The sequence below is a fragment of the Chionomys nivalis genome, chromosome 9 (assembly GCF_950005125.1).
Source record: "Chionomys nivalis chromosome 9, mChiNiv1.1, whole genome shotgun sequence".
Lineage (NCBI taxonomy): Eukaryota > Metazoa > Chordata > Mammalia > Rodentia > Cricetidae > Chionomys > Chionomys nivalis.
In genome coordinates this window covers 66,450,621-66,522,709 of record NC_080094.1, presented here as the reverse complement: position 1 = coordinate 66,522,709, position 72,089 = coordinate 66,450,621, and positions in this window count along the sequence as shown.

Below are 72,089 nucleotides of genomic sequence, written 5' to 3'. Positions count from 1 at the left end.
TCACTCAGCCACTGTGAGAGTGCTCAGGTGCACGGAACCTCAAGAGACCCATGCTCAGGCAGCTACAGCCAGGCACACACACAACGCTAACAAATGTCACCAGACAGGCTCGCATGCTTTTCTAGGGTTATACAAGAAAAAGGTAAAGAAACCTCGATTACAGTCTTAGTCAGAAAATATCACCTGCAAATTAATGTGAAATCTAGGTGGATTTTTTTCAGTGTGAATCTGGAGAGGCATCTCCTTCTTCCTGCCTGCAGCCGCAGGGGAGGGGGCCACTTTGAACTGCCTTTGGAGCGAGCATGGAAAAACTTCCTGTTCAAGAGCCCAGCACTTGGTCTTGAACCCATCTGCTTCAACACTAACCCATCTCTTTTCCTGGACACTTAACAATACTAGAAAAGATTTCGGTGTGCACTTCTAAATGGATGATAAGGAGTCAAATGATCTGTTCAGGCTTCTCGAGCTTCTTTTCCGACTGCTCTGCTTATTTGGGTGACCAGATCTTGCTGTAGGGCTTTGGCCTATTCGGTAATAATAACACTTGGTTTCCATTCTATCCTACTGTCATCTCCTGTTGCAGTCATCAAATGCCTTGCTTTCATTTCACTGACAAGCAATTCTGGGAGTTGACTGGGCAAGGTAGGTGCTTTCTCCAGCTCTGGGAAACTCCCACGAAGAAGGAACCATTTGTGTGCAGTGTTTAGTTGCTGGTTACAGAGAATTCGCAGGTTTGTCCTTCGTTTGGCACAGCAGGCTTCCTTAAACAGGGCAAGCACAAAAAATGAAGACTGTGGTAAAAGTGACGCTATTGCATTCGCACCAGAAGAGGGTGCCATTTGTGGTCGCAGAGAAATCCAGACGGTGAGCACAAAGGCTGCCAGGAAAACTAAAATGTGTGCAGTGAGGCTTTGTAACGTGAGGGTGAGCAGGAGTGACAGATGCTTGGGCAGTCAGTTTTCCAACCCTCTGCCCAGTGCTTACATGTGAGCTGCTTTCCACTACCAGCTAAAAACGTATCAGCTTCCTTACTGAAACAGGCCATGCCTATAAACTCACTAAAATATATTACTAGTTCTATGACTTTCTTTCTTTCTTTCTTTCTTTCTTTCTTTCTTTCTTTCTTTCTTTCTTTCTTTCTTTCTTTCTTTCTTTCTTTCCTTCCTTCCTTCCTTCCTTCCTTCCTTCCTTCCTTCCTTCCTTCCTTCCTTCTTTCTTTCTTTCTTTCTTTCTTTTATTTAAATCACTGTTTTATCACAGTAATATGGAACAAACTAAATCACTTCAGAAACTTACCTTGGTGGTTCTTTCCCATCCCTGGCTAGACATTAAAGAAAATAACACAAGAAACAACGGGCTAGAGCCAATGATTACTGAACCTAACCCTGGAAACACACCCACCATACCTGGTACTTCTCTCATCCACCCTGTAAGACATGGCCGACCCTATTTAATAGGTGCAGTGATTGGGATGCTGAGGTTTAAGGGACTGTCACAAGGGGATGTATCTGGTAACATGTACAGTCACATCCAAGAGTGTCAGTCTCTAAATGACACCAAAAAAAAAAAAAATCAGTTTCACTTCTTGAAAAGATAAGGTACCAAGATCTGACCATTCCTGTCTTCCCTTGACTTTTCATCTCCTTTGGTGTCTTTCTTAATTTCTTCTTCATTCACCTATACTTGTTAATGCGTATATGAGTACTTTCTTTGTGATATGACCATAAGCCCAATGCCAATCTAAGAAGGTAATTTATGTTCACTTATATAATGAGACAAGGCACTGACACACTTATAGGCTATTTTGTGATACTATGTGACCAAGAAAATAATAGGGAAAAATTTTGTAAAATATCTAATATTCTTATATCTTTGTGTTGCTATTTTAATTCTTTGGCGTTTATTGAGAAGTTACTTGTGATATGTGTGTGTGTGTGTGTGTGTGTGTGTGTGTGTGTGTTTGAGACAGGGTTTCTCTGTGACTTTGGAGTCTGTCCTGGAACTAGCTCATGTAGACCAGGTTGGTTTCAAAATCACAGAGATTTGCCTGCCTCTGCCTCCTGAGAATTGGGATTAGAGACGTGTGCAACCAAGGCCTGGCCAATTTGTGTTTCTTATAAGTCCTGTCTTCCGTGCTTACGATTCAATTACAGGAAGGAAAATCAGAATAGGATAGAAAACTTAAACAGTCATCTTTGAAAATATTTAAATAAATGACTGGTAACAAAGAAGAAAATGAGCAGGTCCAACCCTTGCTAATGGGATTAAAAATTGCCACAGCAATTCAGAGGGAAAATGTGAAAATAAGTTATCTGAACACTAAATTTGTATACTCCTTGACTCAGCAATTCCTCCCCTAGGAATCAAACCTAAAGGCAGAAAGAGGCTGCAGTACACAAAGATCTAGCCATGGAACTGCTACTATTTAAATACTATTTAAATACTATTTAAATACTATTTAAATGTATTGTTCCATGGCAGAACAATACATTTATTTTTATTATTTTATTCTTACAGAAAGAAGCAAGGCTGTGAACTTCTTAAAAATGATTCCATGAGCAATAAGCAATGTCACTGTAAAATAAAAAATTTAAGAAAATTAGTTTACAAAATATTACCATTTAACCCTGTTTTATGAGAAGAAAGTATAAACTTGAAAAAAAATAAAAGTTGGTGTTATATAATTGAGAACAAAATGGAATGACTATTTATCAAGAAGACAGGCATGAATGTAATTTAAAAGGTTTTTTTTTTTTTTTTTTTTGCATCCATACTTCTGGATTTCCTAAAAAGGATTTAATTACAATTCTGATAATGTAATGTAATTGCTCAAATGAGAAATAAATGGTTAAATAGCAAAATTCTTATGAGTTCAGTTTTCTAAGACATACAGTTTTAGGATAATGCAATTGTCTGTTTTTATCATAAGTGTATATGCAATTATTTCAGTTGTAATAATTATGCTTTATGCCGTCTATCTTCAGAGTACATTAACACCCCCTTTAATGGAATGTTAAGACACTAAGAGGGAAAACAGAGATACAGTATTACTTATTAGCACTTGACCTAAGTTAATTACAACTTGCAGATAATCCGCGAGTGCTGAATATACTTCCATATATTATTTAATTGGAAATCTGTTTCTAAGTCTGTCATCTCCTATGCAGAGCAATTATGCAAGATTTCTCATCCCTAAATGGGTTTTCTTTTTACTCACCCAACTGTGAGTATATCTTTTAAAGATTATTTTTGTCCTGCATTTCAATCGCATAATGGTTAACATCCTAAATAGTAGGGAAAATCATTTGCAAAATATGTATTTGAGTCTATTGAGTTAGGAAATGATCACGTTTCACTGTGTGGATTGTGGTTTGCTGTGGAGATATAGGGAAGAACGTGTGAGTGCAAAGTAAGATCCTCACTCCCTCTCCTTCCTTACTTTAAAGACATGGATCTAAGCTTACAAAGAGCATGATTTGCTAGTAGCTGAATCATGCTCCTTCAGAGGTTAGATCTCATCATGAAAGGAAATGTTTTAAGTCCTGGGAATATTACCTGGGACTTAGGTCCTAAGAATGACATTCGGACTGCAGCAGAGAATCCTTTTTTGAATTAACTATGGAAAGTTTATAGAGCTCAGTTCATTTAGTATTTGGTACTAGAATATCATAGTCTGTGTGATTTATGCAGAATACATTTTTTCGGTCATCTGCAGTCTGAGAAATCTAAGACTAAGACTTCAGGAGGCCCTAGGCTGTTAACATCCTGCTTTCTTGGCCACAGCAGGTGCCTCTTGTATTTTCCATGGTAGAAGAGGCAAGTTATTTCCTGAGGGGTATTATTTTTAATAATCTAATTAATTAGCCTATTTATACTACCAGGTTGCACCCTGAGTAAATTAATTAACCTTTCTGTACTACTATTGCAATCCCACTAATTAATTAATTAATGTATTTGTATTAATAGTTTACCCAGTCTCTAAATGTGTATGTGTGATGGTGTGTTTTTTTTATCAAGACATTAATATAAATCAGAATATCCCTGCTACAGAAATTAATCATCTCCCAAGGGCCTACTTTTTAAAACAAACACTTTAGGTTAGGATTATAATACACTGAGTTATGGTAGGAAAAAATATTTATACCATTGCATCTGTTTAATACAGATTCCTTAAGATTGCAATTTAAGACAATATGGATTGAGGTGAGTCTATAGAGGATTGAGGTGAGTCTATAGTGTCTATAGACACTAAAGCATTAGTTATTCACTTGTTCATTCTACTTGTTGTACGGTGACGAGGAAGAAGGTTAGGTAAAATTGCTAATTTACTGATTTAGAGAAACATCTTAGGCAGATTAGAAAATTTCCCCATTGTCTAGCCTATATTTACAAGTACTGTTTTAAAATGTCTTAGGAGTACATGTTGATTTTCTGCTATGCCCTTTGCTAATACTAAGAACGGTGTATATTTCAATTCTACTATATTTAAAAATATTAAAAGTGAAACAAGCTATGCTAGGCAACTCTATAATGTTTCTATAAACTGCATAGGATATCGGAGCCTCTCAAAAAATATTTGCCTTGCCCATCATGTGTGCTTCTTCATTCCCCTGCCATGATAGGCATTCCAGGTTTTGCAGCTTCCTTCAATTTGTTAACCTAGGATTTTAAAAATTGATTTCCTTGTTCACAGAATGCTTTCTAACAAAAGTATCCTTGTTAAAATAAGTGTGAGAGATTCAGTATACACAGGGACATATGGCGACACGTATGGTAATATGGTAAGTTTGGGAAAAATCTTATGTTACAGATATTGGCTTAGCTCTATTTTTGAGACAAGACATAAACCTTGTATTTATATGTGTGTATAGAAATGTGCATGTGTGTGTTTAATCTGCCAGTGTTCTTTTGAGATGTGCACTCATACATGCACATATATTTTATTGATGATAGATTGATAGATGGTAGAAAGGCATATTTAGATGGATGGATTGATGCATAGAAGATACAGAGATTTTTAAGAATTGGCTCACTCAGTTGGATTTGGCAAGACTAACATCAGTAAGGCAAGTTACCAGTTCAGAAATTCATATAATTCTATATTACAGATTTGAGTAAGAATGCTACTCTCTACTGAGAAAAACAAAACAAAACAACAAAAGCAAAAGAAAACCCACAACTAACCAAAAATTTCTTACTTACTCCAGATGAATGAATAAGAGAAATATGTTATTGATAATAAGCTATAAAACTGAAGATGATACAATTCAAATCCCCATAGTGAAGCAAATCTTATCTATTTTGATCAAAAATTGTAATAGAAAGTGTTTCTCTATGAATCTAAAATCATCAGTCTTCATATCTCACATATCATTATATAAATGCTAGGATACAGTTGAGAAGTTTTTTCTTAGTAACTTTTTTTGAGATCTACATTTTTCTCTGTTCCCATCCCTGCCTCTTCCCTTCCCTTTAACCCTCCCCTTAGGTCCCCATGCTCCCAATTTACTCAGGAGATCTTGTCTTTTTCTACTTCCCATGTAGATTAGATCTATGTATTTCTCTTTTAGTGTCCTCATTGTTGTCTAAGTTCTCTGGGATTGTGATTTGTGGACTGGTTTTCTTTGCTTTATGTTTTAAAACCACATATGAGTGAGTACTTGTGATACTTATCTTTCTGTGTCTGGGTTACTACACTCAAAATGATGTTCTCTAGCCCCATACATTTACCTGCAAAATTCAAGCTGACATTATTTTTTTCTGTTGTGTAGTACTCCATTGTGTAAATGCACCACATTTTCCTTATCCATTCTTTGATCGAGGGGCATTTAGGTTGTTTCCAGGTTCTGCTATGACAAACAATGCTGCTATCAACATAGTTGAGCACATGTCTTTGTGGCATAATTGAGCATCCTTTGGATATGTACCCAAAAGTGGTATTACTGGGTCTTGAGAAAGGTTGTTTCCTAATTTTATGAGAAATCACATTGACATCCAAAGGGGCTGTACTACGTTGCATTCCTACCAGCAAAGTGTTTCCTTTACTCCACAACCTCCTCAGCATAAGTTGTTATCGGTATTTTTGATTTTGGCCATTCTTACATGTTTAAGATGGAATCTCAGAGTTGTTTTGATTTACATTTCTCTGATGACTAAGAATGTTGAACATTTTTTAAGTGTCTTTCAGCCATTTTAGATTCCTCTGTTGAGAGTTCTCCATTTAGGTCTGTAGTCCATTTTTTATTGAATTATTTGTTCTTTTGATGATCAATTTCTTGAGTTCTTAATATATTTTGTATATCAGACCTCTGTCTGATGTGGGGTTATTGAAACTCTTTTCCCATCCTGTAGGCTGTCGTTTTGTCTTGTTGACCAAGTCCTTTGCTTTACAGAAGCTTTTCAGTTTCAGGAGGTCCCACTTATTAATTGTTCTTCTCAGTGTCTGTGCCACTAGGGTTATATTTAGGAAGTGGTCTCCTGTGCCAATGTGTTCAAATGTACTTCCCACTATCTCTTCTATAAGATTCAGTTTGGCTTCCCTTATGTTGAGGTCTTTGATCCATTTGGACTTGAATTTTGAGAATGGGGATATATATGGGTCTATTTTCATTCTTCTACATGTTGATATCCAGTTATTCCAGCACCATTAGTTAAATATGCTTTCTCTTTCCACTTCAAACTCAACTACAGAGCTCCAGTACTGTAGAGAGCCTGGTATGGGCAAAGAACAGACAGTAGTATCAATGGAACCAAATAGAAGACCCTAATATTAATCCACACACATTTGAACATGTGATTTTTGACAAAGAAGCAGAAAATATCAAAAGGAAATTTCTGTAGGAGCAAATATACTCATTTTGAAGAATACCATGACATTTTCAAGATGAACAGCTCAAAATTTTTAGTAAATAGTGAATGTTCTGGCAAAGGTCCTCACATTATTTATTTTAGATGTGGGTTAGTGTCTCAGCAAACCTGATGAGACTCTCATGTTCCTCTTTTTGGGTCTGGCTTACCTCACTCAGGATAGTGTTTTATATTTCTGTCCATTTACATGCAAAATTTAAGAAGTCATTGTTTTTTACTGCTGAGTAGTGTACTCTAATATGTATATATTCCATACTTTCTTCATCCATTCTTTCATTGAAGGGCATCTCGGTTGTTTCCAGGTTCTGGCTATTACAAACAATGCTGCTATGAATATAGTTGAGCATATACTTTTGTTGTATGATAAGGCATCTCTTGGGTATATTCCCAAGAGTGGTATTGCTGGGTCCAGAGGTAGCTCCTGAGAAACCGCCACACTGCTTTCCAAAGTGGTTGCACAAGTTTGCATTCCCACCAGCAATGGATGAGGGTACCCCTTTCTCCACAACCTCTCCAGCAAAGGCTATCATTGGTGTTTTTTATTTTAGCCATTCTGACAGGTGTAAGATGGTATCTTAAAGTTATCTTGATTTGCATTTCCCTGATCGCTAAGGAAGTTGAGCATGACCTTAAGTGTCTTTTGGCCATTTGAACTTCTTCTGTTGAGAATTCTCTGTTCTAGCCATAAGTAAAGGACATTGAGCCTATAATTCGTGATCCTAGAGAAGCTAAATAAGAAGGTGAACCCAAAGAAAAACATATAGGCATCCTCCTGAATATTAAACTTCATCAGGCGATGAAAGGAGACAGAGACAGAGACCCACATTGGAGCACCGGACTGAAATCTCAAGGTCCAAATCAGGAGCAGAAGGAGAGAGAGCACGAGCAAGGAACCCAGGACCGCGAGGGGGGCACCCACACACTGAGACAATGGACATGTTCTATCGGAAACTCACCAAGGCCAGGTGGCATGGGTCTGAAAAAGCATGGGATAAAACCAGACTCGCTGAACATAGCGGACAATGAGGACTACTGAGAACTCAAGAACAATGGCAATGGGTTTTTGATCCTACTGCACATGCTGGCTTTGTGGGAGCCTAGGCAGTTTGGATGCTCACCTTACTAGACCTGGATGGAGGTGGGTGGTCCTTGGACTTCCCACAGGGCAGGGAACCCAGATTGCTCTTAGGACTGACGAGGGAGGGGGACTTGATTGGGGGAGGGGGAGGGAAATGGGAGGTGGTGGTGGGGAGGAGGCAGAAATCTTTAATAAATTAATTAATTAATTAAAAAAACTGATGAGACTCTCTGGCTCTTCTGTTCTAGAAGAAAGAATGGGAGTGGGGATATGAGGATACTAATAGAAACTAACACCTTATTGAAGTTATAAAAAAGATACCCCAGGAACAGAAGTGATCTGGAGATCCAGAAATGAACTGGGAATCAAAAAGACCCAGCCTTGCAAAGTCATGAATCTATGGAGGATATTACATAGTATACTTCTTATTCCACATTCTGAGATGAGGCAGTTGTCTTTTCTCATAGGTGATCTCTTTTCTTAAAGAGAGCTAACCACTGATGGGATTTCCAGTCTTTCCCCAAACTGGCCTTTCTCCTATCTTAATCTTTATGGTGCTTTCTCCCAGGCTTATCCTTCCACAAAATGTTAACTGGGTTAAAGTTTATGGGAAGCAGCTAATGACTTCTGTCATTTGCCATTATATTTATTTAAAAGTGGGGCCTGGAAGGACTGGACCAAAATGTATAAAATATTTGTTTATTGATAATACCAAAATAATTCAAGAACTTATTGTCAGAAAATGAACATTTAATATATTCATGAACTCTGTGGTCCAGAATTTGGACTAAGCTCAGTGGAGATATCTGCCTCTATTCTTGAATGTATGTGTCATAGAGGCTAAAGCCCATAGATTGGGTACAAAAATGAATGTGGGTTGAAATACCTAGGGCTAGCTGGGATGTGGTACTGCATGCCTTTAATTCCAGCACTCAGGAGAAGAGGTAGAGGCAGGCAAATCTCTGAGTTTGAGGCCTATCTGATCTACAGAGCAAGTTCAAGGGCTACGCAAAGGAACCCTGTCTCAAGGAGAAGAAAAAGAAGAAAAGGAGGAGGAGGAAGAAGAGGAGGAGGAGGAAGAGGAGAAGGAGGAGAAGGAGGAGGAGGAAGAGGGAAAAAAAGAAAGGAAGAAAGAAAGAAAGAAAGAAAGAAAGAAAGAAAGAAAGAAAGAAACCTAGATCTAGAGATCCAAGTGTCAGTTACTTTACCCATATGCAAGCACCCAGTTGGGGTGATTCAAGTGTCTTCATCTAATCCACTGAGGAGAGTTGTTATGCATGACCTTCTCTTGTGACATCCTCTCCTCACAGCATGGAAGCTGGATTTAAGATGGATCAGCTTAAGAAGCATCCAAAAAGGAACGTCTGCCAGAGAAGTTCAGAAGGTGTGTGGATGTGGTCCAGTCACTCAAGTCTTATGGCATCACCCACTCCAACTCTTTATGACTATGAGTGAAAAAAGCTCACTTATGTTCAAAGGAAGGAGTGATAGACTTGAAACTTGACTGAATGACAACTAAAACATTTAAATCTATGTTTTAAACATAAAATTTATATTTTCATTGACATTAAACTTGAGATCAGAATCTAGGTTAGTAGAGATGGTGAAATTTTAGGGAGCTCCTGAGAAAAATCTAAAACTGTGACTATTCCTGTAGCTTTAAAGAAAAGACTAGGGAGACTCTTTGATGTTATTTTGAACTTCTGCATATAAATAACTTGGACATGAAATTTCAGACTTTGAAAATTGGACATTAATGCAGTATTTCCAACTCATTCAAAATCCTAGAGCTTAGAGCGGTAACTCACATTTGGGAAGATGAATGAAGAAGACTGGGATGTGCTCAAAGTTAACATGGGCTACAAAGGAAGTAATGAACAAACTGGGTTAACAACTAAGAACCCAAATCTTCAACAAGTTCTACAGAGCACTAAAACATTCTTAAACATTTGTGACTCAGCAGCAAGTATAACCTTTAAAATGGCAATTATAAAAGTATTTAATATCGAATGAGCTCATATATTTGTGCAGTATGTTACCAGGTTTTCACCAAAACCAGAGATTTTTTTCTCCTCTATTGCAAAGAATGTTTTTAAAAATGGAACAAGATGATGTTAAATATATAAGCAATCCATGAATTGAAACTTGCTGGTAGTATCCTTAGAACTCGTAGAAGAAAACACATTAACAAATAGGAGTCGTGAAGAACCATAGGCAAGAGAACTACCACAGTGGATCAAATACCAAGCAAGAGAGCAAAGAGTTGGCCTACCAGTGGCAATACTGAGAAAACTGTCTATCCCTGGCTTTCAATTACCAATAGCTGATCAGATATGAATAAGAATTCATGTTCACCTCCCTGTTGTATGCATGGATTTAGTCTTGAACTTTTACAGTGTTTACACATATTATAATAATCGCTGAGTTCAATTATCCTGCTTTTCTCTTGTGTTTGGAGGACTTTTTTTTTATTGTCTTCCACTTCCTTTGCCTGTTACAGTCTTTCTGTCCCATTTTATGCATCATTATGATTCCTGAGCATTGGGAAGAAGGTTTATGATAAGGATGTTCTAACTAGGCCTTCAAAGTCTGCAAACTGTTACTCTCTGCATTGAACATTTTTGAAATGCAATAAGATATGGGTAGAGCAAAAAAAAATCATTAATAGTTCCATACTATGTCCGGTTAGCATCATAAGAGTACTAGGTTCCCTCCTAGGGTCTATGACTTGTCTAGTTACATGTACTTGTCCTCACAATGATACTCCCAGGTATAGGTTTCATCTTGTAGAGTAGAAATTAAATCCAACCAGAAAATACTTGATTACTCCACGATGTTCAAGTCAATATTGCATATTTGAGCATGTCAGTAATTATTGTAGTTTGCAGATTTCACAGCTGGGTAAGGTGAGCAATTGCTTTTCTTCTCTGATGGTATGCATGTGACCCTACAGAACTATGAAAGCTAACAAGTAGGGATGGAGTCTAGACCATTCCTAGTTTAATACCTCAATCTTCTGGGACTCATGTATATGGTTCCTTCAGCAATATGGTCTTACCTTCAAATGTCATAGGGCAATTGACAATAATCTGTAATTTTTAGGGCTCTATGGTATATCATTCACTATCCAGCAACTCTAAAACAAGTAAGCCATTTCTGTCACTGGGTTATTTGTTTGTAACCTGTGGTGATCCTATTATAGAGTAACTACATGTGACTTGGTCAGGTTCTATGTGAACATTTTGAAAGACCTTCTTTGTTTCTTTGGGTACAAAAAAAAAAGAATAGTAAGAATTATCTCATGAAAATCCTTGAGTGTCATTAATAAACTTAGCATGAGTATAGGCATGAAATATTTTATATTCCAGCAACACAGTTTTTCTCTCAGGCTTTATATTCCTTGTCAGTAAATAGACAACACTGATTTCCATGGATTGCTCTAGTTTCAGAGTCAAGGGAAACTCACAGAGATGTAGATCTAGTGTAAAGTTACTCAATGGGGTTATTTAACTAATCAAGTTGAAAGGAAGTTTTGGAGATACTGTTGATGGTTGATAATGGCTGGTAGTGGTGATAATTTCATATTGGATAATCTAGGAAAGACTGTTTCTCACACAAGTCTCACAACAAACTCCCTGATCCTTTCTCTAGTTGTTACAATCCTTCAAGCTCCTTTTTAGCAAGGTTTCCTGATTCTTAGGTGCAGTTGTTTTGTAGATATAACCATTGGAACTGGACTCCACAACTTTTCATTTTTATTAGTAATGGTTTTCTGTAAATTAGTAGTAATGGTCTTTGTCTGTTGCAAAAAGAAGTTTCCTTAATGAGAGGTGAGGAATATAGATATCTGCAGATGTAATGACCAATATTTAGATTGCGATCAGGATTATGCTCGTTTAATAAAGTGGTGGTTGTAGGTTTTTCTTCAAGATCCATGACTTCAGTATTTCTGGATAATTATCTAGGTTTCCAACACTATGCATGTTTTCCATTTTTATAACATTATACTGACTAGGTAGTTTATATTTATAAATATATTTGTATGTACATATACATACAAGCATAAAAATAATGAAAAAGAGGCCATGCATTTGAAAGAGAGAAAGGAGTTTATGAGAGGGTTTAGAGAAAGGAAAGGGAAATGATATAATCATATTACAAAAAATAAAATCAATTATAATAACAAGTGGCTGTTAGAACTACTGACATTCAACAGGTAAAATTTGGATAATGTCAAAGGGAAGCATACAGGGTAGCTCTCACCGCAAATACCCATCCAGAATACCAAGTACTGAATGAGCATACCTTTGCTTAGAGAGTTCATGATAAGAAACAAATTAACATCTAAGTGTTATTCAATAAATGCATGATTTATTGGCTTGCTTTCTGGTCTGAAATGATGAGTGGATTTAGATTTAGGTAATTGTTCTTGATCCTTGTGGGCTTTTCAAAACAAAGCCTTACTACCGGCCACCAACAATGATATGCAAAGAGCTATTAACTAAATCTCTTTGTGTTTATTAATTTGTGAATGAGGTTGATGGAAACTAACAAGGCAGTAAATGACTGCAAATGTAAATGCCAATGTGCTTAATGACCCAAGGAAACAAGTTCAAATGCAGCTTGTCAGATGAAAATTGTTCTGCTGGTTGACCTGTCCAGAAACACAAATAGACCGTGGAAGGCTAGACAAATACTAGAACTAGCCAAAGGATGACAGAATTAAGCAGATGAATGGAAATCCTGAATAATCAGTCTTTATACTCATGAAAATTATCAGCTCCAGTGATGGTCTAAGAAACAACTGTACTATAATTATAGGCAGTATATATTTTAAATACCTACAGATTCTGTGTTTTCCAACTGAATGATAAAGGAGCTTAGAGTACAAGGTAGGATAACTGGGTTCTACCTGAAACACTAACTGTATAAAGTATGGATAAAATGAGGTCAATAATTAGTGTGTCATGACACCAAGAGTGTTATTGTAAATATTAAAGGGCACATGGAATAGACAATGCCTAGCATTCTTCATGGTCTATTTTTAAAAAGCGATTGTGCATATATATCACTCTCTTGATGAATTTTAATGATGTCTTTCTCTTAAAGCTCTATTTCCAAAATTATTGACTTATATATTCATATGTTTGTGGAGTTTTCAATATTATGTTGGTGTAAGATATACATTAAACATTGTTCACCAGTTATATGTCATACATTGAGCATAGAGTGTTATTCATCCACATACTATGTATTGAAAACACTTGCAATGTTTTTTGTTGATTTTATTGAGCTATATATTTTTCTCCCCTCCCCTCCCTTCCTCTCATCTTCCCTTCTATCTTCTCCCATGATCCCCATGCTCCCAATTTACTCAGGAGATCTTGTCTTTTTCTACTTCCCATGTATATTAGATTCATGCATGTCTCTCTTAGGGTCCTCTCTGTTGTCTAGGTTCTCTGGGATTGTAAATTGTAGGCTGTTTTTTCATTACTTTATGTCTAAAGGCCACTTAGGAGTAAATACATATTATATTTGTCTTTCTGGATCTAGGCTATCTCATTCAATCTGAAGTTTTCTAGATTCATCCATTTGCCTGCAAATTTCAAGATGTTATTTTTTTTCCCATTGTATAGTATGCTATTATGTAAGTGTACCACATCTTCTTATCCATTCTTTGGTGGAGGGGGGATTAGGTTGTTTTCTGGTTCTGCGTATTACAACTAATGCTGCTATGAATATAGTTGAGCACATATCCTTGTGATATGGTTGAGCATATACCCAAAAGTGGTATTGCTGGGTCTTGAGGTAGATTGTTTCCTAATTTTCTGAGAAATTGTCATACTGATTTCCAAAGCAACTGTACCAGTTTGCACTCCCACCAGCAATAGAGATGTGTTCCCTTTAACTCACATCCTCTCTAGCATAAGCTTCCACAAGTGTTTTGATCTTCATTGTTCTGACAAGTTTAATATGAAATCTCAGAGTTGAATTGATTTACATTTCTTTGGCTAAGAATATTGAGCATTTCCATACTAGTCTTTTAGCCATTTTAGATTCCTCTGCTGAGAGTTCTCTGTTTAGGTCTGACCCAATTTTTTATTTGTATTATTTGTTCTTTTGATGACCAAATTCTTGGGTTTTTTGCATAATTTATTCATTCATTCTCTCAGTGTCTGTGCTACTGGTATTATATTCAGGAAGTGGTCTCCTGTGTCAACGGATTCAAGTATACTTCCCACTTTCTCTTCTATGAGGTTCAGTGTGGTTGGTTTTATGTTGAGGTCTTTGATCCATTTGGACTTGAGTTTTGTGCATGGTGATAGATATGGATCTATTTTCATTCTTCTACATGTTGATATCCAATTTTATGCCAAAACTGTTTGTTAAATATGCTTTCTATTTTCCATTTTATATTTTTGCTCCTTTGTCAAAAATAGTGTTTGTAGTTGTTTGGATTGATCACTTACACCTTTTAAAAAATGATGCTTAAATTCAGTTTTCTATAGACTTAGGAACATTATCTTATAGGCCTAAATTGGCATAGTGAAAAAGAAAATCTAGATTTTGAAGTTTCTAAAATAAAATTTTTATTCGGCATCACATTTTATTCATTCTATGAGAGGTCAAAATCCACAGAATTTCTAAACTTTTAGTTAAAAAATATAGAGATAATAGTATATTGTCTTCAATGGGTAGTATTAAACAGAAAGGAATAATCAAATTAATGGCCTTTTATTGGTTATCATGTAATCTATGTACATATGCAAACTTCTGAAATAATACCTAATATCAAGGAAGGTTTTAAACCTTATCAATTCCTGTCTACCTTCCATACTCAGTGTCATAGGATTTACTATTGTGAAGAGTCAATATGATCGCAGCGACTTGGCAACTCTTATAAACTTGTTTGTCCTTGACATTGCTTTGTATACCTGGCTGGGCTTAAACTCAGAGATTTACCAGCCTCTGCCTTCCAAGTGGCTCTAAACTGTTATTTATTAAATTTTCCACATGTTGGAAACTTAGCTGGATGGGATCTCACTCTGATATTATCCCTTCTTTTATTCTATTTCTTAATCTATTTTTCTCCTAAACACAGGATTTAGCTGCATATCACTTCCTGGTACTCTATTTATCCTCAAAATTTACATTTTGTAATTTACCCTTTTCAGCTTGCTCCATTTATAAATCTTCATTAGAGTTGCCACTAATGTACACACAACAGAGTCTAAACTAGGCTATTTTGAGATTTCATCTGTGAATCAGATTTCTTCTGACACACTTCACTTTAGCCTCAGACAGACTCTTTTGACAAGGGCAAAATGTAGCCCCTTTCCTCACCAAAATGTCACAAGAGCAGCCTCTAGGCCACATGCTAACATTCTTCTCTGAAATCTCTTGATCTCCACAGTTCATTAAATCACAATCAGTACCAGTGTCTTCCATGCTTCTATTAGTATGTCCAATTAAGGATTCCTTGAGCATTCCACTGTTTTCCTAAACCAAAGTTCAAAAGTCCATATTACTCAAACAAAAACGTGGTCAAACCTACCACAACAATATCCCATTCCCTGGTACCAGCTTCTGTCTTAGTTAAGGTTTACTATTGCTGTGACAAGACACCATAACCATGGCAACTCTTATAATTAAAACATTTTAAAAAATAGCATACAATATCTTAATGTAACTTTAACCAAACAAGTGGAAGACCTGTATGACAAGAACTTTAAATCTTTGAGGAAAGAAATTGAATAAGACATCAGAAAATGAAAAGATCTCCCATGCTCTTGGGTAGATAGAATTAATATAGTAAAAATGGCAATCTTAGCCATAGAAATCTACATATTCAATGCAATTCCCAAAAAATACCAGCAAAATTCTTCACAGACCTCAAAAGAACAATACTCATATGGATAAGCAAAAAAAAAAACAAACCAAACAAACAAATACAACAATAACAATAAACCGACAACAACAAACAAAAACAAAATCCAGGATGCCCAAAACAACCCTGTACAAGAAAGTAACTTCTGGAGGCATCACAATCCCTGACTTCAAGCTCTACTACAGAAAACAGCCTGGTATTGGTATAAAAACAGACAAGAGGATCTATGGAACTGAATCAAAGACCCAGATATCAATCCACACACCTACGAAAACCTAATTTTTGACAAAGGAGAAAAATATATAAAATAGAAAAAAGAAAGCACATTTAACAAGTGGTGATGGCATAACTGGATATCAACATGTAGAAGAATGAAAATAGATCATATTTACCACCATGTACAATACTCAAGTCCAGTTGGATCAAAGACCTCAACATAAAACCAACCACACTGAACCTCATAGAAGAGCAAAGGGGAAGTACAGTTGAACGCATTGACACAGGAGACTACTTCCTAAATATAACCCCAGTAGCACAGACACTGAAAGAAACAAATAATAAACAAAACCTCCTGAAATGAGAAGCTTCTGTAAAGCAAAGGACATGGTCAACAAGACAGAACAATAGCCTACAGACTAGGAAAAGATAGTCACCAAACCCACATTGGACAGAGAGCTGATCTCCAAAAGATGCAAAGAAATCAAGAATTTGGTCATCAAAATAGCAAACGACCCAATTAAAAATGGGCTACAGACCTAAACAGAGAACTCTCAAAAGATGAATATAAAATGGATGAAAGACAAGTACAGAAATGCTCAACATCCTTAGCCATCAGAGAACTGCAAATCAAAACAATTCTGAGATTACATATTATACCTGTCAGAATGACAAAGACCAAAAACACTGTTGGCAGCTTATGCTGGAGAGGGATGAAGAGAACATTTCTCTGTTGCTGGTAGGAGTGCAAACTAATACAGCTGCTTTGAAAATCAGCAAAGCAATTTCTCAGAAAATTAGGAAACAGTCTACCTCAAAACTCAGCAATACCACTTTTGGGTATATACTCAACCATACCACAAGGACATGTGCTCAACTATGTTCATAGCAGCATTATTTGTAATAGGCAGAACCTGGAATAACCTAAATGCTCCTTGACTGAAGAATGGATAAAGAAGATGTGATATATCTATACAATGGAGCACTACTCAGCTAAAAAAATAGTGACATCTTGAAATTTGCAGGCAAATGGATGGATCTTGAAAATATCATATTGAGTGATGTAACCTAGATCCAGAAAGACACAGATAATATGTATTCACTAGTTAGTGGCTTTTAGACATAAAGCAAAAGAAAAACCAGCCTATGATTCACAACCCCAGAGAACCTAGACATCAAAGAGGAACCTAAGAGAGACATATATAAATATAATCTACATGGGAAGTAGAAAAAGACAAGAGTAAATTGGGAGTATTGTGATCTTGGGAGAGGGAAGAATAGGAAGGGCGAGGAAGAGAGGTAAGTGGAAAAAACATACAGTTCAATTAAAATAATTAAAATAACTGTAAATAACAAAGAAAACATTTAATTGAAGGTGGATCGCTTATAGTTTCAGAGTTTTGGTGTGGGAGGTCCTTCTGTCTATGTCTTGCTTTTATTGGTTAATGAATAAAGAAACTTCTTTGGACCTATAGCAGGGAAGAACAGAACTAAGGCCGTGAAAGATAAACTGAATGCTCAGAGAAAGAAGGCTGAGACAGGTAGATGCCATGGAGTCCAAAGGGGAAAGACGTGAGCTGCCAGCTAGAACCTTGCTGGTAGACCACAAACCTCATGGTAAAATATAAAATACTGGAAATGAGTTAGTTCTAGACATAAAGGCTAGCTAGCAATATGCTAGCCAAGCAGTGATTCAAATAATATAGTGATGTGATTGGCCAAGCAGTGATTCAAATAATACAGTTTCTGAGTGATTACTTTAGGGCTGAGAAGCTGGGAACAGACAAGCAACCTCTTACAACAGAGGTTCAGTCCATTATCATGATGGAGAGCATGGCAGCCTGCAGGCAGACATGATACTGGAGCTGAGAGTGCTTCCTTTTGTAGGCAAGAGAAAATCAATTGACTGCCACACTGGCAGAAGCTTGAGGGGAAAAAAAAGACCTTGAAACCCACCCCCACAGTGACACACTTCTTCAACATTACCCCACTTCTTCTTTCTTTCAAACCACTCCACTCAGATACTATAATACAAGCAGATGTTTTTACTAATTCCCAAAAGTCTTTTATAAAATACTAAAGCATGAAAATCAGTCTATGACAAGAGTTACATATCATTTCTGGATGGCCATCTCATAAATTTAGTAAACCTAGAAATATGACAAAAAAACATAACATCCTTTTTTTTTTTTTTTAATTTTTCGAGACAGGGTTTCTCTGTAGCTTTTTGGTTCCTGTCCTGGAACTAGCTCTTGTAGACCAGGCTGACCTCGAACTCACAGAGATCTGCCTGCCTCTGCCTCCCGAGTGCCTAACACCCTTTTTAAACTGACAAAGCTTTGCAGGTAAGATTTTTAATTTTTATGAGATGCCCTAGATTTTACAGTCTACCTTCCTCAGCTTTCTAAGTTTGATGTTACATGCAGGCACCACCATATCCTGTCTTTTCAGGCACAAGTTTTAACATTAGCCAGAACAAGTACGTAAGATTTCATTTGAAATTATTTTTCCCAGGCTGTGGATGTTGTACACATATACAAACCTAACATTCTATTGAGAGAACCTGAAGGAGTAATGGCAGGCAGAGAAATGATTCACAAGAACTCAGTTCAACCTGATTTTGTCAGCCTGGACTAAACTTCAGGACTCTGATGCCAGGCAGTTTAATGCTATACCTTTTAAACATAGTACACTTTAAAGAAAATTTTCCTTATATAATAATTCTTGAATGCACAGGTAAACATACCTATATTGAAACTCAATTAAGGACACATTTCACTTCTTTAAAAAATGGGTTCTAGAGATAGGCTACATATATTGGCTTAATTGCCTAGGGAAGGATTTGGCTAAATGACCAAATAGCATAAAGATCATTTGGGCTATTAGCCCTCTCCAGTCCTGGTTGTGGAAACTTGAAATTCCCTGGCCCAACAGATAATTCAGATTACCATGCTGTTAATCACTTTTAATTCCCAGTTTTCTGGGTAGAAAAACAGGTTTCTGTCCTTTCCATATTCTGTGTGTATAATGTTCCCGTTTTTCCTGAAGATCTATTGGCACAAGGACCTTTGTGCTCCCAACAAGAGTCAAGATTTTTCACTTCAAGTTTAAGGTCATCTTGGTCTATTTTAAAACTTCCAGGTTAGCCAGGACTGCATTGTGAGATGTTATCTGATTAAATGTAGTCTTTTATTAACCAATAACATTGGTCATGTTACAACTTCTCTTCTTTGTACTGATTATAAAAGCAAACGTGGACCTAAATAAAATAAGATAGTAAATAAGCAAAAGGCACATATATTGAATGAGCAATGTCCATCTAGGTGACATAGAAAACTAATGAAAAATGTACAAGTGATAAAAAGGGGGAAACATCTAAGTGAGGACACCCTATTGTCTGTGCATTTGAATAAGCCTCGTTTACCAAGAGACAAGAAAAGATATAGGATTTCTTTTAGCAAAGTGTGACCAAACATTGAAATACGTATCAGAAAGCTAAGACCATTGGCAAATAGCCCTTTGTCTTACATTGATAGGTAGGAAAGGCCACCGAAGGAAGATTTGCAGTGTTAGGGAGTCATAAAAAAACTAATGTTATCAGGAAATTAAGAATTAACATTTTGTGAAACCAAGGCTTTACTATACAGGAGAGATAGTAGAAAGAAGCATCAACTATGCCAGAGGAGGCCAAAAATTTTCAATAGATTAATGAGTTAGATTTGTTCCCTTTCTCTCTTCTTCTTTTTCACCCTCCCCCCTTGCCGTTTCTTTTCTAAATAGAGTCTGGGGAGAAGGTATGCAATCTGTCCTTGCGTCTGTCACTCTGCCTCCCTTTTGTTCAATGTTTTTCTGTTTTCCTTTAACCTTCCATAGAATAAAACAGTTCTCACAACTGTTCTCAATCTCAGAAACAATTAGCCAGCCCCATTTAGTCTTTGTTAAAGACTAAAATATTAATGAGTCATCATTATTATTCTCCTCTTCTGTTGTCTTATGAATAGATAATTGGGAATGAGATAGAGGTAGAGGGTGGTTGTGCACAGAATCACATGCGTAGAGTCAAATGGCTGACTGGAAGTTCCAATGTTAACACCTGTTGTCTGAAGAACCTAGGCAACTTCCTTAACTCACCCGGGATTCAGATTTCTCATTATCCATCCATTGAAAATTGATTTTATTGCCAATATATTATAATTCATTGATATTATTAATACAAACATCCCTGTTTGTATATAACATGAAGCAGATGTAAAGGAAATGTTCATTATCGTTATTTTTTCGTAATAGATTCTCAACATATTTTCATTACCATGTAAGTTCCAAAGTATTTATATAACAATAGTAGTAGAACTGGTCACTGGGGAGTTTAGAAAGAGGGTGGTAGAACTTAGTGACATGTGTTACAAATAGGGAATTAGCATTTCACATGCATTTATTTTCAGTTTATGTTATTTTCAGTTTATGTTAAATATATATATATATATATATTGGCTTTATCAGTCTATTTGTTGCCCTAAGTGATTTAAAAAAATTACTCTCTATTTCAGTCTTCACACTTTTTTCTAGAGGCATCAGAGACAGATTTCTATGCCTGTATTTCTTTTAAATATAGCAACTGGCAAAATGCTGTATATGGAGAAAAAATGTTCATTGTAGAAAAAGGTCAAAGTGGGTGAGTTTGGATGTGGTACTTACTGTATGCATCATTTTATAACAAAGATTAAAGAGTATGGGGTAGAGTTTGGTGTGGTAATTCAAAGCCCTTGATGTGGATCTGAGTGGTAGCTGATTTGGTCAGTCAGGAAGGGTAAGAGACAGCTCTTCTACACCCATGCTATGTTAAGTGTGATCCTAGTTAGTCTTAACCAATAAAAACCAGGATAAAAACTTAGAAGATCAAAGAACTGAGAGAAGAGCATGATACTTTCTTCTTCTCTCATTCCTCTGTCAAAAAATTAAAAGATTCTTTTATTTTATAACAATGAGACACATGTCTTCTCCTGGCAGTACCAATCTACTTCAGAGATGTTGGGCATCAAATGACATCCATATGGAGTTTACTTTCTTTGTAGCAAAAGTAAACCACTGGGCAAGAAATTGCCCTTGCTTTGACTGCTGAAAGTATGATGTATAAATCGGACAACCAGAAACAAAACAAAGTGACTGGGCAAATTTTGCCAAGACAAGGTAGGAGGAAGCCCTTCAGAATATCATGTTTCACAGAAAAATCTTTTAGATATTCTAGGTCTGTAGGCCAAAGATGGATGCCCCAGTGTTACAGTTGAACTTTGGGTGACTGTCCAGGCAGCCAACTGTTTCTGTCATTTCTCACATTTTTTGAAATCACTTGTTTGTACTTCATGTTTACTCAGGTAATATTATTTTTTTCTTGAGTCTCTAATGAAGTTGAAAACTAGATAGCTATTGCTATAACCTTCCTTGTTAACAAGTTCAGAAAAGAAACTCACAAATGTAAAGTGATGTAAAGTGCATAAGATTGAGACACATAAAAATATAGTTTGGGGATGGTAATACAAATTATGATAGAAGGTACAATAGGTACAACACTTTGAACTCACCAACATAGGATAGACACTGGGATATTTTCTCCGAATTTGTAATTAATGCTAATTAACTGAACATCATTAATATATTATTGACTATACAACTAGTAATATACTATAAATATATTGTATATAGTTATTGTACTTAGTGTATATAGATTTCATATTTTAATTATAGCCTACACTTTTTTATTTTAGACAAAAAGGGGGAAGTGCTATGATATTTTGTTTGTGTTTTGTCAAATAAATATTGCCTGGAGATCAGAGGACTGAGCTAACCACTAGTTAACCATAGAGGTGTGGAGGTCTGTACAGAGAGGAGACAGGAACTGACAACACAAGGCAGAGACAGGAAGTGACAACATCTTAAACTTTCTGGTCAGAGGATTCAGAGAAGTGAGAGATGATGGTAGCTGCTCTTTTGTTTCTCTGATCTTTCAGTTTTTACCCTCAGTATCTGACTGTGGGTTTTAATTGATAAGACTAATTAGGATCATGCTTCTTTTATTTTCATGACATCAGGGTCTGCTTTTTCATATCTATGCTAAGGGACAAGGCCATTTCTCTTGAGTGTGGGGCCAACTTTCATGTGACAGACAGAACTAGCTCTCCCAGGGCCAGCAAAGCGTGGTTCTGGCTCAGCAAGTCCTTCTGATTTCAACATGCATGGTTCCTACAGCCCCTGTAGTAACACGGGTCACAGAGATCAACACAGACCCCATGTGCAGAAAGACCATGTACCCAGAGATGGCCCTAGGCAGCAGAATGTCACCATGGCACTAAGTGGAAGCACAGTCCTCTACAAAATGAGATTTTTAAGCTTTAAAACTCTAACTATGAGTGATTAGAAACTGTGTGTTTAAAGCAACTGCTCTAAATAGTTACTGGACTTGTAAGTTCTTCTCATTTTCCATATGGAACTTTCACGAGATTGGTAATAATGTTAAGGCTGTGTAATATGTTACAGTTTTTTATCCAGTGTGAAAGTGGCATCTAATAGAAGCTACAAGAGCTAATAAGTAGCCTGACCTAATGGGCCAATCAGCTTTATAACTTATAGAGATAAACCCCAACAAGCAAGCGCTGTTCATGTTACAATCTAACTTCCATTTTCCTTCAACAAAAGATCCACAATATCTGACCTTTTCTATTTAGCAAATTTTCATTTATGTTAAAACACACAATGAAAATAAAGTAATTTAATAGTAAATGACTTTTCAAAATAATTGTATTTACTACTATTCATTCCAACTTGAAAATCAATGATGCTTTAAAACTTTTACGAATCTATAAAACCTTAAAAATGTTATATTTGCTTTTCCAAAGACAGTGATAAAAATCAAGAGACAAAATGTCATTAGTGATTAAGAAAGTATTAAGTTTTGTTGTAACCAACTTCAGGACATTTTTAATTTAGGTTCTTTCTGGCAAAAGGAAAAATAAATCAACTTGACAACACATTGCTATTCACAGTAATAACGGCAGAGGAGTACCATAGGAAAAACCCCTGCCGCTTAATCAATGATGAGCCCTTGCACAGAAGTCAAAAATGCACTCAATTGCTCCAAATTAGGAAGAGCTGACGTCAAGAACCGGCTTGATTTCTTATTGGTTTCGCACCCTGTTGCCTGTATTTAGAAAATAGCAACAAATTCTGTTCTTTCCAGGACACAAACTTAATTTTGTGGGTTTTTTTCTACTCTACATTTATGCCAAGAGCAAACGAACACATCTAGAGAGGCTTTCACAGCAAGGCTGACCACTGCGTACTTTTTAACTAGAGAGGGCAACTCTACAGTAATTAATATTGCACTTTCGGTTTTCTAATTATTTGACGTACATATCATACATACTACCTTATATGGATAGTTATTGACTATAAAATGAACCAAGCAATTTATATTTAGGTATTATTTTCTCAACCTTTATTGTACTTATTCATAACCCTACACACAGTTCGTATATATCACTGAATAAGTGAAATTATAATTTGTTTTGATAATATTTACTTTTACAATAGCCTTTGAGAGACCCTCCAGTGATGGAAATTGAGGAATGAGTTAAAATATATTGCTTTTGTAGCAAGAAGGGAAATTTTAGATGCTTTTCTTGCTAGTATTTTTCTAACTTGCATATGAGAACTGCTACAGCTTCCATTTTAAGTATAAAGACTGGAAAATAAATATTTTGAAAATCACTAATTTCATGCCAGTAAAAAAGTGAGGCATAGAGACAAAAAATTTGTATGTTAGGGAAAGGGCAAAATTATACAGTATTTATTTAATAGTTGTTTAATATTTTCCCAAGTTGTTAAATTGCACTGAGAAGAGCAGATCAACACATATAATGTACCTGTCTCCCCAAGGCAGCAATGAAGAATTGATCAGGAAGGAAGAGGTTGATGTGAATTAAAGAGGAATGGGATATTTGTCTTAGACAATTCAGAATGAATTCTTTGCCTAATTTCTATCTATGTAATTTAATTCATGAGTTCAAGAAACATAGATAGTCTTATTTATATTTGAAAGAAAGAGTTCATTCCATAGTTTTTGATAGAAATGTCTGAAGAAAAACCATTGAGAACAGGACAGAATAAGTAGGTAATCCAGCTTCAGAATCCCAGGCAGCCTTTCTGAGAAACTGTCATTTGTGTCCCAGAGTTTAACTTTGACATGTCTCAGTGACAAAATACTAGATCATTATTTATGACTGTATTTGTGCAACAGTAATGTTCTTATGGTATTAAATTATCCCAAATCATCAAAATGATTTATGTTGCTGTTATATATGTTTTATAGTTATTCCTTTATCAAACATAAAATTACTCAAAGTTGGGCTGTCCATTTTTATCTATGTATCTCTCACTAATGACTATGTACAAACTATGATTAACAAACATTATTTGGTGATGGAATAAATGTTTGAATCAGGAGGTAAAGTTTTGTTAAGTAGTAAGTAGTATTCTCTTCAGTACAAGTGTAAGCATGGGAGCCTTCTCTCAGGTCTAGGGGAACAGTCTGAAGGTGTCTAACCCATTTCTGTGCCAGATAGCAGAGTGAGACAGACCTTGCAAGCTGGTGACCTGCACGCTACATTTGGCTTATAGATATTTTTTTTTGACCTACTGAGGCTTAAATTAAAAATAAGTTACCAAAATGTTAAATTTTCTATTTCTTTTTGAAAAATCAAGGGATCTGGCAGAGCTGGGTTATAAGTCTCTATAACAATTATTTCCTGGATGCCATATAGCTACCACAACCTTATGATAGGTTCATTTTCATCATGAAGTTCATCAACTTCATCTAATAAACTATTTATAAATTTTATCTCCCTGTTTCATGTGGTCCTCTGCTTTCAGCACCACACAGGTAAAAAAGTGGAATGTGTTTCATTAAAATAGAATGTGAAAGAAGAAAGATACAACATTGAGTGCATTTTTGATTGTGTAGTGTCATTAAGAACTCTAGTTCAAACTCATGTATTTAGAAGTTCATTTTAACTCATGTGATCTTTTTTGTTTGTTTGTTTGTTTCTAATCTAGTCAAAGTTCCTGCTCATATAGCTTGAGCTATGGATACATTCTATTGGATAGGTTTTCATATGATAGCCAGAGAGGCCCCACTGTTCATTAATGTTTAGGTCCTTTGGTTTGATATTAAATTTGCTTGTCCTTTGAGATGTTCATGGTTCCTCTACTCTGTCCATATTTGTAACATTGTCACACAGAAGACCTCTCCACATTCTGAGAATGTGTCCATGTTAGTTTACTCATGTTCTTTTAGTTAATCATTGATTTTTCTTGACCTCTCAATTTAGCATGCCTCAATGCTTTGCTCTTTAAATAGTATTTTTCTTCTCCATAAATATATTGTTTTAACACATCTTAGAAGGCAGAACAAAGGGCAACAGATTCCCTAAATATTTGTTTGTCTGAGAGGACTATTTTCTTCACTTTTGAAAATATTTGACAATATTTAATAACATTGCAAAGTACAAAAATTTTAGATAAGTCCTTTTTCCCCTTAGGAATTTACATTTGTCTTTCTATGTATGCACTTTTGCACAACTTCTGAGGAGAATCAATAGAAATTCTCATTTTTGCTTCTCTATAAGCTATCCTGTTGTAACATATTAGTTTAAGGTGTGTTATATTCATTTATGATGTAGAATACTTGTTTAATAATGCAAAGATGTGTTGCATTATTTTATGTTGCATTTGTTTAAGTCTGTAAAGCTATGTTACTTTACCTGCTTATAATACCTGATTGGTCCAATAAAGAGCTGAATAGCCAATAGTTAGGCAGGATAAATGGGACTGGTAGGCAGAGAGAATAAATAGGAGGAGAATTCTAGGCTAGAAAGAAGGAGTAAGGAGCAAGAAGAAAAGAAGAGGAAAACAAGGTCAGCCACCCAGCCAGCCACAGATTAAGAAGGAAAGAAAGACATATTAATTAGCTCTTTAAAGCAAATGTGTGTGTGTGTATTATACATTTCCCTTTTAACTTTTCTCTTACTTATATTACTTCTCCTACTGTTCCACTTACATTGCTCACCTGTTCTTGCATACTATTCATTTTACCCAGATAAAAATATTTGTCTGATAATTCCAACATATTGTTCATCTCTGAGTCTAACATTTATACATTAATTATTATACTGGAACCATCAAAATGTATCTTTGTCCCTTTAGAATTCCTCTTTTTCTTTTGTTTGCTAAATCAAATATGCACCTATGTCTCTTCTCTGCTTTATATGGATCATGATGAGTAGAGGTGCCTGCAGCTGTGTTTCCCTTCTTGTATATATCAGTGATGCTATGATAAAGTCAAGCAAGTTATATTCTAGTTAAGAATTGTCTTTCAGTGGAAGCAGAGCTGTTATGGTCCCTTTCCCCTTCTTTTTCTTCCATTATCTACAATATTTAATGTCAGACCTAGTAAATTACTGAAGATAAACTAAAAAAAAAAAAAAAAAAGTCCTCCAGTCTGCTTTACCAGGTTACACTGGATGTGTTGAACAACTCATCAATTATAGTTTATATAATTCCATGTTGATTCCAGTTGAGATTGTTACCCGTGCCTCTAGATCTGGTCAGCTATGATTGTACTTGTCTGCCTTTCTCTCCAGTTTTGAAGGAAGCAGTTTAGTTTGTGATGTCACTTCTATAGTGGACTTGAGATGGTCGATTTTCTTATGTTTTATTTTTATTTTTTTGTTTTTTTTTTTTTTTGTTGTTTTTTCAGACAGGGTTTCTCTGAAGCTTTGGCATCTGTCCAGGAGCTAGCTCTTGTAGACCAGGCTGGCTTCAAACTCATAGAGATCTGCCTGCCTCTGCCTCCCAAGTCTTGGCATTAAAGACATCTGCCACTGCCGCCTAGGGCAGAAATGATCAATTTTTTTAAGTGTGTTGTTCTTTTCATTCACTGATAGAATGAGATGTTAATTTCTAAGGCTCATATCTATACAGAATGGGATTCTAAGCTAGTTGTTAGGGAAGGAAAATTGATTCATTTCCTTCCTAATAGAGGAACTCATGATAACTGGAAAATTTTAGTGTCATATCTCACTCAGTTGATATTGAATAGTTCATGGATTTCTTGCTAGCTAGAAAAAATTATATGCATTCTATGATATATCTTAGGGAGCAGAGTTCCAAAAGAAAGATCTGTCTTTTATGCAAAAGGAAGGTCTGGCCAGCATTTGGGCCCTAGGCAAAATGTGTGCTTATATCTTAGCCAGGACAAAGTCTACACAAAATGTTAATAGCAAACTGCAAAGTCATGGAAACTTCAGTACTTGCACATAAATATGCAAAATGTTCCTGAAAGACAGTATCTGAATGGGTTTAGTTTCTTGAAAACACGGTAAAAAGTGAAACTTGTAGAGTTTCCGAGTCTTGTAAATTTAATTTTTCTTACTCAAGTAAAGAGCAATAAAAAGACTGCATTTTCTCCTATTAATTATTTTTGTTGAATTCCATCCATTGTTCAATGGATTCATTCTCTGTGAGGATTTAGAACACATTTGAAATTGCTGGTGTCCTTTTAGAAAAAAAAAAAAACTAAAGATATGGTGTTAAGCAATTAAGTTCATAAAGAATTATGACATCTCTGTTGTATACCAATGAAAAAAGTGTACACCAAAATAAAGTTGTTAGACTTTCTTATTTTGGAAAGATTGTAGGGATTGTGGATTTTTTATTTCTGTAGTAGTGGAATGACCAGATGGGTTTTGCTCATAAGTAAAAAATGAAGGAAATAAACTCATATTGCCTGCCTGCACTGGGATCTGAGACACCAAATATAGTGTTACCTCATTTACATTTATAAGTAGTCTTGTGGGGCATAGATTATTATTGATAATTCAAAAAGTAGAAAGTAAATTAATTTGTCCGGGATCCATAAATAGCATAGATGGATATCAGCTAACTGGAATTTACTTCATAACTGTCACCATCACAAACACCACCCTACGTTTAGACACAGTGCTACCAATCTGTCTTAGTAAGCACTGAAAAGCACCAGTTTGGTCTTCCATAATTTCACTGGGAAATAGGCTGCTTTATTGTGTTTAGTACTATTATAGCAGATTGCTATAGACAAGGAAGTTTTCAATTATAATGAAAGAAGCATATTGGCTAATACTTCTTGAGGCTGGGGAGCCAACATCAAGGTCCTGACACCTGACAGGTATCTTCTTGCTTTGTCATCCTGAGGAAGAAGATGGAGGGAAGGCAAGGGGGAAATGACAAGATAACAAAACCAGTGAAGACTTTTGGGACCAATCCAATGACCTGAATTCGGCTAGATCCCTAGAAACCTCCTGGTGGGGGTGGGGGAGTTAGCTAACTCCTGAAGGTTGTTCTGTGACCTCCACTAACACAAACACACACACACGGTTAAGAAGCATGCCATATCTCCTTTTCAAAATGTCCACAGTGTGCCAGAAAAGATATGTAAATGGTAAATAAGCATTAATAGTACAATGTCTAAAATCATCAGCAACCAAATTTAAATTGAAAATAAAATGAACAATACCAAGAATTAGTTCAATTAGTATGTTTTACTACTCCATGTTCTAAATTTTCCCCAAAAGAATAACCACTTGTTTCAGGATTTCTTTACTCTTAACAGAGTCTAGTATCCATAGGAAATCTGAACATTATTTACTGAATAAATGAGCAACTGAACAAATAAAAAAAGTCACCAATTCTACACATGACAGTTACTTTCCTGCACTAATTACTTTTGATTAGATTCTACATTAAAACATCTTACAATTAAAACTAAATTTCTGCCTGTGTTTAGAAAGCAGGTATCCAAATCATATTCTGTGAGGAAGCTAAACACTCATATATCAAATATATTATTACACTAGTTATCATATTATAATAATATATGCTATATAATTTAAATTATTCACATTATAAATTTATATAAATAGCAGTCAAGCTTAATTTCAAAATTATATAGGACAGGCAATCATTCTGGCTGAGAGAACTGGACAAAGAAACAGGAGATAGGGGTTAAATATCCCTGGCAGCCATGTATTGCTCTCAGGTTACCCAGATGCTTGCTGGGTGATGCAAATGGACTGAAGGGATAGCTCTTTGTGTTCTGTTTTGCTTCTGAACTATAAATGATAGAAAAGCCAAAGGAAAATTGTAAAAATTTAGGCTGATTTCATAGAAGGCTAAAGCAGATTGGAGGTAGAACTACCGTGAGTGGCTTTGATTGTGTTTACTGTGTCTCCTGGGTCCTCCTCTCCACATGTGAAACCTTTTTGGAAAAGGAGATAGGCATTTACAACTCAACTCCTCTGTCCATACAGGCAAAAGAATGGGTTTTTCTTAGTGTATGTCTTAACAATGCTTCCCTCCCAATTTCCACAAAATAGTAGTTCTGGTAAGTCAAGCTGAGAAAAATCATTTCCTATACCTATGACTATTACCTAGTATTTTGTCATGTTGTGTGTTGCTAGAATACCACATAACAGGTAATTTACAAAGAAACATTTCTTATAGTTCTAAGAAGTCCATGTTTGAAGACATCGTATTGGTGAGAAACTTCTTGCTGCATTAACCCATGATTGAAGGACCAAAAGGCATAGACATGAAAAAGAGAGAAAGGGAGTCACTCATTTTGTTTCTCTCAGGAGCTCAAAACTTACATTGCCACCCAATGTAATGAGAAATTCAGTAATCATTCATAAACTATGATGTCAGAACTCTTCTCAACTATAAAGTCCCCAATGCTCGACACTATGGTTTTGAAACTTAACTTTTCATACGAATGTTGGATGATTCATGTAAAACATTACCATAAGAAGATGCTATTGCCTATATACATTAATGAGAGTACCACTAGAGGAAATCATGATTTTTTTTTCCAGGAAAATGATAGATTCAGAAAAGGAGCCCCTCCCCATTTCAATGCTGTCATTCAAAGCAGTGTAGATCTTGAAACAGTTTGAAAGAAGAACTTAAATTTGGGTAACTTAAATAGATCCAGTCAAAATCAATATAGGAGGTTACTGTTAGCAGTTAAAACTAAACTAATCATTTGAAGGTATAATTTCAAAACTCAGAAGACACATCTTTATTGTCAAAGCCCATCCTTGACAGGATTCATACATTTCAGGGTAGAAGCTCGAGGAACAGAATTATTAAGTAAAAAGAACAGAAACATAGAACGACATTGAGAGGGACATTCAGTGAATACTGAATCCACTTTGTTTATTTTCCAAATGCATATATACTTTACTCCAAAAGGGCAGGGGGATTCAACAGACTTCATTAACATGATATAAGGAATAGACTTGAGTTATCTGATTTTGGTCCAGGTGAAATGGATCCACCTCTATACCCAAAATACTATTTAACCACACCCTAGGTCAGAATCTCTAGCTTGTAACCACATCTATTGTCAATAACTTTGAAAGAGCAAAAATTAGCTCAAAATCTCTGAACTCCAGTCAAAGTGGAACAAACTCACATCTGCGGGCCCTCACACTGTATAAATGAATTCCAGGAGCAAATTAAATTACAGTCTTACATGTCAGGAGATTTAACAACTGATTTCTTAAAATCCGCTGAGAAGGCACTAAGAAAATATATTGGTAGTTTTCATTTTGTTTTTCTTTCTTTCTTTCTTTTTGCTTGTTTTTTGATACAGGGTTTTCCTGTAGCTTTGGAGCCTGTCCTAGAAAGTTCTTGTAGATCAGGCTGGCCTTGAACTCACAGAGATCCACTCGCCTCTGCCTCCTGAGTGCTGGGATTAAAGGCGTGCGCCACCACCATCCAGCAGCAAAGTAGCTATTTTTTACAAGTGGGTATCTAAATTATGCAAAACTACTAAAATTCAAAATTATGGAAGCAAATACCCAATTTAAATGAGCAGAATTATCTAACTGACATTTTTACCCAAAATAAATAGGGTACACTTAATTATATGAAATGTCTAACATTGTTAATTATCTCAAAAATGGATTTGAAATGTACACAAATATTGCTACATACACACTAGGACAGAAAATGAAGCACATGAACTATCTTATGAAAGCAAATGACAATGAAAACTTGAATCAGCTAGTACTTTGGCATATTGCTCACGGTAATATAATATTTTTAACAGATGATTGGAGTTTCACAGTTTCTTATATGAATAAGAAATATGAGTGCATCAATATCTGTCTATCATGTGGCCTAGTGATTCTGATATGAGTCATTTAGTCAAAAATCATGAAAATAAAGTCATTTGCTCAAATGTTCACAGAAGCTTCATTTACTCAAAATAATCTAAGTATCTTCAAGTTGTGATAGAGTAACCAAATTGAAATAGGCACATCCAATGGAATACAAGAAGTATGATAAAGCTCGATTGCATTTACATACAGTTTTCAAAAAGAAGGTAAAATTTAGATAGCAGACACCCATGGTAACTAGGACATGGATTTCAGAGTAATGACTGATTGCAAGAGTGCATTTGGCAACTTGTTGGTGATGAAATCCTCTGCTGTTTAATTGCAGTGCTATTTTAGGGCTTCTAAGTATTTCCAAAATTTACTGAACTATACTCTCAGTACAATTGTCTCCAATAATGAAAAGGAAATATTACCAACTATTTTGCTTAACATACTTTCCTAAACGAAATACAAAAATGACCTCTGAAACCAGGTGGTGGTGGCACACAACTTTAATCCCAGCAGTCAGGAGGCAGAGGCAGGAGAATCTCTGTGAGTTCAATGCCAGCTAGTTCTACAAAATGAATTCCAGGACCACTAAGACTGTTTCACAATCTCTGAACTACAGTCAACAAGTTGTTATCTATAATGTACTGTGAAAAATGGGTTCTAAATCAGGATTTTATTGCTGCACAGAGATCCTATGACCTTGGCAACTCTCACGGAGGAAAACATTTAGTTGAGTGTGGCTAGCTTCAGAGGTTTCAAAGGTTTGGTTGTTTATCATCATGGAGGAAAGCAGGGCAGCATGAAGCAGACATGGTGCTAGAGCTGAAAGCACCACATCTTCCAGGGAAGAGGAAATTGACTGAGTCACTGTGAAGTATCCTGAGAATAGGAAACCTCAAAGACCACATCCACAATGAGATACTTCCCCCGAAAGGCCAAACCCAATCCAACAAGCCACAACTTCTAATAGTGCCAATCCACCTGAGATTATGGAAGTAAAATATATTCAAGCTATCATATTCCATGCCATGCTGCCATAAGCTTTGAACAATATCATAATACATAATGCATTTAGTCCAACTTCAAAAATCCCCATATTTTTCTATAACAGTCTCAAAAACATTTTAAAATCTAAAGCTCAAAGTTTTGTCTAATATTAATATAATCTCTTAACTGTAATCACCTATACAATTAAAATCAAAAAGCAGATAACAAATTTTCAACACATAATGGCACAGGCTACACTTTATTATTCCTAAATTCAGGGAAGGGAGCACAGCAAGTAAATAATTAACTGAATCAAAGCAAGACTAAAATTCAGCTGTGCAAACTGCAATTTCTACATCTCCATGTCTGATAACAAAAGCTCTTCGGATCTTGAAATCTGTTCAGCTTTGTTGACTGTAACACACTTCTTTGTCTTGGGTTGGTTCCACTCACTGTTATCTGCTCTCCTAGGCAGGTGTTCCAGGACTCTGGCACCTCTAACATCTTGGGTTCTCCAAGGCAATCCAGGTTATAATTCCACAGCTTCACGCAATCGACTCTTTACTAGGCTTCTATTCAGGACACCCCTGATAGACGCATTGCCTCCGTGGGTTTTTTTTTTTTCCATAACTCCTTTAATTTATCCTGAACTCTAAAGCCAGAACTATGTGGCCAAAGCTACCAAGTTCTGGATCTTGCTCAGATGGGACATGGTCCCCATGTTCAATTACATCTTCAACAGTTTTCTGTCTTTGATTGTTCCCTTGTAGAAGGAGCTTCGGGCTGCTCCCCGCCGCCCGGCCCCCAACCACCGGCTAGCTTTACCCAAAATAATTACACGGAAACTGTATTCATTTAAAGATTGCCTGGCCCATTAGTTCCAGCCTCTTATTGGCTAATTCTCACATCTTGATTAACCCATTTCTAATAATCTCTGTAGAACCACGAAGTGGTGGTTTACCAGAAAGATTCTAGCCTACATCCATCTCAGGTCAAAGAATCATGGAATCTGCCTCACTTCCCTTCTTCCCAGCTTTCTGTTCTGTCTACTCCACCCACCTATGTTCTGACCTATCAGGCCAAGCATTTTCTTTATTAATTAACCAATGAAAGCAACACATAGAAAGAAGACCCACCTACATCATTCCCTTGCCTAATCTTGGCAGTCCTTGAACTTGCTATGAGTACTAGACTGGCCACAAATTTAGAGATCTTTCAATTCAATTACATCTTCAGCAGCTTTCTGTTTTTCATAGTTTTCTTCACTGCCTAATTCAAGGCTATGAACTTGGTCTGTAGACCAGGCTGGCTTCAAACGCAGAGATCCACCAACTCTGCCTTCTGTGTGCTGGGATTAAAGGTGTGCATCACCATACCCTTCTACAAGTTTTTCTTTAATTCCTTTCCACAAGTTGAAAACTCAGTTGGGTAGAATCTTTCTTGAATTCATCACTCCTTTTCTCAATTTATTAATCTGTTTATCTACTTGAACACAGGCTTTAACTCCATTCTACCTGGTGTTCCTTGTCTCCTCAAATATTTTCCTCTGCTCAGCTTGCTCCTTTTCATTATAAATTTTTATCAGAGTTAACACTAATAATCACACAACAGAGTCTATACTAGGCTGTTTTGAGTTTTTTTCTCCCAATATCCTTAATCCAAAATTCTTCACTTTCACCTCAGGCAGACTTTTTGGACAAGGGAAGAAAGCAGCTAGGTTCTTTATGGAAGTATCAGAAGAATGACCTCTAGGCATCATACTAGAATTCTCCTCTGTAACCTCTTGAGAAAGCCTCCCACAGTTCATCATATCACATTTGATACCACTATTTTCTGTGCTGTTACTAGAATGGCCCATTAAACAGCACTTAAAGCATGCAACTGCTGTTCTAATCCACAGTCCCCAGGTCCATATTCCTTCTAAAGAAAACATGGTCAAGCCCATCACAGCAGTACCCTAGTGCCTGGTACCAACTTCTATTTTAGCAATTTTATTGCTGTAAAGAGACACCATGACCACAGCAACTCTTATAAAGGAAAATATTTCATTGAGGATAGCTTGCTTACAGTTTCAGAGGTTCAGTCCATTATCACGGAGCAGAGCATGGCAATATTCAGTCAGACATGTTGTTGGAGCTGACAGTACTGTATCCTGCATGCAACAGAAGGTTGACTGAGACACTGGGTGGTATACTGAGCATAGAAAACCTCAAAACCCACACCGACAGTTACATACTTCCTTCAATAAGGCCATACCCCCTCCAAGAAAGCCACACCTCCAAATAGTGCCACTTCCTCTGAGATTATGGGGGACATTTAAACTGCCACAAGTAGCATGGTCTTTTGTTTTTGGTTTTTGTGTGTGTTTTGTTTTTTGTTTTGCTTTGTATTTTCAAGAGAGGCTTTCTCTGTATCACAGTCCCAGCTTTCCTTGAACTTGCTCACAGAGATCTGCCTGCCTCTGCTTCCTGAGTACTGGAATTAAAGGAGTGCACCACCACCACCCAGTTAAGTGGCATGTTTCTTTTTATCTAGACCCTGTTCTGAAAATATATTTTACACATTAAGCTATATCTTAAAGACAAGTTTTCAAACATTTTTATTATTTACAATAATAATAATATATTAATATTTCACATATATTATAAATCAATTTTATAAAGCCAGAGATATAATTTCATCTTATTCTACTTCTTATAACTTCTCAATTATCCTCTTCATCATTAATTTCATTTGCTTTTGAGCATATACGTGATTGAAGTTTCTAGGAGTAATTTTTTATTTATGTGGACAGGTAGGAAGGGCAACACTATCTTGTTTGTCACTCTTTGTCTGATAAAACTTGAATATATTTGGAGTACAACACCATCTTCAATATAGTGACTGTGGTATTTCAGCTTTTGGAGGTAGCTTGCCCCCTTGCTTTGGCAGCTGAATTCTGTTACTTATCCTGTGAACGGCAGGGACTTAGAAAATTCCCAGTGTGGGCAGGCAGGCCGAGGCGGTGGAAGCACTGGCGCGCAGGCAGGCCCAGGCGGTGGAGGCACCGGCAGGCAGGCCTAGGCGGCGGAAGCACCGGCATGCAGGCAGGCCCGGGTGGCAGAGGCACCGGCGCGCAGGCAGGCCCGGGCGGCGGAGGCAAACGGCAGGCAGATAGCATTGGTAAAAGGAGATGGGCAGAAGCCAAGGCAAGAATTCACCCAACAATCTGAAAAACAACATGAAAACACCAGAACCCAATGACCTTACAACACAAGGACTTGAACACCCTAACACAGGAGAAGAGGAAAAAACTGACTTTTTGAAAGCAATAGAGTCCCTTAAACAACATGTAAAAAATGCCCTCATAGAAATGGATGAGAAGTATAACAAAAAGTTTGAAGAAATGAGTAAATACGTAAATGATACCCTGGGAAGCCAAGAAAAAACGATCAAACAGGTAATGGAAACAGTCCAAGAATTGAAAACTGAAATGGAAGCAAGGAAGAAAACACAAACTGAGGACCAGCTGGATATGGCAAATATAGGTCAACGAGCAGAGACTACAGAAACAAGCATAATCAATAGAACACAGGAGATAGAAGAAAGAATCTCAGATTCTGAAGACACCATAGAGAAAATAAACGGTCTGATCAAAGAAAACACCAAAACCAACAAATTCTCATCACAAAACATTCAGGAAATATGGGACACAATAAAAAGACCAAACCTAAGAATTATAGGGATACAAGAAGGAGAAGAGGCACAGCTCAAAGGTCCAGAAAATATTTTTAACAAAATTATGGAAGAAAACTTCCCCAACATAAAGAAAGATATTCCTTTGAATATTCAAGAAGCATACAGAACACCAAACAGACTGGATCAAAAAAACCCGTCCCCTTGCCATATAATAATCAAAACACAAAATATACAGATTAAAGAAAGAATATTAAGAGCTGCAAAGGAAAAAGGCCAAGTAACTTATAAAGGTAAACTGATCAGACTTACACCTGACTTCTCTATGGAAACCATGAAAGCCAGAAGGTCCTGGATAGAGGTACTACAGAAAATAAGAGACCATGGATGCAAACCCAAACTACTATACCCAGCCAAGCTATCGTTCACTATCAATGGAGAAAACAAGACATTCCAGGATAAGAACAAATTTAAACAATACGTTGCCACAAATCCAGCCCTACAGAAAGTAATAGAAGGAAAATCACAACCCAAGGAATCCAACATTGCCAACACTGCCTACAATAACCCAGGCATCTAGCGACCCTTCAACAGCACAACTCAAAGAAGTAAGACACACAAACTCTTCTACCAAAAGCAATAAGAATAACCAGAGTTAACAACCACTGGTCGTTAATATCACTTAATATTAATGGTCTCAATTCACCAATAAAAAGGCACAGGCTAAGAGATTGGATACGAAAACAGGATCCAACAGTCTGCTGTTTGCAAAAAACTCATCTCAACCACAAAGACAGGCATCTACTCAGAGTAAAGGGTTGGGAAAAGGTTTTTCAAGCAAATGGTCCTACGAAAAAAGCAGGTGTGGCCATACTAATTTCTAACAAAACTGACTTCAAACTAAAATCAATCAGAAGAGATCGAGAGGGACACTTTATACTCATAACAGGAACAATTCAGCAGGATGAAGTCTCAATCCTGAATATCTATGCCCCTAATATAAAAGCACCCACTTAGGTAAAAGAAATACTGCTAAAACTCAAGGCAGACATCAAATCACACACACTAATAGTAGGAGACTTCAACACACCTCTCTCACCAATGGACAGGTCAATCAGACAGAAAACTAATAGAGAATTAAGAGAATTGTTGGAGGTAATGAATCAAATGGACTTAACAGACATCTATAGGACAATCCACCCAAATAGGAAAGAATACACCTTCTTCTCTGCAGCTCATGGACCCTTCTCGAAAATTGACCACATACTTGGAAACAAAGGAAACCTCTACAGATACAAGAAAATATCAGTGTCCACCTGTGTCTTATCAGATCATCAAGGATTAAAGTTAGAAGGCACCAACAATGCTACCCCCAGAAAGCTGATAAACTCATGGAAACTGAACAGTCAACTACTGAACCACACCTGGGTCAAGGAAGAAATTAAGAAAGAAATTAAAGTCTTCCTTGAATTTAATGAAAACAAAGAGACAACATACTCAAACCTATGGGACACGATGAAAGCAGTGCTAAGAGGAAAGTTCATAGCACTAAGTGCCCACTTAAAGAAAACGGAGAAAGCATACATTGGGGACTTAACAGCACACCTGAAAGCTCTAGAAAAAAAAGAAGCAGACGTGCCCAGGAGGAGTAGAAGACTGGAAATAATCAAACTGAGGGCAGAAATCAACAAAATAGAAACACAGAAAACAGTCCAAAGAATCAATGAAACAAAAAGTTGGTTCTTGGAGAAAATCAACAAGATTGACAAACCCCTATCCAAACTAATTAAACGACATAGAGAGAACACGCAAATAAATAAGATCAGAAATGAAAAGGGGGACATAACCACAGACACAGAGGAAATTCAGAGAATCATTAGATCTTACTACAAAAGCCAGTATGCCACAAAACTGGAAAATGCAAAAGAAATGGACACTTTTTTAGATAAGTACCATATTCCAAACCTAAACCAAGACCAGGTGAACGATCTAAATAGACCTGTTAGTCGCGAAGAATTAGAAACAGTTATCAAAAATCTCCCTTCCAAAAAAAGCCCAGGACCAGATGGTTTCAATGCAGAATTCTACCAGAACTTCCAAGAAGAGCTAATACCTATACTTCTTAATGTATTTCACAATATAGAAACAGAAGAGTCATTGCCAAATTCCTTTTATGAAGCTACAGTTACCCTGATATCAAAACCACACAAAGACCCAACCAAGAAAGAGAATTACAGGCCTATCTCACTCATGAACATCGACGCAAAAATTCTCAATAAAATCCTGGCAAACCGAATCCAAGAACACATTAGAAAATTTATCCATTATGATCAAGTAGGCTTCATTCCAGAGATGCAGGGCTGGTTCAACATACGCAAATCTATCAATGTAATCAACCATATAAAAAAACTGAAAGAAAAAAACCATATGATCATTTCATTAGATGCTGAAAAAGCATTCGACAAAATTCAACACCCCTTTATGATAAAGGTCTTGGAGAGATTAGGGATACAAGGGTCATACCTAAATATAATAAAAGCTATTTACAGCAAGCCGACAGCTAACATTAAATTAAATGGAGAAAAACTCAAAGCCATCCCACTAAAATCAGGAACACGACAAGGATGTCCACTCTCTCCATACCTCTTCAATATAGTGCTTGAAGTTCTAGCAATAGCAATAAGACAACATAAGGGGATCAAGGGGATCCATATTGGAAAGGAAGAAGTTAAGCTTTCATTATTTGCAGATGATATGATAGTATACATAAGCGACCCCAAAAACTCTACCAAAGAACTCCTACAGCTGATAAACACCTTTGGTAATGTGGCAGGTTACAAAATCAACTCCAAAAAATCAGTTGCCTTCCTATACACTAAGGATAAGGAAGCAGAGAGGGAAATCAGAGAAGCATCACCCTTCACAATAGCCACAAATAGCATAAAATATCTTGGGGTAACTCTGACCAAGGAAGTGAAAGATCTATTTGGCAAGAACTTTAAGTCTTTGAAGAAAGAAATTGAAGAGGACACCAGAAAATGGAAGGACCTCCCTTGCTCTTGGATTGGGAGGATCAACATAGTAAAAATGGTAATTCTACCAAAAGCAATCTATAGATTCAACGCAATCCCCATCAAAATCCCATCAAAATTCTTCACAGATCTGGAGAAGACAATAATCAACTTTATATGGAAAAACAAAAAACCCAGGATAGCCAAAACAATCTTATACAATAAAGGATCGTCTGGAGGCATTACCATCCCTGACTTCAAACTCTATTACAGAGCTACAGTACTGAAAACAGCTTGGTACTGGCATAAAAACAGAGAAGTCGACCAATGGAATCGAATAGAAGACCCTGACTTTAGCCCACAAACCTATGAACACCTGATTTTCGATAAAGGAGCTAAAAGTATACAATGAAAAAAAGAGAGCATCTTCAACAAATTGTGCTGGCAAAACTGGATGTCAATCTGTAGAAGAATGAAAATAGATCCATATCTATCACCATGCACAAAACTCAAGTCCAAATGGATTAAAGACCTCAATATCAGTCCAAACACACTGAACCTGATAGAAGAGAAAGTGGGAAGTACTCTACAACACATGGGCACAGGAGAACACTTCCTATGTATAACCCCAGCAGCACAAACACTAAGGACATCATTGAATAAATGGGACCTCCTGAGACTGAGAAGCTTCTGTAAAGCAAAGGACACTGTCACTAAGACAGAAAGGCAACCCACTGACTGGGAGAAGATCTTCACCAACCCTGCAACTGACAAAGGTCTGATGTCCAAAATATATAAAGAACTCAAGAAATTAGACCGTAAAAGGTTAATCAATCCAATTATAAATTGGGGCACTGAGCTGAACAGAGACTTTTCAACAGAAGAAGTTCAAATGGCCAAAAGACACTTAAGATCATGCTCAACTTCCTTAGCAATCAGGGAAATGCAAATCAAGACAACATTAAGATACCATCTTACACCTGTCAGAATGGCTAAAATCAAAAACACCAATGATAGCCTCTGCTGGAGAGGTTGTGGACAAAGGGGCACTCTCACCCATTGCTGGTGGGAATGCAAACTTGTGCAACCACTTTGGAAAGCAGTGTGGCAGTTTCTCAGGAAAGTCGGGTTCAGCCTACCTCTCGACCCAGCAATACCACTATTGGGAATATACCCAAGAGATGCCCAAACATACAACAAAAGTATATGCTCAACTATGTTCATAGCAGCATTGTTTGTAATAGCCAGAACCTGGAATGGAATTGCCCTTCAATGGAAGAATGGATGAAGAAAGTATGGAATATATACATATTAGAGTACTACTCAGCAGTAAAAAACAATGACTTCTTGAATTTTGCATACAAATGGACGGAAATAGAAAACACTATCCTGAGTGAGGTAAGCCAGACCCAAAAAGAGGAACATGGGATGTACTCACTCATATTTGGTTTCTAGCCATAAATAAAGGACATTGAGACTATAATTCGTGATTCTAGAGAAGCTAAATAAGAAGGTGAACCCAAAGAAAAACATATAAGCATCCTCCTGAATATTAACCCTCATCAGGCGATGAAAGAAGACAGAGACAGAGACCAACATTGGAGCACTGGACTGAAGTCTCACGATCCAAAGGAGGAGCAGAATGAGAGTGAGTACAAGCAAGGAACTCAGGTCCGCGAGGGGTGCACCCACACACTGAGACAATGGGGATGTTCTATCAGGAACTCACCAAGGCCAGCTGGCCGGGGTCTGAAAAAGCATGGGACAAAACCGGTCTCGCTGAACATAATGGACAATGAGGACTACTGAGAACTGAAGAACAATGGCAATGGGTTCTTGATCCTATTGCATGTAATGGCTTTGTGGGAGCCCAGGTAGTTTGGATGCTCACCTTAATAGACCTGGATGGAGGTGGGTGGTCCTTGGACCTCCCACAGGGCAGAGAAACCTGCTTGCTCTTTGGGCTGAGGAGGGAGGAAGACTTGATTGGGGGAGGGGGAGGGAATGGGAGGTGGTGGCGGGGAAGAGGCAGAAATCTTTAATAAATAAATAAATTAATAAAAAAAAGAAAATTCCCACAGTGCATATTTACATTTACACCTGTACTTTATTAAAATGAGAGATTTCCAAGAGCCACACCTGTGTCTTGTCTGCTTCAGTAAGTGTTTAGAGTTTGACAAGAATGCTCCAATAAGACTAGGAACAATCATTATTACAATTTCCAAGGCAAAAGTTTATGCTGCAGTTTAAAATGTGCTCTCACCTGTGACCCAGGTCTCATTAGTAGCTCTACATAGATATCTTCTAACAACCATTTCTACATCTGTGTTTCAACCAGACAGCATATTTGCTGGCAAGGAAAAATTGGTTCCTAGTCTGACCCAGACTTGCATTTTCAAATTTCACTGTCTGATTCTCATTTTAATTTCTATTTCTTACGGTCCCTTGGAAATAAAATTCACAAAACAAATACCTGTCACTAATGGTAAGAAATCTCACCTGCATATTTAGATTAACTTATTGTCATTCTTGCATTTTTGTTTCTAGTCAGTTTTCCTGGAAAGTCACAGACTGATATATAGATCTGAGCTGTTGAATAATTGATTACTGCATCTGGAAATATTTATTGACTTTTTGTTCTCCATATTTTATTGTCAAAAATAAATAAGACCTAGTTACTGTCCCAATGAACTTTGCATTATAGTAAGAGAGGGAGACATGGAGACAATTATGAGCGTGCTGCCGTGTTCTAACAGTCAGTGCAAATAACAGATGCTAAGAGTCAGAAAGCTATTTGGAAAACAGCAGCTCATCTGAGCCACACATTCTTGGAAGAGCATCTGGTTTTCCAGCGTAGGTAGCAGCAGAGGTCTTGAAGCAGAAGGTGGTGGGAAGGGATGCCTCTCCAGGCAAAAGAAACAACTCTCATGCAAATATATCCAAGAAACAATACATGTATTTAGATTATCTATTGTTTAAGGTGTCCCTTACCTTATCAGTGTCATGTGACAATACCCAATGTAAATAGTTCAAAGCACTAAAGAGTTATTTGAGTCCACAGTTGTAGAGGTTTCAGTTCATGGTCATCTGGGTCCACGGTTTCTGGCCTCCAGAGAAGCAAAGCATCATGGTGAGGAAGCATGTGGCTCAGGGCAGCTCATCTTATGGTTGGACATAGAAATCAAGCAAGCACAGGGCTAGAACATCAAAGCAGCAGCTCCACAACTTGTGACTTAGTTTTCTATAAACTCTAAGTAGCCCATCAAGCTATTGATTTATCAGTGGATTTATTCACTGATTAAATTAGAGACCTCATGACCCAATAGTACTCTCAAAGGATGTAACTGTGAACACTGTTACAGTAGGTACCAAGCTTTCAATGCATGTGGTTTGGGGAACATTTCAGACAAAAACTCATAACAAGCAATTGAATTTTGTGTCACTATAGATTAGGGTATATTTACTTATTCATTTAACTTATTACTGAGCAATTCCTGTGTATAAAATTATAATTTGAGAAGACACTTTTGGTAGTGAATGCTGATAAAACACCTTTTGCTCATGTTGCTTATAATCTTTTTAATTTAATTATCATTTTTTCATTATTTTACATACTGACCACAGTTTCCCCTCCCCTCTCTTCTCCTGTTCCCTCCCCCAGCTTTTCATCTATTCCCCCTTTCCCATCCACTCCTCCTCTGTCTCCATTAAGAAAGGGGCAAGCATCCCATGGGCTTGAACAAAGTAAGGAACTTCAAGTTGAGGCAGGACAAAGCTCCTCCCTCTGAATCAAGACAGGTAATCCAGGGGCTGGCGAGATGACTCAGTGGTTAAGAGCATTGCCTGCTCTTCCAAAGGTCCTGAGTTCAATTCCCAGCAACCACATGGTGGCTCACAACCATCTGTAATGAGATCTGGTGCCCTCTTCTGGCCTGCAGGCATATATGCAGACAGAATATTGTATACTTAATAAATAAATAAATATTACAAAACAAAGACAGGTAATCCAGTATGGGGAACAGTTTCCCAAAAGCCAGCTAAGCACCAGGGACAAGTCCTACTTTTACTGCTATTTGCTACCCAAATGTTACATACACATGTAGGGGAGTCCCCCTAACTGTTGGTCAAAAGTCCATGAGCTCCCACAAGATCAGGTTAGCTGTCTCTGTGGGTTTCCCGGTTATGACCTTAAACACCCTGGCTCATACAATCCCTCCTTCCTTTCTTCAGCAGAAGTTCAGCTGAGTGCTTGGCTGTGGATCCCTGCATCTGTTTCCATTAGTTACTAGATAAAAACTCTCTGATGTCAATTAGGGCAGTCACCAGTCTGATTACAGGAGATGGCCAGTTCGGGTACCCTCTTCACTATTATCAGGAGGCTTAGTTGGGGTTATCCTTGTGGATTCCTGAGGGGTTTGCTGGCTCCCGGTTTTTTGCTAACACTGAAATGAGTCCAATATCTCCATCCTAAACCAAACCTGCCTCCCACACATTTCTTCTCCCACCCTCTACCCCCACTTTACCCATGAAATCTCTTCTAGTTCGCCTCATAAGGGAAATCCATGCTTTCCTCCTTGGGCCCTCCTTGTTAACTAGCCTCTCTGGGGCTGTGGATTGTAGGTTAGTTATCCTATACTTTACTCCTATCCACTTATGGGTGAGTACATAGCTTGTTTGTCTTTCTGGGTGAGGCTACCTCAATAAGAATGCTTTTATCACGTTCCATCCATTCGCCTGCCGATTTCATGAGGTCATTGTTGTTTTACACCTGAGTGATAATTCATCATATAAATGTAGCACATTTTCCTTATCCATTTTTCTGTTGAGGGGCATCTAGGTTGTTTCCAGGTTCTGGCTATTCTGAATAATGCTGCTATGAATATGGTTGAGCAAGTGTCCTTGTGGTATTATTGAGCATCCTTTGGGTATATACCAAAGATTGGTATTGCTCTGTCTTGATGTAGATTGATTCCCAAATTTTTGGAAAATGGCCATATTGACTTCCAAAGTACAAGTTTGCACTCCTCCAGCAGTGGAAGAGTACTCCCCTTATTTCACATCCTTTTCAACGGAGGTGTCATCAGTATTTTTGATCTTAGTCATTCTGACAGGTATAAAATTGGTATCACAGCATCATTTTGATTTCCATTTCCCAGATGACTGAAGATGTTGAAAAATTCTTTAAGCATATTCTGGCTACTGTTGAGAAATCTGTTTAGCTCTATAACCCATTTTGAATTGGATTATTTGGTATTTTAATGTCTGGTTTCTTGATTTTTTCCAATATATGTTGGAAATCAACCCTACACCAGAAAGGGGGTTGTTGAAGATCTTTTCCCATTCTGTATGCTGCCATTTTGTCTTATTAGTGGTTAAAGAGTAAGCATAAACCACATTGTATGTCACATGATGAAATAGAGAATGGGGAAAATTAAAACAAGAAAAGTATATACTCATGAATAATAGCACTGTAAATAAGATACTCATTTGGAATAAAATTGATGAACTGACAGATCAGAGCCCAGGGTGATGAACAACACAGTCGTTTAGATATCTGGGAAAACACGCTTTGGAGATAAAAGTGTAAAATCTGAAACAGAGACATATCTGAGCATTTGAATAATTTTCAAATGGTGATCATTTTGCAAGGTAATCATAAAAAACAGTAATAATGAAGATCAAATAATGAGAATCTTGGATGCATTTTGAGAGAACTTCCAATTTAACTAAGCTACAGAAAGGAAGTTTTGGAGTACTTAAACATGAAACATGATTTTACTTGTTTCAGTAAATATCCTATATCTTTTTTTAAAGGTTTATTTTATTTTGTGTGTATGTGTGTTTTATCTGCATGTAAACCACGTATAAGCAGTACTTGTGAAGTCCAGAAGAGAGAATCTGAGCCCCTGAACCTGGAGTCACAGGAAGGGGTGAGCTGTCATATGGGTGCTGAGAACTAAACCTGATTCACATACAAAAGCATTTAGGGCTCTTGACCTCTGAGCAAACTGTCCAGTTTCATAACCCATATCTTATTTTTGATAATGATAACAGAGATAATTAAATATGAACGTATAATTATTGTTCAGAATTTGCATTCATTGTGCATGATCTTTCTTTACAAATTAGTAATATCTTGTCTCTAGACTTTTTCAAATGATTGAAACACATGCCTGTACAAATTAATCAAAGTTTTAAACTTATTTACTACAACTGAAATGCTAACTTTTCACACAGTGGAATTCAGTCAGGAAAAATGTAAAGGTAAAAACAATAGATGAAATAACACTTTAAATTCACGAACATATGTGCAAAATTATATGAACGTATAGAAACATAATCTTAGAGACATTTGTAAGGATACCAGACTTATTTAGCCTACACTCTTTTTTTTCCTTTTTATTTATTTATTTATTAAAGATTTCTGCCTCCTCCCCACCACCACCTCCCGTTTCCCTCCCCCTCCCCCAATCAAGTCCCCCTCCCTCGTCAGCCCTAAGAGCAATCCGGGTTCCCTGCCCTGTGGGAAGTCCAAAGACCATCCACCCCCATCCCGGTCTAGTAAGAGGAGCATCCAAACTGCCTAGGCTCCCACAAAGCCAGTACGTACAGTAGGATCAAAAACCCATTGCCATTGTTCTTGAGTTCTCAGTAGTCCTCATTGTCTGCTATGTTCAGCGAGTCCGGTTTTATCCCATGCTTTTTCTGACCCAGGCCAGCTGGCCTTGGTTAGTTCCCGATAGAACATCCCCATTGCCTCAGTGTGTGGGTGCCCCCCTCGCGGTCCTGAGTTCCTTGCTCGTGCTCTCTCTCCTTCTGCTCCTGATTTGGACCTTGAGATTTCAGTCCGGTGCTCCAATGTGGGTCTTTGTATCTGTCTCCTTTCATTGCCTGACGAAGGTTATTTTTCAGGAGGATGCCTATATGTTTTTCTTTGGGTTCACCTTCTTATTTAGCTTCTCTAGGATCACGAATTCTAGGCTCCATGTCCTTTATTTATGGCTAGAATAAATATGAGTGAGTACATCCCATGTTCCTCTTTTTGGGTCTGGCTTACCTCATGGAATATATACATATTAGAGTACTACTCAGCAGTAAAAAACAATGACTTCTTGAATTTTGCATGCAAATGGACGGAAATAGCCTACACTCTTAAAACAAAAAAGTAGTATTCCTTGCTATCGTAAAGAAGATGAGGAACGAAATAAAGAAAAAAGGTTGGGCAGTACAAGGGCTTTGAATTTCATATCCATACTATGATTGCTCCGAGTCCACTTGGAGCTTAGAACTTCAAATGGTTTTTAATTTTCAGACAAAATAAGCTACTTGGAATAGTGTTATTTAAGGCAAAAATATAACCTCTGTCCCCTCATCCCATCCTTGAAGGCATAACTTGACAACCATTTGAGGTTTTCAAATATAGATGAATATTGTGGAATCACTCAGAGGACAAACCAACACAGAATTTTGTTTTGAGGTGGACAAAGTTTTCCAGGTACTGTTGGTATGCAGACACCTTTGGAAATAGCTGACTCCGGTGAAGGCGAAATGTGAATGTACTGAGGGTTTGCCTTTGTGGTGGTAGGTGTTCTCCTCTCGTTGCTGCTGATTTCACGGCAACATGAAAAAGAGTTCACTCAGCTTTACTAGACAGTGGGAGAACAGCAGAATACACAGAAGGACAAACAAACCAATCTTCAAATCTTCAGAAAGTCCCCTTCTTGATTATAAACCTGAACCTCAAATGACATTTTCAATATTGCCTCAGCCACTCAGGTCAGGAAGTGCTGCTGCTTTATGTGCACAGACAGAGAATGAAGCAGTCAGAGAGAAGAGATTCAGTGAGTGCTCTCAATGCCTTCTGAGACCTGAATTTTTATCTGTAAGGTTAGAAGCAATTTCAATGTGTTGACCAACTTCCTACAGCTCCAGATGAAGGTTGGTGCCCTGTAATTTACCACAGTGAGGCTGGCTCTTTGATGCTTGGCATTTGTAAAATGGATATGTGACTGATACTAAGATAATGCAGTTTAAATGGATTGAATTACTAATTGTATAGAAATTCAGTAAGTATATATAGAAATATATAATTATTTTGTGATATCTATTTTTGCATCAGGAAAAAAATATCTTATTTTAACAAGCCCTGACTTTGGTAATATCCCATTTCACTTCTTTACATGTTCTCTGTTGTACCACAAACAGTTTTGCCTTGTTGATGTTTCTAGGACATGCCACATGCGGTTAGATGTCAAGACCACTACCAAGATCTCTGATTAGAGTTATGGCTTCTGGTGACTTTAACATGAATGTTTATCCTGTCAATTTCTTTTGCTTTTCTTCTCAAAGACAAATGCTTGGAGATTACTTTTCAGACAACCTTAAATAAAAGAATACTTCTCAAATACCTAGTGTTCATCTCCCTCACTGTATGGCTTTTACCAACTCTTATTATCAGGCAGGTTATTATTCCTAATGACTTTCCCTGGAATATAATTTCTACAGGGGCAAGAACTCAGGTGTGTATTTGTGGGTGTGTTTATTTTTATTCAAATCTGAAGAGGAAAGTTATTTTGATAAAGTTTTTACCTATGAATACATTATAACAAGTGAAATATGACAGTCACAAAATAGCAAAGGCTGTGTGATTCTATTTTTTTTTTTTGAGGTATGTTACTGGTACATAGAGACACCGAGGCTAATCCAGTGGGCTGAAGTACAGACAATGAAGAATTCTGACTTAACTGATAGAGAGAACCATGCAGTTTTACAAAGCAGAAAAGTGCTTGAGATGGACAGTGGTGGTGATTATAAAGCAGTGTTAATACTTTAAGTGTTTGGATCAAACATTTAAAGGTGGCCAAATATTAAATGTTATTAAGTTGTGAAGATTATTACATGAAAACACAGTATGCTTACAGTTGTGTGTTCAATTCCTACACTGTAAATATTCATTCACGTATTTCACACATTGTGCCTATCACCTGCTTCCAACACTGGGTGTAACATTACAGTGTCACCACATGGGATTTATAAGCAGAATTCCAAAATTTTAAAATATTTCAATATTTTATAAATACACCTGAATTGCAGGATTATGTTCACACTTCTATTTTCTCATATTTTATATTTTTCACATTTATACTTGTGATTTTGTAATTGAAAATACGGATAGATAACTGGATTTATTTTATGTAGTGAATATACATTCGTGGTATTATTACTGCCAAAGTGATTTTTTGCTTGGTAAAAGGTATAATATGTTCTCAAAAACTTGAAAATCAAATGAAACAGGAACCATCAAATTTTATACTTTAAATTTTTACTATACTCATATGATCACTTTCAGCACTATTTATATAATCTTTTCTTACTGTACACATTCATGCTTTTCTATTATATATTGGATGGATAAAATATATACATACTATACATACTATATATAAACACACACATATATAATTTGTACACATTTTCAAATTTTTGAATTTTATCAAAAACAAACATGTATGTGTTTGGAATGATAGCAGTTTAGTGGACATAATGGCAATTCTCTTTATGTTTAGATATCTAGTATAAAGAAAACATTGGATAAATAAATGGTATGTGCATGAGTGAGCGTGTGTTTATGCAAGTTGCTCCCTACATATTTATAAAGCTTTAAAAATCACATAGTAACTGTCAATACACAGCCACAAGCATATACAAAAACAGTCATGCACACAAATACATGCACACACACATAAAATACTGTTTTTCAACTCAGAATTATGTTTTCCATTTTATGTGTATATCCAAACCTTCAATATTGCTCATATATGTAAAGTTGCTCTTAATGCTATGTGTACACCTATGAATCTTTTGAATTGTTCATACACATATGAGTAAACCCATACTTAGCCACACATGTGTGTTTTCTATAATGATAAAACTTTTATAAATGCACATGCACACATAACTCTTCAGTTATCTGAATGCTCACACTAATGTCCTCTATGACAAGGTATCTCTGAGGTTTTACAGACAACCAGCACACACACCTGACTTATTAGCTGTGTCATTAAGCTGCTTTCTTCATGGTTCATGGTATAAGCTTCATTACTTTATAATATTAACTTGTGTGTTTATAAATTTCTGCTCTGTGACAGAAAGCTTTAATTTAATCAAAACCTTGGAGATTAAATAATTAAACCTGTCAAGATCCACAGTTTGCATTCCTAATTAATCATTGTGAGGTCTCAGTGTCACTGGATGCAGGCTCCCTAAATTTAGCAGTATAGTATTACATTGATGCCAGACAAAAAAAGCCTCTACCAGTCTCTAGGGATCAACTGCACGTCAGCAAGTGCATGGTGGCTGAGTTCACACTTCACCTATTATAAAGGTACTTCTGCATTGCATGTTTTCTGTCTGCACATAGCAACCAAAACCACTCACCAGCCTTAACTCCTTGAGGGCCTCAGACTAGCAACTTGCAGGAGGATGATCCATCAGCTCTGTGCTGCATGTCTGAAGCAGGATGATCGATCAGCTGTGCTCTGCATGTTTGACTGCCTGCCTGAAGGGCCAAAACCATTTCTGGCAGAAAGCTGCTTCTCTCTCTGGACCCATAGCCTGTCTACATCCCCTTTCTACAGATTCAAGAAGGGGGGAAAAGACAGTCAAGTCTGCTAGTGTTTATTTTATTTTTCCCTTCTCTTCAAAGAAGTAATAAATTAATGCATAAAGTAAAGATTTGTATCATCCAAGCTGTCTTATTTCTATGTGTGCATATTCAGGGCCTGAAAACAGTCTGTTAAATATCAATATTAATTAAGAATAATCGAACTTTCTAATAGTCTTCCTTCAATTTGTGCTCAGTCTAGAAATGAACCCTATATCTGAGGAAGAGCGTTAAAGACAAATGAACACAGGAAAAGAAACCAGTCCCTCCTCCCAAAAGATGAAAGATTAATTTGATTTCCATTTTTTTCCCTAGTTAATACCTGTTTCATCATTTGGAAAACAGGATACTATGAGCATGAAGCGGTTCCATACACTGTCTATTCTGTTCTCTTTCCAGGTGTGATCAGAGCAACAGCATCCTTCTACGTCTGTCTCTTGTCTACTACATATGCTTTGTGGAGGAGATATTTAATTGTATTTCCAAACTGTTATCACTATTCTCCCTAGTTGCAAGGACTCCTTGAGTGCTCTTTCATTAAAAGTAGTAAAGATAATTGAACCAATCACTACTTATTTTCATATAATTAAAGGTTATAGGTGTCGTAATTAATCTCATAGGCAATAAGGAGCTAACAAAGTTCCTTAAAAATAAATAGTTCTGGTTGCCAAAAAGATAATAGTTCTGGAGATGGTTGGGGGGGATAAGGCTTTCCATATTATTTTCTTCTAATATCAGTGGTATAATGGGAGCGCTACGATCAGAGAGAGGCTGGGGGGTGGAAACCATGTTCAGAATACATTATAAGGAAAGTATCTATTTTCAATTTTAAAACATACAAAGGAAAAAAAAAAAACTACTGAGATTTGCGAAGTTCCAGAAAGAGTAATGGTTGTGTAGGTAAAATAGCACCACTCGTGCATGACTCACCTTTCATGGATCCCTGAAGGTACCACCCAGAAGCCTCTTTTCACAGAAATGGAGATTATTTCAGTAAACAACTGGACATAATGTAGAGATCAACAGATCGTGGAGAGCCCAGCCCAATAGACATATCTACATCACAGCTTCTGCATCTGTGGCTCAGGGAACATTGTGGAAGAGGCAGGAAGACTGAAAGAGTCAGAGTACCAGGAAGTGTGCTGTGAAATAGCCTGTCCTAGAAATGTCTGCATGAGCAAAACCATAACATCAGCAATATCATGGGCATGTTATTCTGAAGGGGGTTAAATTGCATGGAGTTGCAGTTAATGACTGCTGGAAAAAGGAAAATTACCCCCTCTAGGGGATAAATTCCCTTATTGTTTCGCAGGACAACGTGGTAGGCCCTAAATTCATACACACGCAAACAATAACAACATAAACTGTCTCAGTAGGCTGTGTCTTTGTATATATTTCTGCAAACACATTTAAATATGCAACCCCAATACTAAAATAAAATGAGGCTACTAACTTGTAAGGGTCATGTTAGAGAGTCAAGAAAGATAGTTCTGAAAGGCTGGAGAGAAGGGGAGTGATAAAATTCTATCTCAATTAAAAACATAATAAAATACATTTTAGAATTGCATATATGTGGCTTCCACACACAATACTTTGCAGATAGATAGACATGATTCATAGGTCATACAACATGGAGTACTTTCTGAGTGCCCAAAGTTCCATAATGATTAGTTTCCTCTGTTACCTTGAGGATTTGTGTAGACTTTACCTACCCCCTTTTTAGAAACTTCCGTTCAATTGGATGATCTCTCCCTTTCTTATAAAACCCATACATGCTTCTTTATGATGAATGACAGTCAACAAACAGCAGATGCCATTTGTCAAGTTTTATTCCTGGCAGAAAAGTAAGGAGTTTATAAGAAGGGAGTGATATACCAAAGTCATGACTACAAAGGGCTTTTATTCAAAGACAGAGAAATGTACCAAAGATAAATGGAAGTGATAATACCGGGTAATTGTATGTTTCTACCAAGAAAACAGTAGAGCAAAGGTAGAATGAGTAGCAGTTTGAGGTTAGGCTCTGCAAAACATATGTTGTGCATTCGTAACAAAATGCATTTTCTAAAACGTATAAAACACAAGGATCAGTTTTGCCATGAAAGAAAATAATGGTATGGATTGATTTATATATTTAAAAGTAATCTAGAGAATATATGTAATATTAAAATTGGAAGTAAAATTTAATTCTATTAAGAATAAAGGCACTTAAAAAGAAATATCCACAATAATTCAGAGGATTGTATTCCAAATGTAAGCTATTTAGTCTTGTGGTCATAAAAAGTATGTATGTATGTATATATATATATATATATATATATATTTCTTGTTGTTAAGAGGTATTTATGTGGATGTGTGTGTGTGTGTGTCTGTGGATGTGTGTGTGCTCACATGCTATGATGCATGTGTGAATGCAAGAAGACTATCTGGAGTAATCTATTCTTTTTCCAAGAGGTATGCTTTAGGGGTAGAACTCAGATCATGAGGCTTGGAGTCATTTTGCCACTCCTTAAATTATGCTCAATCCTATTTACTGGAGAGATTCTATTCAGTGGAAAATATATATGATAATAAAAAATTGAAGGACTATTAAAATTATTCAATTTTCAAAGTTTCATTTTTCTAAGGTAAGTTTAAAGAGTAGAAGGTGGCACCCAGGAATAGCAGCAGTTTGTGGGAAGCTGTTGTAGGCATCGTTTCTCCACTACTCATGAACTCACTTGCCCACTCATTGTAAAATCATAGAACCTACGTAGCTATGAGAAGGATGGAACATTCACAGACATGAAATATCAGAGATTTATGTGCAAGTATTTGCCCTTAGAGGGCACCTACTTTGTTGGGAAATTATATTGCAGATATTATTGCCAAAAGAAAGGTTTTGTACTTTGTTCCTAGCTCCTGAAAGTTAACTAATAGGCCTCGTGATATTCAAAACACTAAAGTGTGTTTTATTGAGAGCTTCTCGGTAAGGCCAGATAGTCTATGCTTACAATATGATCTAAAATGAGACACCCTATCAGCTCTTGAAAAAGTTGAAAGCTAAGGTTAGATATGAAGATGTCTGTATCATTGTTCTCCAGTAATACCCTTGGTGAGAAAAAGTAACTATTGCCCATATAATACTACTATGGTGGTTGGTGAGGGAGTTAGAAACATTGTTATTGGGTTTCTACAACACCATGACTTATATGATCTTTTCATAATGATTGTGTTGGTTTTAATTCCTTAATGGAAACCCATAAAATATGAAACATTTATTTTTTTTAAGTTTTAGAAATCTTTGATTCACTTGGACTTGAGTTTTTTGCAGGCTGATAGATATAGATCTATTTGCCATCTTATACATGAAGGCATTCAACTAGATTAGCACCATTTTTTGAAGATGCTTTCTTTTTACCATTGCATATTTCTGGATTTTTTAATCAAAAATGAGGTGCCCATAGATGTATAGATTTATATCTGGGTCTATGATTCAATTTCAACATCTCTGTTTTTTATGCCAATGCTATAAAGTTTATTTTCATTACCATACCTCTATAGTACAACTTGAAATCAAGGATCTGGAAGTTCTTTTATAGTACAATATTGTTTTAGTTATTTTGCTTTTTTTTTTTTTTTTTTTTTTTTTTTTTTTTTTTTTTGAGACAGGGTTTCTCTGTAGTTTTTGATTCCTGTCCTGGAACTAGCTCTTGTAGACCAGGCTGGCCTCGAACTCAAGGAGATCTGCCTGCCTCTGCCTCCGGAGTGCTGGAATGAAAAATGAAAAGCGTGTGCCACCACTGCCCAGCTTATCTTGCTTTTTTGTTTGTTTTGTTTTTCCACATAAAGTTGACCTCATAAAACAAAACAAACAAACAAACAAACAAAAAAACCTATAAAGCAAAGGACACTGTCACTAGAACAAAATGGCAGCCTTTGGAATGGGATAAAATTTTCACCAACTTCCCATTTGACAGAGGGCTAATATCCAAAGAACTCAAGAAACTAGACGTCAATGAATCAGATAATCCAATTAATATCTGAGGTACAGATATAAACAGAGAATTCCCAGCAGAGGAATCTCAAGTGGTCAGGAAATACTTAAAGAAATGATTTTTAAAGTTCTTTTCTTATATTTTACATACTAATCCCTGTTCCCTCTCCCTTCCCTCCTGTTCCCACCACCTTCCCTTTACCCCAACCCACCATCTTCCCCTCAGAGATGGTAAGATATTCCATAGGAAATCAATAAATTCTGTCACATCACCACTTTGAGGCAAGACCAAAACTCATCCCCTGTGTCTAGGCTGAGCAAAGTTTCTCTTCCTAGGAAATGAACTGCAAAGAGCCAGATCATTCATTAGGGATTGCTCCTGGTCTCACTGCAAGTGGCCCCACAAACTATCCAAGCCAGAAATTTTCAACATCATTATCAATCAGAGAAATCAAAATAAAAAGACTCCAAGATTTCATCTTACACCTGTTAAAATGGCTGAGATGAAACACACACACACTAGTGACAGCTCATGCTAGAGAAAATGTGGAGCGGAGCAAGGGACTCACCCCTCCAATGTTGTTGGTATGCAAAGTTGTACAACTTCTATGAAAATCAATATAGCACTTCCCTAGAACATTGCAATCAATAAAACTCAAGACCCAGCTATACCACTCCTGGGATATACCCAAAAAGATGCTCCACCCTACCAGCACAGGACATCTGCATAACTGTGTTCATAGCATCTTTTATCATATTAGCCAGAAACTGGAAACAATCTAGATTTCTGCCAACTAAAGAATGAATAAAGAAAATGTGGTACAACATTTACACAATGGTGTATTACTTATCTGTTAAAAACAATGGCATCATTAAAGTTGGAATCAAATGGATGGAACTATAAAAATAAACTGATTGACATAACACCGACCTAGACAGACACAAAAGGTATGGTATGTACTCACTTATAAGTGAATATTAGCTGTTAAGTAAAGGATAATTATGCTACAATCTACAGACTCACACAGGTAAAGTAACAAGGAAGGCTCAAGGCAGGGGGTAGGGTGCATGGCTCACTCTGGGAAGGAAGAGATGGAATAGATTTTGCAGTGGACTAAGAACAGGTAGGATGGTAACAGAAGTGTTGAGATGGTGAGGGAGAGATTATTCGGAGAGATGACTGGAACTGGGTACATTTCAGGGATGATGTGGAAACCTAGTAATATAAACTCCATGGAGTTTATGGGAATGACCCTAATGAAGACTCCTAGTAATATGGGAGATGGAGACAAAACTGGCCATCTTCAGTAACCAGTGAAGGCTTCCAGCTATGGGAATGGGATACTAATGAAGCCACAATTTGGTTTCAATCTACAATTTGTCCTGACTGTAAGATGTGCTTGGTTAATGGTGGCATTAAGCTTCTTCTCATGGCATGGGCCTCAAGTTGGATGAGTCATGCCTGATATCTCCTGGATAGCCAGAACTTGAGCCTGAATAGCCCAGAGACCAAGGAAAGTACTAAACATGACTGACAAAAAAATTTAATGAAATGATTCCTAATGATATTCTGCTTTAGTCATAAACAGATTCTATTCCGGTCATCATTAGAGACTTGATCCAGCAATTGATAGAAACAGACACAGAAAAGCACATGCAAACATTAGGTGGAGTTCTTGGAAACCCAAGGAAGAGGGGAAGTGAGGATTGTCAGAGCCAGAGGGATGGAGGACACCATAAGAACATGGCTCACAGAATCAACTCATAGAGTTCACAAAAGCTGAAGCAAAAACCAGGAAGCTTGTAAGGGTTTGAGCTAGGTCCTCTGCATGTATACTTTGGTTCCATAGCTTGATGTTCTTGTGGAACTCCTACCAATGAGAGTGAAGGTTGTCACTGACACTTTGGCCTTATCTTGGGACCCCTTTTCTCCTACTGTGTTACCATTTCCAGCCGTGATAAGAGACTATGTGCCTAGTCTTACTCTGACTTGTTGCCACGTTAGCTTGATATCACTTGGAGTTGTGCTCTCTTCTGAAGGGAAATGGAAGAGGAGTGGATCTGGGAGAGAGGGGGGATGAGGGAGAGAGGATAAAGGAAGAGAGGAAGGAGGGGAAACTGCAGTTGAGATGAAACACATGAGAGAAGAATAAACAAATTAAAAACACTTACTTGGTTCTTAGAAAACATTTGTTTCAAATAAACCCTTGACGATAAGGAAGCAGAGTATCTAATTAAATAGGGGGTTTTATTGAGAAACAAAGTTTTATTTAAGAGGATGTTAAGTTTTGGTGAAAGGATTGAGATAAAAGCTTAACAGGACAAGCAGATTCAAGAGCTAGGAGAAGCTCTAGTGCTGAACTTTAGATGCCAGCGACAATTGAGGTGGAAATACATGGTGACACTTAAGCTTCTGAAGTTCATGGTAGTCTCACCTACAGAATAATCCAAAGGATTATTGACCTCGGTAACTATTAATATTTTTAATATTTCAATGGTACTAAAACAAAAGTTCAGTAGCATTTAAATCTAACAGTTTTTGGAGTAATTATAGAACGAAATGGTATTTGAAAATCTGCCTCATTGTAATCACTAATGCTGTCATCAATGTCAGTCCTAGGTTAACAAGAAAACCAGCAGAGTGTTACAGAAATCCCACTCACAAGTGGATCATATGATAGCATGAGGATGATTTTGAAAATATTTATTCTCATCAGAAGGAAAACTAATTCATACTTTGGTCCTTGTGACTGAATGGCTGTCATTTCATTATCTTTTCCTCTCTCCCTGAGAACAAATAATGTTTTTTTATTTGTTTGTTTGTTTTCTTTCCATGAGATTTAGAAAGGTGTCATTTTATCATTAGAAAATATAATATAATAAAATGAAAGCTATACTGAAGTCATAAGGTCTACGTTTTGGTGTTCTTGAAGAGACAAAACTTACAAAACCACAAATACCAAAGATTGATAATTTTTAAAAATTGTTGGCTTAGGAATTTCAAGTAACAGCTGTTATTGTATAATTTCATGCCAGGGGCCTTGAAACTATGGACTGTTTATTTGTGAGTTATAACGACATAATCTATGATTTGGCCGTGAAAACTGCTGCTTACACTACTCCAATTTGTGGATTTTGTCACCAGAACCCAATATGTAATTTCACTTGATTCTTGGGCGCACATCGCTCCAACCCTATGTTTTTCACTGATTGCTTTTCAACCTCTTACATAGCCAGGATAACTTGTAAAAGGGTTATTCTTCACAGAGTCTCATAGTTAAAGTATCTCTAGTCTTCAATCCCTACGTGACTTGGCATGAGTTATGCAGCTCCTCAATGTGTTTCTAATCTTAAGGAAATTGGGACAAGATAATTAAGGAGATCTCTTCTACTTCTCGTATTCTATGAATCCATAATGAAGGAGATAACATTTGAGTTGACATTTAAAAGATAAATTGAACTTTTCCAGAAAGAAAATGAATACAATGATTTTAAATGGAGAAGAATTAGGTAGGCATGGTATAAACAGTAGCATTTCAATGATGTTACGCTGATGAAGTCAGTGAGACTGGATGACTGAAAATAGATTATAGATCAATGTGAAATTTGTGGAGAAAAAGAGGCTTGGTCAGTGTCAAGCACAGATTCCCTACATAAAGGACCCTTGTGCAAACCAACTTCTTCTCCCAATCCATATCAAACTTTGAAGATGAAGATTGGTAATGGCACTAAAGATGCAACCTGTTATTAGTTATTTTTTCATTCTGGGGAGTCAATACTTGAAGAATAAACTCAAATAGAGAATATTTTTGATTATTAACTGAGATCTGTAATCTCATTGTGCAGAAGAAGTCATAGCATGAAGGCAGCTAAAAGCTAGGGCAGCAGGAACATGAGGCTACTTGCTGGCATCTCAAAGTATCAGGAAGCAGAGAGTTGATAGAATATGAAGCAAGATATAAACCTTAAAGCTCACCCAGCAGAAGACTGCTTCCTACAGTAAGTCTTACCTCACTAAGGTTCCACATCTTCTCAAACCAGCAGTACCAGCAGATGTCCAAGTAGTGAAATATATGAGCTTTTGGGGGCATTTCACATCCAAACAATAATGTCCCCTAAGATATTTCATACCAAGTAGAGAAATTCTTAGAAACATGTGCTCATTAACTTCTTCATAAAATCACAGAGCATACTTTTAATATTTTAAAGGCATACAGAAGTTTTGCAGTTCAGAAGCCTGTTACCTTTCTTTGAGTGTCTTTATAATGCTCTCTTTCTCTATTTTCATTCCATTAGGTAACAAACTAGCAGCCTGAGATACCTTAGAAAAATGGAATGAATATGTAGAATTTAGGAAGACAACAGAAGTATTAAGGAGCAGAATTAAGGTCCAGAAAACATAGCAGAAAAAGGCCACTGACTAGCTGTTCAGAAGTTCCTCTCAAACTCACCCAGATGAGTTTCTTCTCCAAAGAGCCTGGTATGAATTATCTTGACTGTCATACTGATGATCGTTAGAATCACCATGGAAACACATCTCTCGATATGTCTGTAAAGGATTTATCAAATTAAGTTAACTGAGATTGAAAGACCTACACCTAATACGACAACTCTGTCCTATGGGTTGGAGTCTTAGATAAACAGAAAAGAGAAAGGGAGTCAAGCTCAAGTTTTAGCACAATTACTTTCCAGGATATAGATGCCAATAGAGCAGCCTGCCCCAAATTGCTACTACCATCTTTTCCATCATGAAGTCATAATTGGATGCATTCTTTGAAACTATATTAATCCTTCTTTAGCTTATATTTGTCAGTTATTTTGCTGTGACAACATAAAAGTAGCTAGTACAGAGCCCCATGATTCTAAACATGCTCTCTCTATCTCTCTAGTTAAAAATGTGGAGATAAGTGGGGGACTGATGGATAAATAATAGATAGGACCAACCGATGAGAATTCTTGAATGCCAAATGGTAGGGGGAGTTGTGAAAAACACATCTCAACCACCTTAGGCAGACCAAGAAGTGAGACTTTTTTTTTTTTCAAAGTTTGAGTTTGATGGCTTTTCTCTGTGAAATGTACCAATATAACAAGTTTGACTCACCAGGAGATGACGCACACAGCTCAGGGAGTTTGAAAAGGAACTGCTTAACCTTGCTAAGAAACACTGGCTTTACGAACAGCTGGAATATTGCTTTCTGATCCTCAACCCTCAGCCCAGCAAGGACGAGAGATGTTTTTGATAAAGAACAAAAGTAAGCATAAAGAATACTTCATTGAGCAAATAAATGTAGTGAATATTGCCGGCATTGGGGAAAACAACTTGACTTAAAATAATCCTTTTGTTTGTAAGTGAAGGTGGTACTGGCGCTACAGAACGCTGGAGATGCGTATTATATGAAGAGACTATTTCAAAATGTCTTTTTTTTTCCCCATTGACATTTTAAAGAAATATTTTTAATCTGCTCTTATACAATCCAGCATTCACATCTTATTACTAACAACTGAAGCATCAGGTTGGAGTTGAGTGTTTTCAACGTGGTGACTCAACCATGAATAAGGACTACCTCTATGCATTGCGTGAGTACTTGAAGTGGAAAACAGACAAACAATGATCTTTGAACACAAACACTGAACTAATCATTGAGGTGGCATAAGTGTGGAATATAAGATGAGGATCTAGTGTCATGGATCTACTTACTCCTACTATGTGTAAAGACATAAAATAAAATATGAATAACAGCATCTCCATTTCTAATCAAAGCTGATTTCCATAAGAAACAATCCACTTGAGCTCGCTTGGCAGGGGACATTTCTTTGAAGGGAATGTAGAAGAATCTCACATACCAAAGGCAGAAAACCAAACATTACTCAAATTTATGGGAGCTACCATGAGCATTTCTCCATGTTCAACACTTTGTTGGCCCTTGTTCTTTAACACGACATTCCATGTTTGTCTCATAATGGTTGTGAGTCTAACCCTGGCTTTTCTCAGCTGTAGGTAAGGGGACACTGTGTCACAGCTACTCACTTGAAATTTCCTCTTCAGAGACCTTTTGATTTCTGGGATAGGACCCATGCTGAAGGAATTTAAACTAGGTGTCCAGCACTGAACAGAAAAGAGTGACTGAATGTGCAAGTTCACTTAGTATGGTTTGTGATATCTTATCTCCATTTTCCCTCTGACTACGAAAAGGCAAGGTTTTTAGAAAGGCATAGGAAAACATGAAATTCTCATATGGTGATATTTACATGAAAGAGGGTAAAAATTATTACGACAATATATACAAAAGGTCATAGTTCTCTAGTGACGAAGACATGGACTAGAATGGAAATCAGACTTCACTGTGGGTTTGGAGGTAAGATGGGGTCAAATAAATATGGGACTATTAAGAGGATATTGAAGACAAGGAATAGTGTGCCATGAGACAAAGATGTTAATATATGTAGGCTTTCTTAAGGAAATTTTGTGCAGTTTAAATATTGAGACTTTTCTTCTGGTTAATACAGATATTTCATTATTTCAAAATATTTATTGAGCATCTACTGTGTGTCTGATACCAGTGTTAAAGGAAATGTATAAGGAAACAATATCCCAGCAAAGAAGCCTTCATTTTAATGAAGAATACAAAATCAGTTATTTCTCTGATATTCTTAGATGCCACTGAATTATTAAATAATTAATATCAAACTTTTCCTTTCTTTGAAATCAGGTTCTGGCTTTGTGGGAGCCTAGTCAGTTTGGATGCTCACCTTCCTAGACCTGGATGGAGGGGGGAGGACCTTGGACTTTCCACAGGGCAGGGAACCCTGATTGCTCTTAGGACTGGAGAGGGAGGGGGAGAGGAGTAGGGGGAGGGGGAGAGGACTGGGAGGAGGGGGAGGGAAATGGGAGTCTGGGAGGAGGCGGAAATTTTTTTTCAATAAAAAAAAGAAGCAGGAAATTTTGTTTCTGGCACTCTTGGTTTATAACCTCAGAGGTTTATAGACTGCAAGAGTGTGCTCTTATCTGAAAATTTTAGCTGGAAAAAAATATTAGGTAAAACTCTGCAAGGTAGAGCTAATGGGCCAGGCAGTGTTTAAATGAATACAGTTTCTGTGTGATTATTTCAGGTGTAAGATAGCCGGGCGGCTGGGACAACAAGCAGCCCGCTCCTCTTGTTACATCATTCTTCAAAGAATATAAATTATACTAACTTTTAAGGTACTTTTTGTTTTTTTGTGTTTCATTTATTTTCAGAAGATTTTATAATGAGCTCTGTGGGCCGTGGTACAATTGCCACTTACAGCAATTGATAATTCAGATGTCAACCCACCGAAGAGAATATTTTCAGATGGAAAATCCAGCAGTGCCCCTGACTTTGAAAACTGTTGCTTTCATCTGTAATTTAGCTTGTGCAATAACAGCTATGGTATCTCACCATTATTATGCATTTTCATGTAATGTGCACATACAATCTCATGATTACATCTCAATCTTATGGGAACACATATTTGTGGATGGTTAAAAGGATGATTTCTCTCTATATGATGTTCTCCACATTACAGTAAGAAACTTAGAAGCCTTACTGACAGAGCAAGTTGGCCAGACATGTGTCCTCTGGACAGATCACAAACAGAACTTTCACAGATTTTACTTATGAAATTGCAGGTGTCTGGCCTTGTAGGACCCAAGCCTTCAGAGGATTTATGATGAATTAGGATGGTATTACAGGGGTCTCTCCTTTTCTATCTTAATCCTTCAAGAGACTAATAACACCTAACTGACTAATCATGTCGAGATATTATTAATTACACTTAAGAAATAAAAAAGTAATACACGTATTCTTTGCCTTTTCCTTACATCTCTCAATAGTTTAGTTTTCTCCCTTTGTAACCTCTACCAACCCCTTTAAAAGATGACAGGGACCTTGTCACAGCTAAAACTTCAGTTAGATAGATACAAACTAGCTGCTAATATTTGCTACACTTCTTCAAAGAATGCCTGTGTCCCTGAGAATTTTTTGTATCTTTTTATTACTAACAAGTTGCTAAGAAATGATATCCATCTATCTCTATCATCTATCAGTCTATCTCTATCTATCTATCTATCTATCTATCTATCTATCATCCATCTATTCTTGGGAATTTATAACAACAGAAGAAGTAGAGTAAAACTATAGAATATAGAGATAGAAATAAGAATGTAGAAGAAATAGATTGAGAAGAAATAAAGTGGAGAAGTAGAAGAAAATGAAAAAATGTAAAATAATTTGAACAAGAATGAATTGAAACAGTATATTGTAAGAGAGAGTTGGAATTATAATTGAGACAGAGAATTTGAGCAAAGAAATTATAGACAATTGGACAGAAGAATTAGGGAGGAGGCAGTAGAATAAAGAGAGGAAAATCAAGCACACGTGTATAGAAAGAATGTGTGACAGAAGGTTTTTTTCTATGGCCATCAGACTTTTGTTCCTATACTTATACTGACTTTTCTTTTTAAAATTTATTTTATTTTTTAAAAAGAAAACAATCTGTTTTTATTTTCTATACCAATCCTAGTGCCTACTCCCTCCCCTCCTCCCCCCACCACACTCCCTATCTACTCCTTAGAGATGTCCAAGATCCTCCCTACTATATGTAGGCTGAGCAAAGTATCCATCAAAAGAGACTAGATTCCCAAAAAGCCAGTAGAAGAAGGAGGATTAAATCCTGTTGTCACTGCCAATGGCCTCACAGTCTACCCCAGGAATACAACTGTCACCCACATTCAGAGGGTCTAGTTTGGAACTATGCTGGTCCCTTCCCTGTCTGACTGGAGTTGGTGAGCTCCCACTAGCTCAGTTAAACTCTTTCAGTGGGTGTCCCCATTATGGTCTTGACCTATTTGCTCATATTCTAACTCCTCCCACTCTTAAATTGGACTTTGTGAACTCAGCCCAGTGCTCCAGTGCGGGTCACTGCCTCTGTTTCCATTCATTGCTGGATGAAGGTTCTATGGTGACATTTAAGATATTCATCAATCTCACTCACTGCAGGGTAAGGCCAGTTTGGGCACCCTCTCCTCTATTGCTTAGCATCTTAACTGGGGTCATCCTTGTGGATTCTGGGGAATTTCTCTAGTGCCAGGTCTCTTGCTAGCCCTATAATGGCTTCTTGGCCTTTTGGTTAAGGTCAAGTCTAATATCTGTTCTTATCTTTTTCAACACTGAGTGAAAACCTTTAAGCCAGACCCATGAAGATTTTCAATAATTTATTTATTTATTGAGATTTTAATTTCAACATTTCTATTCAAAGACTCCCAAAACATATAGCTTGCTGCTGTTGTCCTTGTTTCTCTGGAGATGGAAGGTTTAGTCTCTATTACTGATGATTCCATACCGTCAGTAACAGGGCCTACAGACACCTAAACTAGAACTGATCTGAATAAGCTCCTTAGTGAAGTCTAACTTTCATGGTACTGAAAGGTACCATTCAGGATTCCAAAGTGGAAATGCAACCAATAGTCTTTCCTGGTTGGAAACTCTGTTTTTAGATAGTCTTTTCATACCAGGTTAGCAGAAAATTAATAAAGCAAATCTGACTCTCTGTCTCACTTTTTTTTTTTTTACTGTTCTGTGACACTTTATGATTGGAACGTCCATATGTGCAGAAGTTGCTACACGGAAGGGATTCAAATAGAGAGAACTGAGCAGGAGAAGCAATGTAAACTGTTATTTGATCTCCATCGAAGAGAAGATGAGAAGCAGGGGGGAGAATCATATCAATAAGGAAGAATCTGTGGAAGTGGCAGAGGAGACATGTGAAAGTCTTGAAGGATGACCAGCTGTTGCATCTCAGAGATTTGTCAAAAAGAGAGACTTGTTGGGGAGAGTCAGTTGACAGAAAGCTGTCGTGGAAGGCTGACGAAGTGGCAATATCAGGGGAGAGCTGGAGAGCAGGGAACTATACTGGGAAAGAGCCCGGGGCAGATGCGGGGTTTGAAACGGTTCTTGTTGCTGCACAGACTGTCTGCACACAAAGACTTGGATCTGGCAGCAGAGTCTGCTTGGCAGAGGCGAGGCAGCTTCTTTTTCTGGCTCTGCCATGTTCCCATCTTAACCATTGTCACTTTCTGCCTTGAGGAAGAAGAGATGATCTTGCTACATCTTGTTTTTCTTTGAAGATGACATGGATGGAAAGCAGAAGTGGTCCCTGAAGTTTAGCAGTGTGTACTTTCTTATATCATACCTAACTTGATCTTTCTGTTAGGTTGCCTTATCCAGTTTCGATATGAGAGTCTTTGCCTTGTCTTATTATATCTTTGTTTTCTATGTTTGGCTGTTGTCTCTTGGAGGACTGCTCTTTCCTGAAGGGAAATGGAGGAGTGGTGGATCTGGGAAAGAAAGAGGGCTGTGTCAGGGAGTTGGGAGAGGTGAAGGGAGGAGAAACTGGGGTTTGGATGTCATGTACGAGAGAATAATCTTTAAAAAATAATTTTGCTAGCACTTTATGGGCACCAGGTACACTGGAGATAACTCCCATGTATGTGTCATCCATTGCTGTCCGCGTGTAAGCAAATGGTCACACATCCCCTTCAAAACGCCAGGCAAAATGAAGCCATTGTCCTGGATTTCATTTCAATTCATCTTTTCTTCTCAGAGCCAATCCATTAGCAAGTCTTGTTCACCGGACTCTATCTAGCTTTATACAAATGCCCCATTCTTCTCAAAACCACAAGTTGTTCCTCACTTAGAATCTTGGTACTATGCTGCTTCATCTATATAGTTTCTTCTAATCCATTTCCTTACTACAATTAGAACAATTACAAGATTGTGTTATTTCTCTGCTTCCAATATGTCATGACTTTTCTGTAACATAACATAGTCCCAATCCTTTATGCTTGTTTTCAAACCTGACAGGCTTTTGCTTGTTGTTAGACATATTGATCTGAAGAGACTACTATGCTGGAAAAGGAAAACTCATCGATGTACCATTAAAGTGGTACAAATTAAAGACGCAAATTCATGAGAAAATGTACTCATACCTAAACTATTATAATAATATAATAGCTATAAATAACAAAGAATTACATGATATTTACATCCTTCTCACCACAGAAGCAGAAACTGACCAAATAAATCTGGGTTATCTACAAGGTTAAACTGTTCATGTTCCACAACTTGTTGCCTAGGTGATGAAGCAACAGCATAATAATATTTATGTAATACATAGAAAGGCTACAGTTCAAGGTGGATTACAGCGTGGTCTGTATAGCTATATTTTACAAGAAAGTACGTAGAAGCATTTATATGGGCTAAACAACAAAAATATAAATTACATAAAGAGGAAAACTGTATAATTTACTGGTGATCTAGGTCTTTAAAAACACTCCCACCAATCCTAGTCATAGCTATACCAAATATAATGATTTTATTTTTTTCAACATCTGTGTTGAAATTCCAGTTTCTGCCGATCTATTAGGGAATAGCATTAAACTCTGGAGGCAATAGAATCGAGACGTCATAATTTTCCCTCTGGTTTTAATACCTTTCAAGTTTTATTCTGTACCCTTTTTAAAGTGTTCACATAATTTATTATTCACACAAAGCCACTAATGAAATAAAAAGAACTGCTATTAAAATTACATTACAATACTATAAACAAGGACTTTGCTAAGAAAATGAGGAAACAACCATCCTCCCAAAGTTTTTTTTTTTTTTTCCCCCTGTGGATAGCAGGTTTAACACATGTTTGTTTTAGCCTGGCTTTCCACACACGCTATATTTGTTTCTGTGTTGGGTTTTGTACTGAATGCTCCACTTTTTTTGATTTACTTTTGCTACACTGCTACACAAAAAGAGGCTTCTGGGTATCTATGCCTTACACGTCTCTTAAACCTAACCCTTTTCATAAGTGTTTGTCAACATTATGAATTTTGTAAGTACACTGAAGTTGCAGCATTTCCACACCCAACCCTCTTAAATTCATGACCTCTTTTTCGGAAATTATTGTTTATATTTAGCATAGTCAATTAGTATTTCCTTATTTGCATGTGGTAATGACTAACCACTTAGGATTGTGGATTCTTACCCTAAATGGGGGGGAACTGATTTCCCTTCCCTTGCAGTCATTGACTTCCTGTAGTTCCCCATCTAGAGAATCAAGCCTTGTGAAATTTTCTTTCATTCATGTTGGCATGAGAACTGGTATTGGTTTTTTTTTGTTTGTTTTTTTTTTCAGGTCTTTGTTTAGGTAGCCCTGTGGTTGACAGTACATTTGTATAATATCTCTGTCCTGCCCAGAAGATACTATGTTCCATCAATCTTCCTGGTTCTCAGATACCTGCCAGAAAATAAAAGTAACTGAAGACACCACAAAACTTAGGGAAATCAATCTGGTACTGACTCAGAAGCCTCCTCTGTGAGGCCTAGCTATCATAATATTGGAATAAGTTATGGGAGCTGCTAAGGAGGAAAAGTTATTAATAGTCATAACTATCTATAAAGCTTGAAAACTGTAACAATAACCCATTAATTTCTAAAATAGATACTTCTGATTCATAAATAGATGTTTGGCCAACTAAAACTTCATCCTATTATACTATATCCCATTTATGTTTTTTTTGTTTAATTGTTTTGTATTTTTACTACAGAGTCTTCCTATTTGCTTACAACACGGGCACTAATCATATGGCCCACTGAACCTCTAACGCCACCTCTGCTACTCACTAAGGTGTTTTACATCTGCTCTTTAGTCAATGGTTTGTATTTCCTCTTCTTATTCAGAAAGGGCTTCACTTAATACTTTATCACATTATTGTCATTTTCTTCCGTTTTGGGTACAGACTTTAAATGATCTAATGCCCTCTCTAAGCCTGAAAGCACATTCTCAGGTTCCGCATGTTTTTTTTTCTATTTAAGTACATCTTGTGCCTCTGCTATAAACCCTTGAATTAATCATACCATGCCTAATTCTTCACATCTGCAATTTTTTGATGTGCTGACTTCAGTTAGTGCTGCCTACAGCAGCACAGGAGAGGGAGTACTTGCAACAGCATGGCTGCCTTATCAAGTAACTAAAGGTCCTCTCTCTCTCTCTCTCTCTGTTTGTCTCTCTGTCTCTGTCTCTGTCTGTCCCTCTCTCTCTCTGTCTCTCTCTCTCTTTCTCCTCTTCAAAATTAAGTGCTTTTCTCTGTGAGAATATGTTGATGGGACTAGACTTTTTTTAAACCTTTTCATTTTGACAATTATATTATATATTAATACTGTATTTAATTATTTTCCACTCTTTCTTTCCTTTCTTCCCTCCAGTTCCTCCCACAAGTACCTGTTCTCTCTTAAATTCATTGTCTCTTTTTCTTTAACTACTAGTGATACACCACACACATACACACACACACACACACACATACACACACACCCTGATGTGTTCCTTTAGTTTTGCTGAAATATATACATATGTATTTAGGCCACTAGGCATTGGGTAACCAGTAAGGGGAATCATTCATTAGGAAGACTAATTCTTCCTTTCCTAACAGGTTTTAGTTGCCAGTAGCTCTTCATATTGGGGTAGAGCTCATGAAATAGTCTTCATCCATGTTAGCAAATCGACTGGTGTTTTCATTTTCAAATTTTGTTTAGGCTGCCATACTGATGAGATTTCATAGGTGCTGTTTGCCTGTACCATGTAGAGTATACAAATCCATGACTGATGTCAGACCCCCATCTTCTTTAATGTAGAATGAACCTTATCTTGTGAGGCATTTGTGCTAAAAACTATAGCTGCCCAAAGATCAAGGGTATAATGGCTTTTTTCATGGTTAGAAGAGAGTGTTTCATAATACTCCATTCCTTATTCTATTTCTTAAATTCTTTTCACTGCCTCTTCAATGTACTTTGAGTCTTTGTTGGTGTGATATAGATACTTTATAGAGGATTCTGTTTTCAATCATCAGTTACTCTCTATTTTTATATATTTTTCACTAGTTATGGATGTTTGCACTAATTATTGCTCATTTCAAAAAAATCTTTCTGATCAAGGCTAACATAAGCACTAATATATTGGCATAAACAAAAAAGTAATTTCTTAGGCATATCATGTACATTTAACAAAACACTAGCAATACCTTTCCACTAGGAACCTCTCTAACCATTAGCCTTTGGTTGGATTTATGGTTTGAGATATGAATCCCTTACTGTAGAGTAGGCTGTAAATCCAATCGGGAAATAGTTAGATAATATATGACAGACCTGGGCATGTCATCGTTGCACCAGAAGTCACATATTACCAGATCAGTCAGTAGTTTAGCACACAGCCTCCATGGATGAATAATACTGTTGATAGTTCTTCATAGAAGCCTATACAAATTCATTTAGTACTATGAGAATGAGCTAGGAGGGAAGATGTTTCCAGGTTAGTTACAGTTTGATATCTATATGTCCTATGATCAAGATGCATAGTATCTTTAGTAACCACATCTTTTCAGGTAGTTCAGCCGACATCACTAAAAATAGCCTGTATTACTTTGAAGGAAAGGACTTGGGGTCTTTGGTCTTTTTCAACCAACAACTTGAAGGAAAGTGTCCCAACTATGATGCTGAGATTTTCAGTTATTAGTCCATGATTAGTGGCAGCTTCATCTTCTTGTGTAAACTATGCGTTCAATCCTTTTTGTTTAGTTTTTTTTTTTCATTAGCTTATTATGTGTAGAGTTTGCTCAGGATTTTTGCTATCTTTTTACTTTCGGCTGACCCTCCTCCATCCTCTTTATCCACTTTTCCTTTCTCCTTAATTCCTATTAAATCTTATCACCCTCAGTATCCTTCCTTCTTTGTTCAGATTACAAGTTTAATTTTTAATCTTTGTCTCAAATTAGGGTACTTTTCACTCAAAATAGATTTCAGAAACATTTGAAATGTTCTATATTTTGTACAAATACGTGTTAAGTGTTATCTATCATTTCTCTTAGTACAACAGATTTTGAGAGAAATAATAACATCTAAAGGCAGAGTAAAACAAAAGATACAAAGAATGTAAAGAAGAAAAAAAGAAAAATATCAGTAACTGTGAAAACTGAGTAACTTTGAGGAGTTTGAGACTATGTGTGGAATTCCACTTTCATAACAGTTTCCTCGCACTCAATTTCATATTCCTGGAAGCCTACACCAAACAAAAGAAGTGGTATTTTCCAAAATTTATTCCTCAAATTCCTGTTTTATTGTGGTAGGAGTGGTTTCTGTTACTGGTAGCTTCAGCTGATTAAAAAGAATGAACAAAAAGAAGCCATGGAGGGCCTGCTAAAATATAAAATTTGTGAGATTGACATGTTAGGATCCACAAACAACTTCTTGTTGATGCTATTTTCAAGAAAGTCAGATAGGGCTCTGTTCTGATTAACTAAATTACAGTAGATGGATTGTATTCCTGAATATTGTTTTCTGTTAGTTTCAAAGTGCTTCTCAATAGATACCTTACATTAACATTCTTATTAGGTTTCATATTAGGTTTTTATATTTCCCTAATTTCAAGTTGAATATTTTCTACTTAAATTGCTATGTTTATTGTTCTCAGTTAACGTTGTACCAATACTTATGTTGTTTTTGTTAATGAATTCACCAATAAATTCAGCACTAGCATGATGATGGTCATCAGAAGAGAACACTTGTCCTAGATGCTTCGGACAGACAACAGGAACTTCTTTCTCTAAGCACATTATAGTGTGCTGTTTAATGGCAACTTTAGCCAGTAGGACAGTATGTATACTTTTAAACTCTAAGTGTCTTATCTCATGAACCAATCTCCATTCCATGAAACTATTTATGCTGTGTCTGGACTATAAGCATTAAACTCATGATTAGAGACAGATCTTTGGTTGTTTTATGTTTGCTATCTAAAAACCAAGTGTCAGCTGTTTTATGTTACAGTGAAAATTTTATACAAACATCAGCAGATTTTTTTTCCCCAAGTGTCTATTTATTGGGTATATTTTAACTGCTTACAATACATGCTTCATTGTTTTCCAGAGAATAGATCTTTTCTTAGAAGACCTTTCTTGTATACCTTTAAGTCCTTTAAGATTTGTCATAAAAGTATACTTACTAACAAGAGATAAATAATTATATATCTAGCTTTTTTAAAATATTCAACTAAAAAATAAAGTTTAGCTGGACGGTGGTGGCACGTCCCTTTAATCCACACAGACAGGTTGTTGTGAGTTCGAGGCTAGACTGGTTTACAAGGGTTCCAGGACAGGCTCCAAAGCTACGGAGAAGCTCTGTCTTGAATATATATATATATGCAACACTGTAACAGAGAGAAGGATTGAGTAAAATGGAGAGTTTAACCTTTTGCTCTGTTCTGGTATATATATATATATATATATATATATATATATATATATATATTACTTTCTGTATAAAATACTGTCATTACATATGGTAATATTTAATGACAATGTGCTAATTTCAATATAGTCATAATATAATTGAGCACAGCCAACACTATATTGCTAATAAGTACAGTCACCGTGATGAAAAACATAGCTCCTACTCTTGAATTTTTCCTCCAGCTTAACACAACTTTACATCCTTGCACTAACATTTGTCCAACACACACGTTCTGCATCTCCAATAATCATCACTGTACTCTGTGCTTAGAGATTCCACAGCTAACTGAATTCATGGAACTTTTTTTTCCCTGTATCTTGATTTTGTTATTCTTCACATAATTTCTTTTGGTTTTATTAATGTTACTACTAGTGACTATGTTTCCTTTTTATTTGTTTGTATTTTATGTGAATTGCTATTTGCCTGAATGTATCACCTAGAAGTGGGGATACAAGCAGTTGTGAGGTTCCATGTGGGTGCTAAAAATTGAACCTGGGTCCTCTGAAAGAAAAACTAGTGTTCTAAACCACTGAGCCATCTTTCCAGATCCTTATATTTTCTTTTTAAGGTTGAAGAGTAAATAATATGATTAATTACCTGATTATTTTAATTTGATTATGTGTCAATTGTGCACTTAATGAATCTCAATATGATATCTAAAAACACATGCATGATACGTTGATCAAGCCAGGCAGTGGTGGCACATGCCTTTAATTCCAGCACTTGGGAGGCAGAGGCAGGCAAATCTCTGTGAGTATGAGGCCAGCCTGGTCAACAGAGTAAGTTTCATGATGGGCCCCAAATCTACACAGAGAAACAATCCCTGTCTTAAAAAAACAAAAATAAATCAATGGTACACTGATAAAAACATTAGCATTTTAGCATTTCCCCTTCTAATTAGCAATCTTCTTTTTAAAAATTATTTCTTTATATTGGAAGCCTATTAACTTATCGTTTAGATCCTCATAAAATGGATTTTATGGGTAATGGTCATCGTCCATGTTGTACAATACCAAAAGAATATTTCTACTATTATGCTTAATATTCGTCACTAAATGCTGTTTTTCATATTTGCTCCTTAGTTTCTAGTAGTTACTGTTATTTGTTTAGACTAAATATAGTCTTACCTTTACATTTTCCTTACAAGTTTATTTGTTGGTGCACATGTAGGTGGATTCGACATTTGGCCTATTGTAGAATGGATAATATATATGCAGTTATTCTTTGAATATGTGCATCTGGTAGAGTCTTACAGTTCTGAGATATTAAGTTCCTGAGTTGCCCCCATACTTCTTTCTGTAATGTTAATTTTAACTAAAATGAGGATTTAAGTAGATTATTAAAAGGTTGTGTAACTTGCCAACAGTCCTAGAACTTGTTAAGATGAGTGAAAAACCTGTAAATTCATGTCTTTCTTGGGCTATGTAAGGTCTAGAATAGATTTATACCAAGAACTTGTCTCAAAAGGAAAAGAATTCTGGAAGGAAACACATTCTATCCAAGAGATGCTTTAAGTATGTGAGCTCTAAGGAGCTTTTCGGAACATGTAACTGTTGTTTCCACCAGCATTAATAATGAGGATAGTTCCCGAGGTGATCTGGGGCAAGCAATGCCAACTGTGATAACTGTTAACAATGGTGCAAAACCAGGGCTAAAGTCAACAATGAAAATGGTGCAGCCATGTAGAGAGGGAACACCTGCTACCCACTACTAGAATCTGGGCTGTGATTAGAATGTCTGTGGTGCCACTTGACTGGTGATTCAATTCCATCATCCAAGATCTCAAGAGGTCGAAGCAGGAAGACCCCAAGCTCAATACCTGACTAACTCACTGATCAAATTCAAGACTACTCTTGGTATTGATGAGCTCATGACCAGAAATTAACAATAACAATAATAATGATAATAATAGGAGTAGTTGTAGTAGTAGTTGTAAAAACTAGGGGATGTAATTTAGCAAGAGGAAGGCAATAGGTTCAAACCCCATTAAAAAAAAAAACTTAAATAAACATAAACCCAGATGTATTAGTAAGTTTGTGATGCACAGTATTTCTCAGCAAGTGATTGCTTCTCTGCCTTATGACAGAAATGACAAAAGGTGATATTGACAGGTGATGACCACAATAACAAT